A 56582-nucleotide genomic window follows, 5' to 3' on the forward strand; every position below is an offset into this window, starting at 1 on the left:
GATCCAAACCAAGGCTCTTGGGTCTCCTACACTGGTAGGCAGATTGTTTACCACTGAACCACCTGGGAAGTCCACATAATTTATATACTGTAAATATAAGCATAGTCAGTGATGCCAAAGCCTTTGACTGTGTGGATCACAATAAACTGTGGAACATTCTGAAAGAGATGGGAATACCAGACCACCTGACCTGCCTCTTGAGAAACCTGTATGCACGTCAGGAAGCAACAGTCAGAACTGTACATAGAACAACAGACTGGTTCCAAATAGGAAAGGGAGTGCGTCAAGGCTGTATATTGTCACCTTGCTTATTTAACTTATATGCAGAGTACATCATGAGGAAGGCTGGGCTGGAAGAAGCACAAGCTGGAATCAAGATTTCTGGGAGAAATATCAATAATCTCAGATATGCAGATGACACCACCCTTATGGCAGAAAGTGAAGAGGAACTCAAAAGCCTCTTGATGAAAGTGAAAGAGGAGAGTGAAAAGGTTGGCTTGAAGCTCAACATTCAGAAAACAAAGATCATGGCATCTGGTCCCATCACTTCATGGGAAATAGATGGGGAAACAGTGGAAACAGTGTCAGACTTTATTTTTTTGGGCTCCAGAATCACTGCAGATGCTGATTGCAGCCAGGAAATTAAAAGACGCTTACTCCTTGGAAGGAAAGTTATGACCTACCTAGATAGCATATTAAAAAGCAGAGACATTACTTTGCCAACAAAGGTCCGTCTAGTCAAGGCTATGGTTTTTCCCGTGGTCATGTATGGATGTGAGAGTTGGACTGTGAAGAAAGCTGATCGCCGAGGAATTGATGCTTTTGAACTGTGGTGCTGGAGAAGCCTCTTGAGAGTCCCTTGTACCGCGAGGAGATCCAACCAGTCAATTCTAAGGGAGATCAATCCTGGGTGTTCATTGGAAGGACTGATGCTAAAGCTGAAACTGCAATACTTTGGCTACCTCATGCGACGAGTTGACTCACTGGAAAAGACTCTGATGCTGGGAAGGGTTGGGGGCGGGAGGAGAAGGGGACGACGGAGAATGAGATGGCTGGATGGCATCACCGACTCTGTGGACATGAGTTTGAGTGAACTCCAGGAGTTGGTGATGGACAGGGAGGCCTGGCGTGCTGTGATTCATGGGGTCGCGGAGAGACACGACTGAGCGACTGAACTGAACTGAACCGAAATATAAGCATAGGTTAAAGAATTGGTATATAATAGTAACATTATATCTATATATATAATAAATATATGCAAAAATAAAAGCGAATATGTTAACATTGAATCTCTCTTGGTAGTAGATTAGAATTTCAAAGGGATTTCCTCTACCCTCTTCTTCCCCTCCCCCCGCCCCCGCACTTCAGTTCTTTGAAAGTATCTTTTTTTTAAGTTACAAATGTACTACATCTTGGCTTTTAAGTGATTATTAAATAAGTGTAGTGTATCAGTTCAGTTCAGGAGAAGGAAATGGCAACCCACTCCGGTGTTCTTACCTGGAGAATCCCAGGGACAGGGGAGCCTGGTGGGCTTCCGTCTATGGGGTCACACAGAGTTAGACACGACTGAAGTGACTTAGCAGTAGCATCAGTTCAGTTCAGTTCAGTCGCTCAGTCGTGTCCGACTCTTTGCGACCCCATGGACTGCAGCACACCAGTCTTTCCTGTCCATCACCAACTCCCAAAGCCTACTCAAACTCGTGTCCATGGAGTCGGTGGACATCTAACCATCTCATTCTCTGTCGTCCCCTTTTCTTCCTGCCTTCAGTCTTTCCCAGCATCAGGGTCTTTTCCAGTGAGTCAGTTCCTTGCATCTGGTGGCCAAGCTATTGAAGCTTCAGCTCCAGCTTCAGTCTTTCCAATGAATATTCGGGACTAATTTCCTTTAGGATTGACTGGTTTGATCTCCTTGCAGTCCTAGGGACTCTCAAGAGTCTTCTCCAACACCACAGTTCAGTACCATTTAAATGATAATTACTGTTTATTGAGCACTTAATCTGCCTCAAGCCTGGCTGAGAGATCAGATGCATTAACTCTCATCCACACAATAACCCCTGAAGGTAAACGTTATATCCCCATTTTATAAAACAGGAAACAAGTTCAGAGAGGTGAAGTGACTTGCCCATGTTCCCACAGCTCTAAAGTGTTGAAACTAGACCCTTCAATTCTGACACCCTGCTTCCAAGTACAACTGGGGGCGGGGAGGGGTGGATAACGAAAGGCTTCTGAGGGTAGGAAGAGGTGGAAAGGGATGGTGGCAAGGCTCTGGGGGCACTGCTCCAGTGATAGGCCTCAGGGTGATTGTCTGAGAATGGACTATATGCAGCCTCGGGGCCTGGAGGACAGGGGGAGAGAGGGTGAGCAAAACTCCAGTGCAGACACTTCTCTCTGGAAACGGGATGCTCTTGGGGCAGTCTGCAGGTGGCTCTAGATTGGTGGCCTGGATCCCAAGGTTCTAAATTCTGCTCTCTGACCAGCTTCTTGGGAGACCTTTGGCAAAGGCCTTCTCTCTGGACTTCAGGATTCCTGCCTATAAGGTGAGAGAGTAAGTCAAGATAACATGAAGTGCATTTGGGCAAGGGGCAGAGGAAAGCGGGGTGGTCTCCGGGAAGTATGGTTCCTGCTGGCAGCAAGGAAATCCGTATAGTCTTAGCTGTTGCCTGGCCTCTTTTCAGGATCTGACAATTCTGGGAACTCAAAAACCTTTTTCCCCAGCCAGTTATGAGCTATAACAGAGTCCTGCCTGCAGGGTGCGCTGAGGGCTCACAGCCTACTGAACCAAACTGGAGCTCAGGTTTTGTGTTTTATTTTTTAAGAGGGGTGAATTTTGTTTTTAATTTATTGGGGCTTTTTGGCCGCATCTCTCTGAACTTCCCCTACCAAAGATCATGATCATCTTGCACCCCCTCCAGTGGAAACGGCAGAGTGTTAACCACTGGACTGCCAGGGAAATCCAAGAGGGGTGAACTTTTTGAAATCTCAAGATTTCTGTACTCAGGATACAATCAATGTACCTGAATTATATGTAATGCCCAACACCAGTTCTTCTCACACTGTCCCTGGAGAGTTAGAGCTATTTTCAATTCCTTTGTTTTCCAGACGAAGAAACAGATCCTAAGAGATTGAGAAAAAAAAAATCACTTTGGATCACATAGCTAAAAACTAGCTAAAACTAGCTAAAAACTAGCACCGTAGTTGCCTGATTCCTGGGCAGGGCTCATCAGAGAGGGTTGGTTCTGCTTTCAAGAGTTAGTAGCTATTCTGCGCCCTAATGCACAATTCCTGGGGACAATGTCAATTTTGGTTGTATAGCTTGACAGCTCAGGACCTGTCAGCCAGAAGGCCCTCCCTCAGCACCTAGCAGAATGCCTGCTGAGATTGAGTCTGCTTTGGTTTTATCAAATAAGTCACCTGGAGTTGGATTTCTTTCCTGAAATTCCCTCAAGGCAGATATGATATTCTAAAATGGAAGGGGAGGGTGTGGCAAACAATAAGAGCTCAGAAAGTTACATCTGAGTTGATAAATCATAGCCCCTGATCTGGTCAGGGTATAAAAATATTCTATCATATTGCATTTGGGATTAGAAAATTAATTTATGAAGAATGAATTCAGAACAGATGAGAATTCCATTAGGGTTAAAATCTGTGAGAGGGTCTGAAGCCAAAGGAGCCCCAGAAACATTTCAAATAGCATCTAGATGTACCTTCAGGACTGGAACGTGACTGAGGAATAAAAGAAAGCTTTGACCAATCAGTGGCCTCAACAGAGCTGATGCAAGAGTGGAGAGAAGGGCAGCAGGAGGTGGGTCTTTCCTGAACCAAAAATACGAGGCAAGGGGGAGGGGAGGAACAAACTTGGCAGTGTCACCTGGGCTGGAAGCTTCAGTGCTGGATTTCCAGAGTCCGGCACAGCGCCTGGTACACACTAGATGGTCAATAAATGTTTAGTGAATGAAAGAGTGAGGGAAGACGCCTGGGCCCCAACCCGCACATTCGCTGTGGAGGTGGTTTAGTGATTCATCTTTTCACTGGCTCCTTTTGCTCAGATTCCAACTACCCTAACTACTTTCTGATGATAATTTGGCTTTTCATGGTATAAAGAGGTTCTGGCCAGTCAATTATGGGCCACTTAACAATTATGTTTCTCACTCCCAATTAATATATTGGAATTCTGCTTTCCACATCAGTTCCTTGTGCCAGCCTGCTTCTTACATATTCAGGTCTTTCATCAGTGATGCAGTGGAGTTTCTGCTTTGGAGTCATTCCTGTCTAGATTTGAATTCTTACTCAATATATGACTAAGCTTTCTGACTTTTGCCAACACACCTCTCCAGCCTCAGTATCTTCATCTGTCAGATGGGGGCATAATGCCTACTTCATGATACTGTGGTGAGAATTATGTGAGATAACAGATGAATCCTGGAGCTCAGTAAGTGGTAGTATTTGTGTCCCTTCCAAGCTTTCCTTCAAAGGAGATTGGGTCACAAAATCTCATTCAGTTGAGAATATCAGTATCTCTTGCTTTTCACAAATTTACTGACTGTAAGTGAAGCCTTGGGAATGATTTAGTCGCTTCCTTGAAGGTTATGAAGAATCATTCTACAGAGGAGGGCAACTCATATTCATTAATATAAGTAGTTCCCAAGGACTCACTGATGCTGCAGCTCCAATATGCTGGCCACCAGATGCGAAGAATTGACTCATGAGAAAAGACCCTGATGCTGGGAAAGATTGAAGGCAGGAGGAGAAGGGGACAACTGAGGACAAGATAGTTGGATGGCATCACCTACTCAATGGACATGAGTTTGAGCAGGCTCTGGGAGTTGGTGATGGACAGGGAAGCCTGGCATGCCGCAGTCCATGGGGTTGCAAAGAGTCAGACATGACTGAGCAACTGAACTAAACTTAGGACTCAGTACATGCTAGTGGGAGACAGAGAGACAATAAGACACAGTTCCTGCCTTCAGGGAGTTCTGACACAGTCTGGTGCAGTCAAAAGAAGACATTATATGACCCTGACACAAAGTTTTACTTTTCTGAGTTTGGGTTTCCTCATTTTGCAAACGTGGTCAATAACATTCTATTGTTAGTTGGAGAGAAGGGGTAAGACATGCAAATATGATAACAAGACTGCATCAAATTTGAAGACCAATGGTACAAAAATGTAGAAACAATGTGTTGAGGAGTTAAACAGTGGTAGAGCTTATTTACAGCTCAGTTGAAAAAAGCAATACTTTCTATAGGAAGTGGCATTTTTAAGCTTTCATTCAGACCACAGTTACTAATAAAGGCATTAATTGCTGGGCTAGAGTTCAGTGGCCAGAGATTTGCAGAGAGAAAGGCTTGAAGATCAAACAAGGAACATGAAGGTGGCCGGTGATTAGGCTAGAAAAGATATATTGAGGCAGATCTTGGCAGATATTGAATGCCAGTATAGGGATTTGACCTCCATTCTATGACTGATGAAATACCAGTAAAGTTGATCTAAACATTTGACATTACAGAGTATATTTTAAAAGTAAAAGCTGAACCTGACATATTTGAGGAGGGTGACTTAGAAGGGAATTCAATAAGGAAGATTTAGTCAACAAGGGCATGTTATTGGAAGAATATTTTGTTAGGTGGCACAGGGCAGAAGACAAAGATGTCAAGATGTGGACCCTGTCCTCAAGGAGCTTATAATCAAAACTCGTGTCCACAGAAAAGTACAACACAAGGTAGACTGTAATAAGCGTTATAACAGCCCCAGCCTAAGGGTCTGAGCTTAGCTGAGAATGAGGTTAATTTACCTCTCCCAAGAGTCTGGAGACCAAGTCAGACTTGGGAAGCCTCAGAGGGGCCTTGGAGGTCATCCAGTCCACTTGAGCTCCTGCTGGGATTCTCTATCCCCAGTAAACATTAACTTTGAAACAAAAAGTGGAGATCTGAAGAAAAACTGTCAAGAGGCTGTGGGAAGGAAACAGAAGAAGATGAAGTCAGCTTTGAGGTGCTGGTGGAAGCGACTTCTCCCAAATGGAGAGAGTTGAAGGCCAGGAAATGGATGAGATGGGGAGGGAGAGTGTGCCTTGGGGGAGGAAAGATGAAAACAGAAACTAGGGGAACACCCACGTTCCAGGAGGTGGGAGGAGAAAGAAGAGTCAGAGAAGGAGTGGCCAGAGACAGAAGGGAGGGAAAAAAAAAACAGTAGAATACCTTGTCACAAAGTTTTTAGAAGAGGAGGGATAGAAGGCAAGGTGGGAGGCCCCAAGGGAGCAGAAGAGGGGAAACTGCAGTAACAGGATTTGAGGTTAGACATGAAGTTGCCAAGGAGATTCCAATGAATGAAGGCTTTTCTAGAGACTCCACAAATAAGCTGGATTCCCTGTGTCTTGTACATTCTAAGGTGGAGCCTTCCCGGAGGCCAGAAGAACAGGGCTGTATGCTCCGATCTCCAACGATCGGGCGGTCAACTCTGTAATTAGCACTGCCTCTCCTAACCCGAACCAGTCCCTCCAGGAACCGAAAAGCTGAAGAACATACTTGGGAGGGATTTCACACCCATGTATCTCTGGCCCAGCCCGGTGAAGTCCCGTTTCATCATGCAGCTTTAGTGACTCTGCGGGGCTGTCACTCTCATCTGGTATTGCCAACATTCTGACTAAACCCTCTTGCAAAAGTTTGCAGCATTCGCCGGAGGCTGACTACAGCTCCCAGAATTCCTCGGGCGCTTCCCGGTGCAGATTGGCTGAGCCCTAGGCTCCTGAGGGCGGTATTCCCCCGCCTCCCCGGGAAACAGGCATCCGATTGGCTGCGGCGCGGGGGCTTTTGTGTCCCCGCCCTTCCCCAGGGACCGCAGCGGGCAGAGCGGTTCTGCTGGTGTCAGAGCCCGGCAAGCGCTGGCAGTTCCAAGGCGGAGATGCTGAGGAGCGCTGGGTTTGCTAGCAGCGCTGGCCACTGCGGACTCCCGAGGAGCTCCAGACCGTGAAAATCCCTGCGCCGCGGCCAATCCCGAGGCCATTCACCCCTCCAGAAGCCAGACAAGCTGAGAGTCCGGCGCAGCGGCGGCCGATCCCGGATCCTGGGCTTTCGGAGCGTTCTGGAACCCCGAGAGACACCCCTGGGGGCTCTAGAAGCTCCCCAAGCGGCCCCCAGTCCCGGCTTCCTGCGCGCGTCTGTCTGAAAGCCCCTCGGGTTCACCGGCGGTTGCCGAGCCGCGTCTGGGTCCTGGCGCACACCATGATCGTTGCGGACTCCGAGTGCCGCGCGGAGCTGAAGGGCTACCTGCCCGGGGCCGGAGAGGTAAGCAGCGGCCGAGCGACGCCACTCTTCCCTCGAACCCAGAGCCGCGTCCAAGCTTCGGGTTGTTGCGAGCCGACTGTGAGCCGCCCCCTCGGCTAGAGGAGGGGGAATGGAGCGCGTAACCCGGAGTGGGGTTGCATCAACCGGCAGCCTCGGCCCCCTCCGCCTCCGCCTCCTCCCCCTCCCCGGGGCGGGGGGATAGGGATTGTAGAGCCCTCCGCGGCTCCCTCAGACTCCCGGCCAAAGAGAGGGGAGCCTTCTCGAGGTTATCTTGGGTTTGGGCCCTCGTCTAGGGAGTGTTCAAGTCCAGGCAAATCCCGGCGCAGAGGCCGGACCACTCCTCCTCCCCGCCTCCTTCCGCAGATCCCTTCCTTTAGGTTGGGGCTAGAGGAACCGTTTCTAGGTAGGATGTGTACCCGGCTCCAGTGCCCCCGCTCGGTGATGGGAGTACTTGGGGCTGGCCCACGAAGGTCGACCCCGTCCCTCGCCCCCACCTACACCCCCGATTGGATTGGGGGCAAGGGAGCTCCCGGGCCTTGGCGGACTGCCGGGTATGCCGCGGTGAAAGCTCGCAGAGGGGAAAAATCCTGGCCGCGGCTCCCGAAGCCAAGCGCCGATTTGGCTGTGCCCTACTAACTGGTCTGACGTCCCAGAAGTTTGTTTTGCAGAGACTGTCTTTACAGTGAGGCTGGTAAGACGGCTGCACCCAATCTGACACCCCCCTGCCCCATTACCACCATCACGGACCGTGAACATCTTGTTTATTACGCACCTACTGGATGTCCGGCTCCGGTTCTGCCTTTTCTCTGAATCCTCAGTACTGAAACTAGCAGAATATGAGCTATACTGTTAACGCTCATTTAGGGGATGAGGAAATTGAGGCCCAGGAGGGGCTGTGGAGAGGCTTCTTTGGCTCACCCTGCAAAGCAGCTCATTCTTTGGCTGTGGTGTCTTTAGGATTTCCCATTGTGGTTGGCTCAGCAGGGAGTTTTGCTTGTTTCTTTGGTTTCCAGGCCTGGAGCCTGGTGCAAGTGTCTTACTGGGGTTGGGAGTCAGACCTGTGCTAGTCCTGAACTGTGATCCTGGGAGTAAATGGCTGCACTTTTCTGAGCAGCTTGGTTTCTGGGGTCCTCGGTTTCCTGTTAGCTTGTCACCCTCCCCTGTCATGGTTTAGGAGCCCAAGTGGAGGAAGGAAAATTGCTCCTGCCTCTTCTCAACTGTGTGACTTTGACCAAGTCATCTTACTCTCTGAGTCAGTTTCCTTCTTTGTGAAAAAAAAGGAAATAATTTTCTTTCTTGAGAGCACCAGGGCACTAGAGCAGGCGCGCTCCGGTTCGTGTCCCCCAGCTCTCCTACTTTCTTGCTCTATGACCTTGGCCAAGGGATCCCTTCTCTGATCAGCAACTTCCTTCCGTCGGGGTTTGGCCCTGTTTCCAAGGGATTGTTGGGAGAGTTAACTGAGAAGACGTGCAAAGGCCAGTGCACAGTGCCTGGAGCATAGCAACTAAGTCCTGTGTCAAACACGCTAGGTATTGTTAGAATGTGGCCACTGCGTGTATTTCCCCTTCCCCAGAGTGTCTCTTGCACGGGGGTGTCCGAGCCCGCCCCTCCTGCCTGAGGCGAATGTTGGCTCATCTCTCTTTGGGACAGCGTCTGGGAAGTGATATGGGGAGAAAAGCGAGCTCCAGGTGGACTGGGCAGACTCTGAGGGCGGGGCCTTTAGATGGAAGCTTGCTAGCTGTCAACAGCAGAAGGGGTTGGGGCAATTGGTAATGTCAGACCCCTTTCTACATATTCTTCTCTCTCAGGAAAAGAGGACCTTGGGAAGATGTCTGTTTTAAGCAGAATCTTTTAGAAGACAGCAGGGTGCTGAACTTACAGAGCCCTGTGCCCAAGCCCTAAGGGAAGCTGGACAAGTACATACAAGTACATACAAGGAATGCACAGTCCCCTCAACTCTCATACTGTGACACACACCCTTTCACCAAGTCAAGGCCTTCAGACACTTCACTCTAGTACTGGTAGTGTGTTCTCAGAGCCCTCCTGAGCTCTTGAAACATCACTGCTTCAAGGAAAGTCTTTCCTTCCCCGCCTCTGCATACCTGCTTCCTGTCCCCCTTCTCCATTGCAAGAGCTGTTATCCCAGTTAGAGTGTAGCACTTGTGTAATCAGGCATTTCTTGTCTGTGTACCTTGCTAGACTGGAAACACTGTAGGCCCCATCACCAGCACTGTTCTTAGCACCTAGTAAGAGCTCGTAGCTATTTGCCTTGTTGGCTTAGCTGACCCTTGTGAACTGTGCACAGGCTTTGAAGTCAGATCTGAGCTTGCCTGTCTGAAACAGGTCTCCAAAAGAGCCTCAGTGAGCTGTCTCTGAAGGGATCAGTTCAGTTCAGTCGCTCAGTCATGTCTGACTCTTTGGGACCCCATGGACTGCAGCACGCCAGGCTTCCCTGTCCATTACCAACTCCCAGAGCTTGCTCAAACTCATGTCCATGGAGTCGGTGATGCCATCCAATCATCTCATCCTCTGTCATCCCCTTCTCCTTGTGCCTTCAATCTTTCCCAGCATCAGGGTCTACTCCAGTGAGTTGGCTCTTTGCATCAGGTGGCCAAAGAATTGGAGCTTCAGCTTCAGCATCAGTCCTTCCAATGAATGTTCAGAACTGATTTCCTTTAGGATTGAAGAAGGGGTAAGAAGACCTATTTCCCTCCAGGTGGTTGTGAGAAATCAGCCAGATCATGGTGGGGAGATGAGTTTATGGCACCACTCACACATGCCTCTCCCAAAGGAGGACTCTGACTCCCTCTCAGGTGTAAACCCAGGCAAGTATCTTGAATTCAGCAGCCCATGGGGAGGGGAGTCTCTACCCATGCCCAGCTGGCAGAGTAACCTCGAAGGAGTCTGTAACTGAGTCCTGGAGATGGCAGGCCTACCAGGAATAAAGGCTGAGGCTGATTGGGGTGGCAGACAGAACCCTTGCAAGCCAGAAGCTGAATTCAAATCTTGAGTTGGCCACTTGTCAGCTGTGGCTTAACCTTTGGAACCTTAATCTTTCCTTGTGTGCAGAAGAGACCCCTACTCCCACTCCCGAACTGATGAAGATGAAATGCAACCAGTGGGCTAGTATCAAAGTTAATCAGAAAGGGAACTGTGAGTAGACGTGTAAATCAGGAGCCAGGCACGGAGCGCTGCGGTGATCGATCCTCTCCTTACAACCATCCTGATGCCTTCTCAGTTGAGTGGCCACCCAGCTAACTGACCTCAGTGTTCTCGCTGCCCTGGGTGGTCCTCTCAGTTGAAACTCACTGGTTTTTCCTCTGCCCGGCCCTAGCTGTGTTGCCTTAGGTGGGTCACCTGCCCCACTCTGGTTTCCCTTTCTTCATCCGTATAGTCAGGGAAGGGATCTTGCCTTTATCGGGTCTGTGAACATGGATCCTGGGCCACATGTGGCTATTTAAATTTAGATAAATTAGATTTTATTGACTTTAAAACAGTTTTTTTAAGCTGCACTAGTCGCATTTCAAATGCTCAGCCACTGTATGTGAGAGTGTTAGTCGCTCAGTTGTGTCCGACTCTTTGCGACCCCATGGACTGTTACCCACCAGGCTCCTCTGTCCGCGGGATTATGCAGGCAAACATACTGGAGTGGGTAGTTGTTCCCTTTTCCAGGGGATTTTCCCAGCCCAGGGATTGAACTCGGGTCTCCTGCATTATAGGCAGATTCTTTACCATCTGAGCCACCATAGAAGCCACCAAGGAAGTGACTTGGGGCTACCATCTTTATTGGAAGATAAACAATATTCATCATTATAGAAAGTTCTGTTGGACTTGCTGTGCTAAGTACTGGGGTCACAACAGGGAACTTGATCCAGGGTGTGCTCTCAAGGTATGAAACAACTCAGGATAACTAGGGCTGTTATTGGGGCAGTGGATCCCCTGGAAATGTGGACAGGAAGAAGGAGCATCTCACTCCTGGTGAACCCCAGAGGCAAAGCCTTGGGACCACTGAAACCTTGAGAAGTTTACAGAATGGGAATTGTTTCTGCAGTTGAGGAAATATGATTTGTATCCTAACCCTGCTACCTCTTTCCTGGCTGAGTGACCTGACCTCTCTGGACCTTGGTCCCCATCTGTAAAATGGAAACTCCTCAAGAGCACATGAAATAAAGGCTTAGCGCACGGCAATCAGTGTTGCTACCTACCATTATTATTGGCTCCCTACCCCAGGAAATAGGGGAAGGCTGGTTTGGCGGTGTCATTTCTTGGCGGTGGGCCTCTGCTCTGTCCACTTCCTCTCAGCTTTTGGGTGTCTGGGTTGGGGAAGCATGCAGGGTATTGGAACTCTGGATTAGAATCTACTCAGTCTTGCCTTCAGGGCTTTGAACTTTCCGCTACCTTTGCCTGGAATGCTGGTTCCCTAGATCTCTATAGGCCCTTTACAGGCCCATCAACTCATTTACATATTTGATATTTAGATACCAATTTACAGGTTGTCTCCTCAGTGGCTTCTCCTGTCTAGGGCTGGAATACTGCACATACTTCTCCACCCCATTATACACTCTCTTACTGCTCTTTTATTCTATAGAATCTGATTTAAAATCCTGTTCATCATTTGTTTAATTGTGTTTCTCCGTTGTAAATTCTAGGAAGACTAAGATTTTGTCTTTTCACTCCAGTAGTCTTGCTGCCTACAGTGTAATCATCAAAAATATTTGTCAAGGGACTTCCCTGGTGGTCCAGTGGCTAAGACTCCATGCTCCTGATGCAGGGGGCCCTGGTTTGATCCCCTGGTTAGGGAACTAGATCCCACATGCCACAACTAAAGATTCCTCATGCTGCAGCTAAGTAAGACCCAGTGCACACAAATAAATAAATATTTTAAAAATTTTCTTTCGAATGAACAGATTAATTCTGATTCTATCTGGAAAGCACTTAGCACAGCACCTTATACTTGAGAAAGCAATCAATGAATGGAGTGAAACAATGGCCCTCCCTGGCAAATTATGCCAGGCCCCACCCAATTAAATTAGAATTGCTGGGCCTTGGCATTAATATTTTTTAAAAAGCTTCTCAAAGGGATTCTACCTGTACAGCTTGGGTTGAGAAGCTCTTGTTTGAAATAGCAATGAGGTTAATGATCGCTGACTTGCTAAGTGCTTGCTGTGATAGAGGTACTGAGGTAAGGCCTCTACAGGCATTAACCTCATTAAATCCTCACGACTACCCAGTGAAAGTAGGTACTATTATTACCGCATAATTCGGAGAGGAAACTGAGGCTCACATTGCTAGCAGATAATAGGGGGTGGAGTTGTCTTTTGAGCCCAGGCAGTTTATGTCAAGAGCCCCTATCTTTTAAGTGTACTCTGCTTTATTGTCCAAATCATTATCATCATCTTCTCTGAGGCCGATAACATTGGTAGATCCGGATCTTTCAGGTAAAGACCCTCAGGCCTCAGTTTCTTCCTTTGAGAGCTGCTGGGGCAGACTTTAGAGAGGGAGGGGATTCCCAAAACCGTTCCCTGTCCCTCCCTACCTAGTACCCTGGTGGGCCCTCCCTGTCCCCCCTACCGACCCCCCCAGTTCCTTCCTGCCCTTCCCCACCACACCTGGCTGTGGTTTTCTGTCTGTCCTTAGGTCGCCTGAGGGGGAGGCCCAGTTTGTGGAGTCAGCAATCCTTATCTCCCAGACAGAGCTATTAGGCTTTTTCTCTTTGGTGAGGGAGGAGGAAAGCTGAAACAGGAGTGCTTGGGGATTGTGCTGGTTTCTAAGCTAGACTTGGACCAGCCTGGTCTGGTAGATCCCAGAAGTATGGGCTGCAAAGGACCTGAGCAGTCAGCCCAACTGCCTTCTTTGTCCAAGATTAAAGCCCAGAGAGTCTAAGTGACTTTCTCAGAGTCACACAGCAAGTTAATGGCAACAGAATTGGTACTCATACTGGGGACTTTTGTACCCTTGTTCTTTCCTTTGTGGTCTTTCAGAGCCCTAGAGCTCTGCCTCCCTCAGGGGGCTTTTCAGTTCAGTCTGTCAGTCCTCTCCAACTCTTTGCAACCCCATGCACTGAAGCATACCAGGCTCCCTTGTCCATCACCAACTCCCGGAGCCTGCTCAAACTCATGTCCATTGAGTCGGTGATACCATCCAACCATCTTGTCCTCTATCGTCCCCATCTCCTCTCACCTTCAATCTTTCCCAGCATCAGGGTCTTTTCTAGTGAGTCAGTTCTTCACATCAGGTGGCCAAAGTATTAGAGCTTTGGCTTCAGCTTCAGTCCTTCCAATGTGTGTGTGAGGGGGTGGCTTTTAGCTATGTGAAAAAGAAGGTTCACTTATAATCCTTAGTCTCTGGACACCTGGGGATTAACACTAACTCTAGATTTATATGAGGAGGGGTGAGTTAGGGGGACATCATCTCTGTTCAGTGAGGATATGACTCTGGCTTGGATAAATTGTTTCTAAAGCCAGTGCTGAGACAACCCCCGCCCCCAACCCCTGCCACCTAGGTATCAAAACAAATGAGTAAATAAAATTGGTGGTTTCCATAGAGGCTCCTACACCCACATCAAGATACAGCTGCTGCCATCAGCGTTGCCCTCCATGTAGCTCTGTTTTCTTCATTCACAGACTAGTGTGAATTACCTGGCCCTGCTCTTCACAAAATGTAATCTGGAAATATGGAGACCTAAATCAGACAATTAGAAGGCGATGCTTTCAGAAGCAAAAACACTGGGAATTGTGGGGTCACAGATGAGGGTCAGAAGAAGGTGCTCAGACCCTGGAAAACGGAGTTAATTCTACAAAAGCTGTGACCATTGAGAGGGATCTGAGCCACTATCTGGAAGGCAATAGGGGGTGGAGGCAGGATTTTAAGCCAGTTGATGAGATTTGCACTTGAGAAAGTTTACTCTGGCTATTGAAAGTTTGCCCTCCTTAGTAACCACCAGGGTCATGACAAACAAAACTCCTAGATCTGCTCCTGGTCCCCGAGGTGGGGTTGGGAGTGGATGCTTTATTTATTCATTCATTCTGTTATCTTGGGAGAGGATGGAGAAGAGGCCAGGGCTGTGGAGGCAGGTAGACCATTGGTGAGGCAGTGGGTGCTGGTCCACACAGGGGACAATGGTGTCTGCTAGGTGGTGATGGATAAAGAAATGACAATGAAGCTACATCATAGGACTCTAGGAGGCTTGGTAACCTGGTTTCAGGATATAAACAAGGGAGGTTCTCATACAAGTTCTACAGGGGTAGCAAAAGGTGGCCTCCTGGGAAAGTGCAACACCATGCCTGTATAATTTCCTTTGTCCCAGCCCCTGCAACCCAGCAGGGGGCTCCTGGGTCCCTTCCCAGTTCCTGAAGAACTCAGCCTGTGGGGTGAGCTCTCTTGCTTGTTTACCCTTTCTCTACCAACCAAGCTGGTCTATATTTCCACCTGACTCCTGGTGCACCAGAAAGGTGATTCTAAAACTCACTGTGGGGATTTCCTTGGTGGTCCAGTGGCTAAGACTCCACACTCCCAATGTAGGGGGCCCAGGTTCAATCCCTGGTCAGGGAACTGATCCCACATGCCACAACAAAAATCAAAAATCTCATGTGCCTCAACTGAGACCCAGTACAACCAAATAAATAAATATTTTAAAATAAAATTAAAGCTCAGTGTGGCCTCTCCGGTAAGGAGAGAGAACTATCTTCTTAGTCCTCCCTTTTACCTCTGACTGACCATGATGTGTTTCCTTCAAGGAGCAGAGGGACAGCCGGGTCCGACGAGGCCCCCGAGGGCCCAGCGCCTTCATTCCAGTAGAGGAGGTAAGCTTGGAAGGGGTTAGGATTGTTGTTGGTCCCTGGGAGGAAAGGACACGGGGCACTGAGTGGGTGGGTGGGGTTTTCTAGTCTCTTGAAATTGCAGCTTTGAAACTACCCCTTCAGGTTGCTGACTCATTTAATCCACAAAACAGTTCTGCTCCAAGCAGGCATCTCAGCCCCATTTTACTGGGAAGAAACAAGCTCCAAGAGATAAAATGCTAATAACGCAGCTAGGTAATGAACAAACTTGTGGTTCCCAGAACAAGACTTGTTTTTCCTTAAGAGGGCAGAACTATCTGTTGTTATCTTCTCACCCTTAAATGTACATGTATTAAAGTGGTTTTTTTCCAACTTCAAGTGTAATGGATGTTCATTATTTTAAAATTTCCAGTGTTTCAGAAAACTTCAGTCTCTTGTAATCCCAACCCCACTGAGATAATCACTGTTAACCATTTGCCACTGTTTTCCAGACTTCTTTTCATTTGGAGCCAAGGTCATAGTCTGTAACATGATTTTGTTAGTGTTGTTCATTTGGGGAGTTTTCTTTTTTTTTCATTTGGTTGTTATGTTTTGTTAGTTCACATAATACATCAGAAACATCTTTCATCTACTGAGTCAGATCATGCATTCATTTATTTAACAGGTGTCTGTTAAATGATTAATCTGTCAGGCACTGTTCTAGGTGCTGGGGATACAGACGAGAAGAAGACAAACAAAACTCCTTGCCATCACAAAACTGCCATTCCAGTGGGGGGCGTTTTTGGTGGGGAGAACTTCAAAACACACACAGACAAATTAAAAAATAATCATTTCCTTCTTTTCCTTTGGCTTTCATTGAACAAAGACAAACATTTCCTTGTCCTCCTTGCCTTCCTAAATGTGTAGGCCAAATAGTTAATGAACTGTGAACAAATGTCTAAACTCTCCAGTTCCTTTCACCCTTTGTAAATGGATGAAAGCACACAGCCACCTGCTGTAACCCAGAATGTCAAACTCAAATATTCTTATCTTTTTTTTCTCATTGATAAATAACTACTCTTCCTCTGTAACAGAGGAAATAAATAGTCTTTGAACTTAATTGGGAATTGAATCCTGGTCTTCATTTTTCAGATCTGTAACCTTGAGCCAAGAATGAAACCTTTCTGGCATGTGTCAGTGAGGGAACATAATGCTATTCACCTCACAGGAAATTGGGAAGAACTGATGAGATGATATCAGTTGATATCATCAATGTCTATCAGATGATAGACAGGGAAAGCTCCAAACTCAAACCCTGCGTGGAGAAAGCACTCAAGAAATGTGAATTGTTTTGCATCTGCTTCCAATGACTGCACAGCTTTGTACCATTACTACCAAGGGCCCAGGTTCAATCCCTGGTTGGGGAACTAAGATCCCACAAGCCGTGTGGCATGGCCAAAAAAAAATAGAAGCTCTATGAAAGTAGGAGAAGCTGTATTCTAATCTCCGTGCCTGAGTCTTTCTATCTAAACTTGGAGAAAATAAGTCTCTAATTTCATAGTTAGGAGGATTAAATGAATCAATATATATAGTGTGTTTGAACAGTACTTGGCACATAGCAAGCATTGTATAAGCATCGACTACTATTGCGTAAAGTGTCCAATAAGTATTTGGTTAATCACTTAATGAAATATCTTTTCTTCCCCTGATTTCCTTTTTGTTGGACATGGTGGTTGTCTTCAGTTTCTTGCTATTAAAATCACGATGAATGCGATGAATATGTTGGTTTCTCTGGTGGGGAGGGCATGAGGGAGTCACCCTTTCCTCGCCTTTGCTTGGCAGGTCCTGCAGGAGGGAGCCGAGAGCCTCGAGCAGCACCTGGGGCTGGAGGCGCTAATGTCCTCGGGGCGAGCGGACAACCTGGCTGTGGTGATGGGCCTGCACCCTGACTACTTCACCAGCTTCTGGCGCCTGCACTGTCTGCTGCTGCACACAGACGGGCCCCTGGCCACTTCCTGGCGCCACTACATCGCCATCATGGTGAGCTGGTCTGAGCCTGACCTTTCTAGGGGTGGGTTCATTGTGGGGTTCAGCCCTCAGATCTCTGCTGGGGGCTTGAGTCCACAAACAGGAAAAGAGGAGGCTTAGAGCAGAGCCCTAGTTTTATCTGACCCTCCATCAAATTTTAGATTTTTTTAAGTAGGAAATTTAATTTTTATTAAATTTAATTTTTATTTTATGTCAGGATCATTGCTTTACGATGTTGTTTTAGTTTCAAGTGTACAGCAAAGTGATTTAGATTACATTTATCCATTCAAAAAGACACTGTCTCACTCAGGACCACCCAACCGGTGGCAAAGCTGGGGTTAGAACCTAAGTTTCCTGCCTCTCAGGCAACAGTGAGGCTTATGATGTTTCCCTCCATGGGGTACCCACCCCAAGCAGGGCACAGGAAGAATAGGGTGACCTGGGCTCTGTCCATCACCTCCAGGCTGCTGCCCGCCACCAGTGTTCCTACCTGGTGGGCTCCCACATGGCCGAGTTCCTGCAGACTGGCGGTGACCCTGAGTGGCTGCTTGGCCTCCACCGCGCCCCTGAGAAACTGCGCAAGCTCAGCGAGGTCAACAAGCTGCTGGCCCATCGGCCATGGCTCATCACCAAGGAGCATATCCAGGTGCAGTGGGCAGGGAGGCGGGTCCACGGTGGAGTGTGGGGCTGGGATGGGGCTTGGCAGGGAGCCCGGGGCAAAGCAACTGAGCAAATCTGGCCTTGCCTTTTCTCTCCAGGCCTTGCTGAAGACGGGCGAGCACAGCTGGTCCCTGGCTGAGCTCATCCAGGCCCTGGTCCTGCTCACACACTGCCACTCACTGGCCTCCTTCGTGTTTGGCTGTGGCATCCTCCCTGAGGGGGACCCTGAGGGCAGCCCCGCTCCCCAGGCCCCTTCACCCCCCAGTGAGCAGAGCACGCCCCCCAGCAGGGACTCGCTGAACCACTCCGGGGTAAGTCAGGGGCCTGAGTCTTGGTGGGAGAGGAAGCTGCAGTCCCCTGGTCCTTGGGTAGAAGATGGTGCCTCCCTGTCTGCAGCTGCTTCCTTATCCCACCCTGGGAGACCTTAGAAAAATCTTTTTTCTTTTTAATGTGTATTCATTTATTTTTGGCTGCACTGGGTCTTCCTTGCTGTACCTGGGCTTTCTTCAGTTGCAGCCAGCGGGGGCTACTCTTGTCACGGTTCGCAGGCACTAGAGTGCTGGCTCAGTAGTTACAGTGCCCAGGCTTAGTTGCCCTGCAGCATGTAGAATCTTCCCAGATCAGGGGTCAAACCCGTGCGCCCTGCATTGGCAGGCAGATCCTTAACCACTGGACCACCTGGGAAGCCCCAAGTCATTTGGTTCTGAAGCTCAGTTTCCTCATGTGGAAGATGAGGATAAAGACTCCTTCTTCATAAAGGGTTGTGAGCCTGAGATGAAATAACCATGTGACTGGCCTCAGCATGGAACCCATGCTGGGCTCAAAGTAGCTGACTTTTAACACTGTAACAATACAAAGGTTGCCTCTTATTCTGTAAAGTGGCCTTGTTTGTGTGTATTTTAAAAATACTGATACTTTAAAAAGCCCTTTCCTGTGAGGGGAGCTGACCCTCAGAGAAGACCTGTCTGTTCTATAGCTGCTTAAACATTACTTCCGGAAGCACAGGCCACGTGAACTGTCCAGCACAGAGGAGGCACTGGGCCTTCATGATTGCTCAGAAAGGCCCTGCATGCGAGAAAGACGTGTGGGGTTTCTAGGGTCAAGGGAGAAGGGGCGGATGGTCACCGCCAGGTCATTCCTACAGGGCTTTGAGGCTGCCCGCGACGTGGAAGCTCTGATGGAACGCATGAGGCAGCTGCAGGAGAGCCTGCTGCGGGATGAGGGCGCCTCACAGGAGGAGATGGAGAACCGCTTCGAGCTGGAGAAGTCGGAGAGCCTGCTGGTGACCCCCTCAGGTACAGGGTCGCAAGCGTCCAAGTTCAGGGGCCGCCCCTCCTTGTACCCTCTCTGCGGGGAAACTGGCACCTTCATGTTACTGCACCTCGGTAGCCACATCCCAGCCATCACTTCCAAGAAGTTCTGAACATGGGCTCTGGGATCAAGCCTGGGTTTGAATCCTGGCCTGCTAGCCTTTCTTCTTTCTTTTTGGCCAGGCCATGCAGTATGTAGGATCTTAGGGATCTTAGTTCCCTGACCAGGCATGGAACCCATGCTCCCTGCAACAAAAGGCAGATTCTCAACCTCTGGGCTGCCAGGGAAGTCCCCTGCTTCTCTGGCAGGGTGACCACTTGCTGTCTCAGGTCCCAGTCTCCTCCTCCGTGAGGGATTCGTGTGTAAGGGAAATGAGACAACAGAAGCGAAGTGCTGAGCACAGAGCCTGGCCCAGGGTAAGTGGCTCCATAAGTAGCCACTGTTGTTAGGATTGCTGTTATTATTACTGGGGCCTTAGCCCCTGGACCACAAGCCTGATTTACCACCTCCCCCGGGCCTGGCTCCTGCCAAAGTCCTGGTTCCACTCACTGTGGCGAGGGGCGTTCTTGGGCCCCCTATTCCACGTTCCCCAGCACCCCATCCCCATTGATGATTAATGGGGGGTGGTGGCCTCTGTGCTCCATGTCTTGGCCTCACTGTGACCTCTTTCTGACATCCTCAGTGGACATCCTGGAACCCTCTGCAAACCCAGATATGTTGTGCTTCGTGGAAGACCCCAGTTTTGGATATGAGGACTTTACCCGGCGGGGGACTCAGGCACCCCCTACCTTCCGTGCCCAGGTAGGTTCTCCCTACTGGTTTTAGCATTGCTTTTAAAAATTAATTAGTTTTTTTTTTTTGACTGCTCTGGGGCTTCACTGCTGTGAACATGCTTTCTTTAGTTGTGATGAGCAGGGGCTACTCTGTTGCGGTGTGAGGCTTCTCATTGCCAAGCACAGGCTCAGTAATTGTGGTTCAGGGGCTTGGTTGACCCACAGCATGTGGGATCTTCCCAGACCAGGGATCGAACCCATGTCCCCTGCTTTGGAAGGTGGATTCTAAGCCACTGAAACTCCAGAGAAGTCCCAGCATTGCTTTACAAAGAAGCAGGAGTGGGTAGTTTGTGTGATCAGAGATTTGGGCACCTTCTCTCCCTCAAGATGCCATGAAAGTAGTGGGAGACCCTGAAGGTGAAAAGACCCAGCTGGGTCCTAAGCTCAGGGGATCCTGACCACAGGAAGGAAGTCATCACCAAGCGGCATCCTCCTCAGCTTCTCAGGTCCAGACCAAGCAGTGGGTTAGATTTGTGGGGGTGGAGAGAGGCATTATGGAGATCCCAGCAGTGCTGCAGAAGGTGGCGTCTCTCTGGCCAGCCTCGGGCCCCAAGGAGTCTACTCACTGACCGACCCGTTTCCATGCTTCTCAGGATTATACCTGGGAAGACCATGGCTATTCACTGATCCAGCGGCTCTACCCTGAGGGTGGACAGCTGCTGGATGAGAAGTTCCAGGCAGCCTATAGCCTCACCTATAACACCATCGCCATGCACAGTGGAGTAGATACCTCCGTGCTCCGCAGGGCCATCTGGAATTACATCCACTGCGTCTTTGGCATCAGGTGAGTGAAAGTCCCCTCATCCAGGCATGGTGTACCACAAGCCCTCCATCTGAGCTCACAATTGTTTCCTTTTTCTCTTTGTCTTTCTTTCCCTTTCTTCCTGCCTATACTGTTCTTCAAATCAAATGTATTCCTTGGCTGATTATAAAAGATAATAGCCGTCCTCAGTTTGTGAAAGCCTTTAATTCCACCCCCAGAAATAACTAGGGAGATTACACACACACATAAACACACACACACATATACTTACATACATACACACATATATACATACAAAGAGAGCTGTGTTTGTATTTCCATTCCACATAGCAGTTCTTCTCTCATCATAAAGAAAAACAACAGAAATGCCCAGTGGTGAAATTCGATTTTTAGTAAATTTAGAAAAAAAGAGATAACAAAAAGAAGAAAATAAAAATCATTCATGATCCCACCTGCTCTTACTGTTGTCAGGTATTGGCTTGGTCAAAGAGTTCATTTGGGTTTTTCCATTAACAACTTATGGAAAAACCTGAATGCATTTTTTTGCTAACCCAATATTTCACTGCATGGGTTGAGCTGTGCTTTATTGGCCAGTCTCCCACCGGCCAACCTCATTGACAAGTTTCCAATCCAGGAGAAGCCAAGGATGGGGGGCATCCCAATCCAGGCGAAGCCAAGGATGGGGGACATCCCAATCCAGGAGAAGCCAAGGATGGGGGGCATCCTAGAGTGTATATGTGGCACACTGTGACCTCCCTTGCTGCCCAGCTTCCAGGTCCAGGCTATTCCACTCTGCAACATGGCCTTCGCTCCTAAACCTTTGTTACCAAATCTGCACTCTAGTCTAAAACTGGTCTTCCTCATCCACACTGATCTGTGGTGACTCACTGGTAGACTGGGGAGGGACAGAATAGCTTCTAGACTTGTCACCAACTTGCTCTTTGACTTTGAACAAGCTGATTGCCTTCCGTAGGCCTCAGTTTGCCCATCAGTAAAATGACTACCAACTCCTTTTTCCCTTTCCTTCTTCCTTCTCCAGGGTAAATATTCACACTGATCTCCTGCCCCATCTTCCATGTATGGCCTTAGCTGTAAAGTGGTGACTGTGAGCGTGGAGGCAGGCAGAGCTGGGTTTGAATTCCATTCCCAGCTGTGTGACCTGGGACTTCACCTCTCTGAACCTCCATTTCATCTGTAAAATGAGACTGATGAATACAGTACATTGTATACAATGGTTTTGTATCCAGTTCCTGTACTGAAGTTTTGAGGATGCTGTGAATATATGTTCACATGGTCGGTGCAGCGTGCTCAGCCTCTGTGCATTCCCTTGCAAGTCCAGTGGCCTGTGATATATGACATCAGCTGCTTTTCTAAGAGGAACCAAGCTTCTGGCTGCTTCCTACCTTCTGCCTTTTCTTGCCGCTCTCTGTTCCCCCTTCTGCAGGGTGGGGCTGGGGGAGAGGAGCTCTGTGGGAGCAGAGGTGTGAGTGATTCTTTCCGGTCTTTCCATCCAGATACGATGACTATGACTACGGGGAGGTGAACCAGCTCCTGGAACGGAACCTCAAGGTCTATATCAAGACAGTGGCCTGCTATCCGGAGAAGACCACCCGAAGAATGTACAACCACTTCTGGAGGCACTTCCGCCACTCAGAGAAGGTGCGGCTCATGGGGGAGGAATAGGATGGAAGCCTGTGGAGGAGGCGAGGGCTCGGGACCCAGTGAGATCCTGACCCAGGGATCCAGCCTGCGTCTCTTCTTGTCTTGTGCATCGGCAAGCAGGTTCTTTACCATGAGCGCCCCCTGGGAAGCCCATTTACTCACCTGTAAAATGGGTGTCCTCAGTGGCAGCCGGACGGACCTGGGTTCAAACCATAACACTGTCACTTGGGAGCTATGTGACTTTGGGCGGGTCATTTTGCCTCTCTGAGCTTGTTATCTCAACAATAAAAATAAAAAACTGCCTGCATTTCAAGGTCATTGGGAGGATGAAGTGAGAAAATGAAGGTAAACCTCTGATCCCAAATAAATGCTCAGAGGTAGCTGTTGTTTTTAGCTTTGGAGGATAAAGAGATTAGTCATGATCGGGATAAATGTGCTTGAAATTCTCCCACAGTCCTTGCACCAAGTTACTCAGAGCCTTAGGAAAGGGAAGGATGAAATGGGTGGTCAGGGATGATGGCACTCTGGGAGAGAAGGGGATGATGAGGAGTGACATCAGTTGCCAACAAGCCCTTGTCTGTGCCCCCAGGTCCACGTGAACTTGCTGCTGCTGGAGGCCCGCATGCAAGCCGCCCTGCTCTATGCCCTTCGCGCCATCACCCGTTACATGACCTGACTCACGTGCAAGGCCTGCGCCTGGAACAACTGACCGTGGGGGGCTTCCTTCGCAAGGACTTCTCTGTTTGGAGATAGACCCTAATCTCTTCCTGTCCCATACCCACCTACCCGACTCTGGGGGTGGGCCTGGGGTGTGACGTGCAGCCCCCCAGCCACACCCTCCTGCTCACTGGAATGGACAGGACCATCGCACTGACTCTGGTGTCTCAGCTCTGCTTCTGGGGCGTGGGGAGCTGGAAGAGGGCCAGCGGATTCCCAGGCGCCAGCCCCTTCCAACTGCCCTTACCCTCAGAGGCCAAGCGCACAGGAAGGAAAATGGACTGAGTGTGGACTTGTGTGCCAGCAGGCGGGGGCCCAGGCAGCACGAGTACTTTGGCCTTCCTGGCCTGGGAAGTCCCTGGCTGGCCCTCAGGGAGACGGGCCAACACCTCCAGGGACTGACACTCCAAGCAGCTTCACCTCTCCTCCAGCTTCCTCCTCCACAAGATTTCATTACCTCCCACCTGCCATTCACCCATCAATGTGAAAGTCAGGGTCACAGCCGGTCTGTGCATCCGGCTCCCCAGAAGTCTATTCTTTCCAGCAGCCTACAGGCCCCTTGCTCCCTGGTCACGCCAGTCCTAGTTCAATTCCCTTGACCCCCTTTGCCCTCTTACCCTTTTCTCCACCACCTGGTGGAGTGGGGCCCCAGGAGAGAGACCAAGCACGTCAAACAAGTAGATTATCTCTAGAGGTCGAAGTCTCTGTTGGTCACTTTGCCTTCAAATAAGGAGGGAGTATTATACGATAAATTCTCTGTGTTTTGGTTTTTCATGGGTGGGGTTCTTCACTGCCCACCCCCCAGAGCCTCAGGCAGTGTCTGAGAGGAGAGCAGGAGTGTCTCCCCAGGGCTGACCTACCCGGCGGAGGCTGGCACCCATGCTGCCTCATCTCCCCTGGCTCTGCCACAGTCATTTGCCAAAAAAGTGAGCCTTTCCAGGTGGTTTCAGTGGCTCAGGGAGACAGGCAGGAGACCCCAAGTTTCTTGTGTAGGTCCTGTCATGGCCAGATGAGCCCCATTTCCACACTTACAGAATGAGGGGTGGGACTACATTTTGTGATATCTGGGCCTTCACTCAGATTCTGAGGCCAGCCTGCCAGCAGCCAGCTGCACGCATTGCAGGATCCCGAGGGCCTCTGGGGATGTTATACGCACACACATACACACACACACCCTGCCTGCAGTCAGTCTCTCCGGGCTACCTGCCAAGGACATTCCCACCCCCATACCAGTTTCTGTCCCTTCTCGGTTGGTTTTACGTGGATCCCTTGGAGGCAGAAGCAGCCAAGGACTGATCCCAGGCACTTTCTGTCGCAAACAAACTGTGAATTCTGACTTCCGTTGCCCTTCTTCCGGCCATAGGTGCCTCCCCTCTGATCGGCTGGGAGGGGACTGAAGAAAGGCAAGGGCCGAGATGCTGCTGCTTCTGACCCTCCTCTCTGGGGCAGGGCAGGAGAGGAGCCTGGTTCATTGTGCCACATTTCATACCCGTGCAGGCATGGGTGAGCGACTGGCACCCCTTTCCAGTCTCAAAGCCCTCCCTACAGTGAAGCTGGGCAGAAGGGAAGAGGACCCAGCATTGGGGTTTGGATTCTAGAGGGGACGTGATGACCATCAGTGTCCCCAGGTGGCTGGGGAGGGGTATCCAGTGTTAAAGTGGAGAAATCTTTGCCTTTGCTACCAGTTCTGTATGATGAGAAATAAAAGTTCACCAAGGTTTTGTTTTGTACTTCTTGTTAATGGGCTGTTTTTCCATTTCCTGGGGGTCATGGTTCACCTCTTAGCATAAGCAGGGAGCTGCGATTGCATCAGGGACCTGACCTAGCAGCCCTTACCCTGCTGAGCACTTGTGCCCAGTGACCGCAGGGTTGGGAATGGTTGGCACTCAAAGTCTACTTTTGTCCCTTGGGTGTCCAGCCCTGCCACCGGTCTGTGGCTGGCCTGGTCCTGTGAAATAATAATGGCTGTGCTATTTTTCTCACTCAGCCTGGCCCTGGGCTGGGTACTTGGAGGTCATTTCTCTGAATCTGTAGCAAAATCTTGCAAGAGAATTGAGACCCAGGGGTCAAGTGGCATTACTGAGGCCATGTCAGGTCAGTGATAGAGCCAGGATTCCAACTGGGATCAACTTGATCGTGAGGCCATGGCATTTTACCTTGCTGTTTTCTCACTACCGAGTTCTTCCTGAGGCGGAAGGAGAATATGTGAGAATTTCTTGGGGGACCCTCTGTTTCTCCTGCCCTGTCACTTCATTCTTTCTGGCTTCTCACCCTTCCCTCTCTCCCTCCCCAGAACCAAGGAGACAGGCATGAGGAGTTAATGTGACTCCAATTTGTGCCAGTGCCATTTAGTAGTAGCTGTGTGACCTTGGTCGATCGTCTTAGCTTCTCTGGGCATCAGGAACTCCAGCAAACATCAGGAAAACCACAGTATGACTAAGAGTTAAGACCGCTCCTGCTGGTTTCCCACTTCCTCTTAATGCTGCCGTCACAAAATGAAAACCAGGTCTCCTCCAGGAAGCCTCCCCTGATTGACTTCCCTGTAACCCTTTCCTCCCTTCATTTTTAAAAAATTCGTGTATTTTTAAAAATATTCATTTGGCTGTGCCAAGTCTTGTTTGCAGCATGCAGGATCTTTAGTTGTGGCATGAAAACTCTCAGCTGTGGCATGTGGGATCTAGTTCCCTGACCAAGGACTGAACCCCTGTCGCCTGCATTAGGAGCACAGAGTCTTAGCCACTGGACCACCAAGGAGGTCCCCTTTAAATTTGTTTTTAATTGAGGGATAATTACCTTATAATGTTGTGTTGGTTTCTGCTGTACAACAACGTGAATCAGCTATATGTATACATGTAGCCCCTCCTTCTTGGGTCTCCCTTCCATCCCACCCCTGTAGGTCATCACAGCACCAAGCTGAGCTCCCTGTGCTATACAGCAGCTTCCCTCTATCTATTTTACGTGTGGTAGTATATATCTCTGCTTCATTTTTGCAATGTTCCTATACACTTTTTCTTCCTTCTACAGTCATTTGAGAGGGTGGGAGAGAAAATAAGTCAGACTTGGAGTACAGAACTTAGATTCTGGTCCTGACCTAGTCATTTATCATCCCTGGGAGGAGGAGAGTTGATTAGTTTCACAGTGTCTCAAAAAACCAGGGCAAAACATTTTCTTTTCCAGGTAGCATTATTGAGTGACTGTTGCCTAATGTAATCGCTCCATCTTCACAGCAACCCTTTGAGAAAGGAGCGGTGGCCCCATTTTACAGATGTGGAGAAGGAACCTCAAGTCACAGTCTAAGAACATGACAGACAGAACCAGTTTCAAATTCCAACCCTGACACTTAATGTTTGACCGTAAGCAAGTTACTTCAATTCTCTCTCCTCAAGTTCCTTATCTATGCAACAGAAGTAATATCTAGGGTCACAGGAGGGTTGTGTGGATTAAATAATGCATGGAAAGCACCTAGCACAGTTCAGGTACCTCGAACTAAGTCATTCCGTATTCAGATACATGCTCAGCACCGCAGAACAAAGACAGAATTTGAACCCTTGTCAGTCTGACTCCAGGGCATTACTTTAGTCCCCAAACCCCCTGTGGCCTCAGTCTGCATCTCTAAAAATCATGTTCAAGTTGATTTGCCTGTAGAATTGAAAACTCTTGGCTCCAGATTGGATCAAATGAATCTGTTTTAGACTTCTGCAACCTGCAGTCCAGGACCGGGGCATGTTTACCCAGGTTGGAGATCGTGGGAACTTTCCAGTAGCTTGATCTTTGGTTGGTCTGGCTTTTGAAGACTACTAAGATGTTTTGAACTGTGGTGCTGGAGAAGACTCTTGAGAGTCCCTTGGACTGCAAGGAGATCCAACCAGTCCATTCTAAAGGAGATCAGTCCTGGGTGTTTATTGGAAGGACTGATGCTAAAGCTGAAACTCCCAATACTTTGGCCACCTCATGCAATGAGTTGACTCACTGGAAAAGACTCTGATGCTGGGAAGGATTGGGGGTGGGAACAGAAGGGGACGACAGAGAATGAGATGACTGGATGGCATCACCAACTCTGTGGACATGAGTTTGAGTGAGCTCTGGGAGTTGGTGATGGACAGGGAGGCCTGGCGTGCTGTGATTCATGGGGTTGCGGAGAGTCGGACACGACTGAGCGACTGAACTGAACTGAACTGAATATGTAAATGCCCTGGACATAGAGTAGTAGAAAAGACAGGCATGGCTCCTGCCTTCTTGCAATTTGTTATCTAGCAGAGGAGACAGATATTAGATCATTGCACAACTAATCATTTTGATTATAATTGCGATCAGCACCTCAAAAGGAGAGATTCAAGGTGCTGTCAGAGTATTTTCAACCTAGCATCAGAAGCTTTTCTTCCAAGGAAGTATGTTGGATTTCTGCAGAAACGAACACACATCCAAGAGGAGCGATTTCCCACCCACTGAAGCACCTTCTTGGAACCCAAAGTCTCCATGGAACAGTTAGAAAACTGCTAACCTACATTCATCTCTAAGGGATGCTGTCGTGTGCAACACAGACTGTGGCAGGCATTCCTTCCTACACCCCACACTCTGTTGGGAGAGTGGATTGCTGAGGGCCTTTCTGGGAACTGCACTGAGTTGAAGGGAGCAACCAAGTTCATGGTTATGTTGCACCAGGCTGTCTAGTCTGCCTCCAAGGCCTGGTGGATGGGAGAGGAGTATACAAAGGTCTGACCTTTTTGCCTCTATTTGAAACAACTCAAGGATTGCCCCAGCTCTACTGCTCCCTTCGTGATCAGCTGATCCATGTTGCTGCTGCGTTTGCAGTCCAAATTCTGTCTGATTCTGATCCCCAATAAACCTGTGCAAATTTCCATTTCAGAGTCTGCTCACCAAGGTACTTAGCCTAAGACACGCTTATTGCAGATGGTGAAAGTAAAGACCAGAGAGGAGAAATTTCTTGCTTGCGGTCTCACAAGCCTAAACTTTTAGATCCTCTTCACAGAGTTTGTCACCGCCGTATGTCAGAGTCCTACAACTTCTGTCTCAACTTTCTTTTCCCAAGGCTGGAGGCGACAGCTGTGATGCTGAAAGGGCCACAGTAGATCCTCTCTCCCATCCCCACTGCCAAGGCTGGAGACCTTGGACCAGTTACTTGCCATCTCTGGGGGAATGTTAAGTACACTCACTGCCTGAGTGTCCTACCTTCTCTTAAGCCACCCCATGTCATGGCCCTGGTTCTGAGAAAAACCATGTCTCAGCTGGAAGAGCTTCTTTCCTCTTCTCTCTGAATCACCTCTAACTTCAATGTTGCTTCCCATTCAGGGAAGCCTTGAGCTTCTGTCCCAATTCCAAGTTTCTAAACTCACCTCCCAAGGAGGAGCCCCCTTTCTAAGTTCATGCCCACATCATCAGGTGCTTACATTGTTGCAGACACCGCTGGATGGTGGCGGTACAGCAGTGCATGAGACAATCCTGGCCCTTAAGGACCTTAAAACCCAGCGTTAAAGATGAACATTCCTGCAAGTACTTTGATGAGTCCTGGGTGGGGGAAAAAAAATGCACAGGGAGCCATGAGAACATGCAGCAGGGGAATGTCCACACACAGGATGGGGAGTTCCCAGAGAAATACCTTGGACATGAAGGACGAGAAAGGACCAGTCAAGAACGAGAGGAGAGAAAGGGGGTGGAGCAATAAATGATTTCTGGGTGGGACTTCCCTGCTGGTCCAGTGGCTAAGACTCTGCATTCCCAAGGCAGAGAGAGGGCCGGGGTTCAATCCCTGGTTGGGGGACTAGGTTCCACAAGTCACAGCAAAAGATCCCACATGACTCAACGAAGAAGATTCCACACACCACAACTAAGAGCTGTCACAGCCAAATAAATGAATAAGTATTCTTTTATTAAAAAAAAAAAAAGGTTTCTGGCAGAGGAAATGTCATGAGAGAAGATTTAAAACAGGAAGGCAGCCTGGCAGGGGCAGAGAGAGAGAGAATATGAAGAAGGGGAAGGTAAGGAGAAAGCCCAGGGCAGGCCAGGCATATTAAGAATTTTGAACTTTATCCTATTGGCAAGGGGAAGTCTTCAGAGGAGATCTTGCTATTTATGACAAAATAGACGCTGTGGACTGAATATTCATGTCCCTCTCGAATTCATATGTTGAAACTCTAAATCCCAATGTGATATTATTAGAAGACAGGGCCTTTGGGAGGTAATTAGGTCATGACTGTGGACCCCTCCTGACGGGATTACTGCCCTTATGAGAAGAGACAGGAGGGAGCTTGCTTTCTCTCTCTCTGCACTATGTGAAGACATAGCAAGGACAACGGTTCTTGTCAACAACTGGTCTGGCTGGTACCTTGACCTTGAACTTCCTAGCCTCTCAGTTCAGTTCAGTTCAGTCACTCAGTCGTGTCCGACTCTGTGCAACCCCATGGATGGCAGCACGTCCTCCCAGCCTCTAGAACTGTGAAAAATAAGTGTCTGTGGTTTATGTCACTCAGTCTAAGATATTCTTGTGATAGCAGCCTGAATTAAAACAATAAAGTGAAGTCGCTCAGTCATGTCCGACTCTTTGCGACCCCGTGGACTGTACTCCGTCCATGGGATTCTCCAGGCAAGAATACTGGAGTGGGTTGTCATTTCCTTCTCCAGCATTAAAACAATAGATAGCCTTCTCTACTCCTAATAAAGGCTACCTAGGAATTAAAACAATAGATAGCCTTTATTAGGAGTAGAGAAGGTCATAAGACTTAGGACTGCCTACATGCCGGGTCCTCCATAAGTGATTCACAAACATGACCTCATTTCATTCTCCCCACAGCCCTGTAGAGTAGAGCCTGGTATTGTCTCCCTTTTACAGATGGATATAATGGAAATGAGGGCTTCCCAGGTGGCACTAGTGATAAAGAATGCGCCTGCCCATGCAGGAGATTTAAGAGACTCAGGTTTGATCCCTATGTCGGGAAGATCATCTGGAGGAGGGCATGGTAACCCACTCCAGTGTTCTTGCCTAGAGAATCCCGTGGACAGAGGAACGTCGCGGGCTATGGTCCATAGGATCACAAAGAGGTGGACATGACTGATGCAACCTAGCACATCATACTTGATGGAAATGAGACTCAAAAGTCCCCTGAGTCAAAAAAAGCTTTTATGGTTCCCCATCTCCACCCTCAGTATACATCTTCCTCCTTTGGCCTAAACTTAGCAAGTACTTCTGTTTTTTGAAGGCCTTTTTTTCCTAATATTGTAACCATTACATGGCTCACTAATCTCCCCACTTGACTGCAAGCCCTGTGAAGGCAGAGGATATTTGTCTAGCATGTTCCCTGCTTGATCTCCAGGGCCTAGAGTAGGACCTGGCATGTGGTCAGGACTGAATAAATAAAATAGGTGTGGAATATATGTTTGTATCCAGCAGGATGGGCTCAACCGGTAAAGAATCCACCTGCAATGTGGAGACCTAGGTTCAATCCCTGGGTTGGGAAGATCCCCTGAAAAAGGGAATGGCTGCCCGTTCCAGTAGTCTTGCCTGGAGAATCCCATGGACAGAGGAGCCTGGAGGGCTATAGTCCACGGGGTTGCAAAGAGTCGGAAACAACTGAGCAACTGAGCACAGCACATCCTGGTCTAATATGCCTGGTCTGCTGCTGGATCTGGGCAGCAGCATTCCAGAAATAACAACTTCCCCGTATTTTGAACTTGGCCTTGGCTCTGGGTGCTTGTGTGTTACGTCTCCAGCTCTCAGACTCTTAGCGTCAGTCTGGTGTCAGGGAAAGAGCTTGGACTTTGGAACCCTGCAGACAAGGCTGAAATCCAAGTGCAACTCCATCTGGAATGAGGCAGAAGATAAGTAAATAGAACCACTTACCTATATGGCCTTTGATAACTTTCTTTAATTTTATCATCTATAAAATGAGAATCTTACCATCAAAAATTATTAGGGTCAGGATCAAATGAGAAAATGTTCACAGAGTGCTTGTTTAGTTCATTTAGTTCCTCCCTTCCATGGAAGACAGGGATTAGATCAACGTCATTCTCTGAGATGAATTGCCTCTATTTCCTCATCTGTGAAATGGAAGTTGTGAAATGAAAGATGATATGGAATTACCATGACCTAGAATGCTTCCCTCCCAGAACTGTGTGGGGCTAACTTTTTCTAAACCTTCAGTCCTCACCTTTAATATCATCTCATCAAGAGGTCTGACCTGATCCCTGTTTCTCAACCCAACTCCACCCCTTTTCTCTTCAGCATCTTTCATAATCTTTTTTGTTTCTTGCCTGTCTCCTTGCTTGCTGTTGTATCTCCACTGTCTGCTTCAGAAAGTTTTAGCATAAATGCTCAATAAATATATGCTGATTGCATTAAAAACCTATTGATTACTTATTCACCAACCAGGAACTGTTCTCAGCAATCCTAAGCACAGCCCTGAGACATAGGCAGGGCAGGGATTTCACTCATTTTACAGCTGTGGAAGCTGAGGTCTAGCAATATATATATCCCTGGTGATCCAATGGCTAACACTCCACGTTCCCAATGCAGGGGGCCTAGGTTTGATCCCTATTCAGGAAACTAGATCTCACATGCTCTAACTAAAGATCCTGCATGCCACAACCAAGACCCACCACAGCCAAATAAATTTTTTTTAATATATTGCCCAGGAATTTCTCAAGCATATTACCAGAAGTTCTAACTCTTTGACCTGTGCTGTCTCCTCCCACCCTTCCAATGAAGAAGGAGAATTGGAAGCCCAAGAATTGGAGGCTGTAAGATTTAGGTTAAGATTCCCTTCCTGAGGCTCAGTTTTCCCAACTCCACAATGAGTAGAAGGTAGAAGAAGCCTTGCCCTAACTAGGGGTTAACGTGAAAGTCAGATGAGATAGTGAGCTGAAAGCATGTAATAAACTGAAGCACTATACTTGTCCATGGAGTACTTTTTATATTAATATGCAGAATCAATGTTGACTTCAAAAATGAATCATTGTAGGCTCGAAAGACCAGGGAACTTTCCTGGAAGTGGTGACATTTCAGATAGGCCTTAAAGATAGGTAAGATTTTGGGGGGAAAAAAGCTCAGAGTTGAAGTCACAGACCAACCAAAGCAAGGCTTGCCAGGTTCTCGAAGTTTTACTTTTTCCCCTTTGAGGTTGGTGTTCTTCTCGAAAATTTTTCCTTTCAAATAAAACTCATTGAAGTGTAATTTTCATGCAATAGCATGCATATGTTCTAAATGCACAGTTCCATGAGTTTTGACACCTATGTAACTAATCAAATGCTACATAACTAACCCAAATAGGAAAAGGAGTACATCAAGGCTTTATATTGTCACCCTGCTTATTTAACTTATATGCAGAGTACATCAAGAGAAACACTGGAAGAAGCTGGAAGAAGCACAAGCTGGAATCAAGATTGCAGGGAGAAATATCAATAACCACAGATATGCAGATGACACCTCCCTTATAACAGAAAGTGAAGAGGAACTAAAGAACCTCTTGATGAAAGTGAAAGAGGAGAGTGAAAAAGTTGGCTTAAAGCTCAACATTCAGAAAACTAAGGTCATGGCATTTGGTCCCATCACTTCATGGGAAATAAATGGGGAAACAGTGGAAACAGTGGCTGACTTTATTTTTCTGGGCTCCAAAATCACTGCAGATGGCGATTGCAGCCATGAAATTAAAACACGCTTACTCCTTGGAAGGAAAGTTATGACCAACCTAGACAGCATATTAAAAAGCAGAGACATTACTTTGCCAACCACGGTCCGTCTAGTCAAGGCTATGGTTTTTCCTGTGGTCATGTATGGATGTGAGAGTTGGACTGTGAAGAAAGCTGATCGCCGAAGAATCGATGCTTTTGAACTGTGGTGCTGGAGAAGACTCTTGAGAGTCCCTTGGACTGCAAGGAGATCCAACCAGTCCATTCTAAGGAGATCAATCCTGGGTGTTCATTGGAAGGACTGATGCTAAAGCTGAAACTGCAATACTTTGGCCACCTCATGCGACGAGTTGACTCACTGGAAAAGAGTCTGATGCTAGGAGGGATTGGGGGTGGGACGAGACGAGGATGTCAAAGAATGAGATGGCTGGATGGCATCACCGACTTGATGGATATGAGTTTGAGTGAACTCCGGGAGTTGGTGATGGACAGGGAGGCCTGGCGTGCTGTGATTCATGGGGTCGCAAAGAGTCAGACACGACCGAGCGACTGAATTGAACTGAATTGAACCCAAATCAAATTCCCTTGTCTCCCTGTGCAGTGAGTCCCCCAGTCCCCTTTCTCCTGTCCCCAGATACTACTCTCTGCTTTCTGTCACTACAGATTAGTTTGTTGTTGTTGTTCTTTTTTTCTTAACACTCTTTCCCCCTACCAACATTTTAAGGCAAATTTTGCAACATTTAGAAAGTCTGAAAGAATTTACAGTGAAACTGTATACCCACCACCTAGATTCTACAATGAACATTTTGCTGTAGTTGTTTAATCACATATACTCTAGCCATCCCGATATTGATTCATCTTATCTTTGATAAATTTAAAAATAAGTTACAAATATTGATACATTGCACCCCAATCACTTCAGCATGCAAAACTTTTGTTGACCTGAAACACAGGTCAGTTCAGTTCAGTTCAGTCGCTCAGTCGTGTCCGACTCTCTGTGACCCCATGAATCACGGCACGCCAGGCCTCCCTGTCCATCACCAACTCCCGGAGTTCACCCAAACTCATGTCCACAGAGTCGGTGATGCCATCCAGCCATCTCATTCTCTGGCGTCCCCTTCTCCTCCCGCCCACAACCTTTCCCAGCATCAGAGTCTTTTCCAGTGAGTCAACTCGTCGCATGAGGTGGCCAAAGTATTGCAGTTTCAGCTTTAGCATCAGTCAGGTCAGTTCAATTCAGTTCAGTTTAGTCGCTCAGTTGTGTCTGACTCTTTGGGACCCCGTGAACCACAGCACGCCAGGCCTCCCTGTCCATCACCAACTCCTGGAGTTTACCCAAACCCATGTCCATTGAGTCGGTGATGCCATCCAACCATCTCATCCTCTGTTGTCCCCTTCTCCTCCTGCTGTCAATCTTTCCCAGCATCAGGGTCTTTTCCAGTGAGTCAGTTCTTCACATCAGGTGGCCAAAGTATTGGAGTTTCAGCTTCAACATCAGTCCTTCCAATGAATATTCAAGACTGATCCCCTTTCGGATGGACTGGTTGGATCTCCTTGCAGTCCAAGGCACTCTTAAGAGTCTTCTCCAACACCACAGTTCAAAAGCATCAATTCTTTGGCACTCAGCTTTCTCTGTACTCCAACTCTCATATCCATACAGACTACTGGAAAATCATAGCCTTGACTAGACGGACCTTGGTTGGCCAGGTCAACAGTTATTTTTACCAGCAAAACAGGTTTATTTGGGAGCAGTAAAGAACTGCAACTCAGGACACGCAACTGTGGTGAACCACTTGCCCATCTATGTTGTTAATCACTCACTTTTTTGTTAGTAAATCTCAAAGTTTTGTATTAAACAATTAGAAGAAAATAGAAAATGCAACAAAAAGTATTACTTCACTAGGCTTAGGACAATATTTTCATTGTAGACATTTGCTAATGAACATAGTAGTCATTAGATCATCGGTTTCCCTGGTGGCTCAGACGGTAAAGAATCTGCCTGCAATGCAGGAGACCCAGATTCAACTCTTGAGTCAGAAAGATCCCCTGGAGAAGGGAATGGCAACCCACTTCAGTATTCTTGCCTGGAGAATTCCATGGACAGAGGAACCTGGTGGGCTACAGTGCATGGGGTCGCAAAGAGTTCGACATGACTGTATGGCTAGCACTTTCAATGGTGGAAAAGAATTAGTAATAATCATAATTTGTCCATTTACTGAAGACAAGTTGAGCACTGATTTAAAACTATATCTACAAATTTACAAGAGGTACAGATATGCTTACTTACATGTAAGGCAATATTTTAAATTTAATTTAAATATTTTTTAAAGTCATTTTTAAAAAGAAGAATTAGGGAGCAATAGTCATTATCCAATTTTTCTGATCTCTTCTTTAATTTCACGATACACAAATTAAAGGTGAGTCCGGGACTTCCCTAGTGTTTCAGTGGTTAAGATTCCACGCTTCCACTGCAGGGAGTGTGGGTTCCATCCTTGGTTGGGGAAGTTCCACATGCCTCATGGTGCGGCCAGAAAAAAAAAAAGAAAAAGAATGACTCTGAAATTTGAAAGAGATGTCAACTTAATGAAGAAATGGGGAGAAAGGATAAAAGTTTTGTTTCAAGGTCTCATTGAATAAGAAGACAGTTCTTATATCAAACAAAGAAAAAGTAAATCATCAGGAGAAGTGTTTACTTTAAATTTAGATAGTGATAAACCTTAATACCTGGCCCATGTTATTGGGCTAAACTATAGTAACTTGCTTTTAATGAGATTTAATATAGGGAATTAGACATATAATTATAGTTTAAAAGAGAATAAAGCTGAAAAAAGATGTTGAGATAACCCAGAGACTAAAAACTGTAGAAAGAAGTTACAACCTCTCAGGAGAACAAAAGCCAAAGGTGGGGTGTTACTAGAACATTGGTGCTCGGAGGAGAGGTGACCACACAGCTGACAGCAACTCTTTCTTAAAAACATTTTTCAGTTCAGTTCAGTTCAGTCGCTCAGTCGTGTCTGACTCTTTGCGACCCCATGAATCACAGCACACCAGGCCTCTCTGTCCATCACCAACTCCCAGAGTCCACTCAAACTCATGTCCACAGAGTTGGTGATGCTATCCAGCCATCTCATTCTCAGTCGTCCCCTTCTCCTCCCGCCCCCAACCTTTCCTAGCATCAGAGTCTTTTCCAGTGAGTCAACTCGTCGCATGAGGTGGCCAAAGTATTGCAGTTTCAGCTTTAGCATCAGTCCTTCCAATGAACACCCAGGATTGATCTCCTTAGAATGGACTGGTTGGATCTCCTTGCAGTCCAAGGGACTCTCAAGAGTCTTCTCCAGCACCACAGTTCAAAAGCATCAATTCTTCGGCAATCTGCTTTCTTCACAGTCCAACTCTCACATCCATACATGACCACAGGAAAAACCATAGCCTTGACTAGACGGACCGTGGTTGGCAAAGTAATGTCTCTGCTTTTTAATATACTATCAAGGTTGGTCATAACTTTCCTTCCAAGGAGTAAGCGTCTTTTAATTTCATGGCTGCAATCAGCATCTGCAGTGATTTTGGAGCCCAGAAAAATAAAGTCTGACACTGTTTCCACTGTTTTTCCATTTCCCGTGAAGTGATAGGACCAGATGCCATGATCTTTGTTTTCTGAATGTTGAGCTTCAAGCCAACCTTTTCACTCTCCTCTTTCACTTTCATCAAGAGGCTTTTTAGTTCCTCTTCACTTTCTGCCATAAGGGCAGTGTCATCTGCATATCTGAGGTTATTGATATTCCTCCCAGCAATCTTGATTCCAGCTTGTGCTTCTTCCAGCCCAGCATTCCTCATGATGTACTCTTCATATAAGTTAAATAAGCAAGGTGACAATATACAGCCTTGACGTACTCCTTTTCCTATTTGGAACCAGTCTGTTGTTCCATGTACAGTTCTGACTATTGCTTTCTGACCTGCATACAGGTTTCTTTTAAAGAATATTTATTCAATTATTTGGTTGCTTCAGGTCTTATTTGCTGCACATGGGATCTTCGTTGCAATTTGAGGTCTTCTCTCTAGTTATGGCACAGGCTCAGTTGCCCCACAAAATCTGAGAATCTCAGCTCCCCCACCAGACCCGCATCCCCTGCATTGCAAGGCAGATTATTAACCATTAGACCATCAGGTTAGTCCCTATTTTTTATTTTTTTTAATTTATTTTATTGAAGTATAGCTGATTTACAATATTCTGTTAATTTCTGCTGTAAGCAAAGTGATTCAGTTACACATACATTTATACATGTTTATCATATTCTTTTCCGTGTGGTTTATCACAGGATTTTGACTATAGCTCCCTGTGATGCACAGGAGGACCTTGTTGTTTATACATTTTAGTTTGCCTCTGCTGATCCCAAACTCCCAATTCAGCCCTCCTGCACTCCCCTCCCCCTTGGCAACCACAAGTCTGTTTTCTATGTATGTGAGTCTGTTTCTGTTTTGTAGAAGTTCATCTGTGTCATATTCTAGATTCCACTGTGACTCAGACAGTAAAGAATCTGCCTGCAATGTGGGAGACCTAGGTTTGATCCCCGAGTTGGGAAGATCCCCTGGAGAAGGGAAAGGCCACCCATTCCAATATTCTGGCCTGGAGAATTCCATGGACTGTATAGCCCATGTGGTCACAAAGAGTCAGACACAACTGAGAGACTTTCACACACACACTGGATTCCACATATAAATGATATCTTATGGAATTTGTCTTTCTCTTTCTGACTGTCTTCATTTAGTGTGATAATCTTTAGGTCCATCCATGTCGCTGGAAATGACATTATTTCATTATTTTTTATGGCTGAGCAGTACAGCAACTCTTTAAAAAAAAACGCTATTTAAAGTGTGAAGAATGAGCAAAGTATATAAGAAAGGAAATGAGATTATCTTCTCACTGTTCTAATCACATCAAACAGGTGTGAAGTCATCTCAAATATAGCCTTGTATATGTAATTCCCCTACTTGATTTTCCTTGAGGAATCTATTTTGCCATTCCTTTTTAAAAAAATTTTGCATTCAAGTTCCGATTAATTTTACCTGTTCTAGAAATTCATATAAGTGGAATTAAACAGAATATGTTTTCTGTGTATACTTTCTTTTGCTCAGCCTAATGTTTATAAAGTTTATTCATGGGTTTTTTTATTTTGGTAAGTCATTCCTTTTTATAACTGAGTGCTATTTCATTGTATGAAAATGCCCCAGGGCATTCCTCTCTCAGTTGAACATTAGGCTTATTTTCACTTACATTAATATGCTATGAATATTCAGTTTTAAGTCCTTTTGTGGACATATAGTTGCATTCCTCTTGGGTAAATACCTAGAACTGGAATTGCTGAATTATATGACAAATATGTGTTTAACTTCACAAAAAACTGCCCACCTGTTTTCTAAAGAGTTTGTAGTTTTATACGTCACTAACAATGTTCAAGAGCAAATGAGTTGCTCTGCATATTCTTTATGCTTGGTATAATTGGTCTTTTTCATTTTAGTCATTCTAATACATCTGTCATGGCATCAAAACTTTTAAAGTGAGTCATAATTAAGGTAGAATTTGTATACAGTAAAATTTTCCCATTTTAAATGCATAGCTTGCTGAGTTTTAAAAATGTTTGATTTATTTATTTGGCTGCATTGGGTGTTAGTTGCGGCATGCAGGCTTCTCTAATTCCATGCAGTGTGGGGACCTCTCTCTAATTGTGGTGCTCAGTGCCTGGGTGAGAAAGTGCCCAGTACTTGCTGCACACGGGCTTAGTTGCCCTGCAGCACATGGGGTCTTCGTTCCTCCATCAGGGATCAAACCCCATTCCCCCACATTGCAAGGCGGATCCTCAACCACTGGACCACCAGGGAAGTCCCCAGCTTACTGACCAAGTTATACAGTCACCACCATCTTGATATGGAAATTTTTAATCCCCCTCAAAATTTCCTTGAGTTCCTCGTCATCAGTCCCTTCCTCCAATCCTGTCCCCTAAGAACCACTGGTTAGCTTTGTCACTATAATTTTGATTTTTCTGGAATTTCATATAAATGGAGTAAGTATTCACGGTGTAATCTTCTGGAGCTGACTTCTTTCAGTCAGCATAATGCTTTAGAGACTCATCATGTCGTTGAGTGTATCAGTAGTTCATTCTTTTTTAACGCCAAGCAGAATATTATTGTATGGATATATAGAAATTTGTCTACCCACTCGTCAGTTAATGGATATTTGAGTTGTTTGTAATGTTGGCTCTTATGAATAAAGCTGCTATTTGTGGGGGCATAGGTTTTTTATTTCTCTTAGGTAAAAACATAGGAGTGAAATTTTGTGGACATATAGTAAAAGTATATTAGTTTTATAAGAAATTTCCAAATCATTTTCCAAAGGGGCTGTGAAAGTCGCTCAGTCATGTCCAATTCTTTGGGATCCCGTAGACTGTAGCCTGCCAGGCTCCTCTGTCCATGGAATTCTCCATGCCAGGTTACTGGAGAGGAGAGCAGTTCCCTTCTCCAGGGGATCTTCCCAACACAGGAACTGAACCCAGGTCTCCTGCATTGCAGGCAGATTCTTTACTGTCTGAGTCACCAGGGAAGCCCAAGAATACTGGAGTGTGTAGCCTATCTCTTCTCCAGCTGATCTTCCCAACCCAGGAATCAAACTGGGATCTCCTGCATTGCAGGCAGATTCTTTACTAGTTGAGCTAATTCCATCAACAACATAGAAGAATTCTCATTGCTCTGCATCCTTGTCAACACTTGGTATTGTCAACCTTTTTAACTTTAGTCATTCTCCTAGGTGTGTATTGGTATCTCAAGAGTTTTTAATTTGTATTTCTATGATGACTAAGGATGTTGAGCATCTTTGATGTACTTACTGGCCTTTTGTATATCTTGTGTATCTGTTGCAGTGTCTTTTTAAATCTTTTGGTGATATTCTTTATTGTGTTGTTTTCTTATTATTATTTGTATATTCTAGATATTCTAGATTTATCCTTTCTCAGATATATAAATTGCACATATTTTCTTTCAGATCATGGCTTGCCTTTTCATTCCCTATAAAAGTGGAAGACTTTAATTTTGATGGAATTCAATATATCAATTTTTTATTATTTTGTGCTTTTTTAAATTTTTTTTAATTTATTTTTTTTATTTTACAATATTATATTGGTTGGTTTTGCCATACATTGACATGAATTTGCCCCAGGTGTACATGAGTTCCCCCTCCTGAACCCGCCTCTCACCTCCCTCCTCCCTTTATCCTCCCTCTGGGTCATCCCCGCACACCAGCCCCGAGTATCCTGTAACATGCATTGACCCTGAACTGCTGATTCATTTCAATATGACAACATACATGTTTCAATGTCATTCTCTCAAATCATCCCACCCTCACCCTCTCCCACAAAGTCCCAAAGACTGTTCGATACAACTGTGTCTCTTTTGCTGTCTCGTATACAGGGTTATATTTCCATCTTTCTAAATTCCATATATATGTGTTAGTATACTGTATTGGTGCGTTTCTTTCTGGCTTACTTCACTCTGTATAATAGGCTCCAGTTTCATCCACCTCATTAGAACTGATTCAAATGCATTCTTTTTAATGGCTGAGTAATACTCCATTGTGTATATGTACCAAAGCTTTCTTATCCATTCATCTGCAGATGGACATCTAGGTTGCTTCTATGTCCTGGCTATTATAAACAGTGCTGCGATGAACACTGGAGTACATGTGTCTCTTTCAATTCTGGTTTCCTCGGTGTGTATGCCCAGAAGTGCGATTGCTGGATCATATGGCAGTTCTATTTCCAGTTTTTTGAGGAATCTCCACACTGTTCTCCATAGTGGCTGTACTAGTTTGCATTCCCACCAACAGTGTAAGAGGGTTCCCTTCTCTCCACACCCTCTCCAGCATTTATTGCATGTAGACTTTTGTATAGCGGCCATTCTGACTGGTGTGAAATGGTATCTCATTGTGGTTTTGATTTGCATCTCTCTGATTATGAGGGATGTTGAGCATTTTTTCATGTGTTTGTTAGCCATCTTTATGTCTTCTTTGGAGAAATGTCTGTTTAGTTCTTTGGCCCATTTTTTGATTGGGTCATTTATTTTTCTGGAATTGAGCTGCAGGAGCTGCTTATATATTTTGGAGATTAATCCTTTATCAGTTGCTTCATTTGCTATTATTTTCTCCCATTCTGAAGGCTGTCTTTTCACCTTACTTATAGTTTCCTTTGCTGTGCAGAAGCTTTTGATTTTAATTAGGTCCCATTCGTTTATTTTTGCTTTTATTTCCAATATTCTGGGAGGTGGGTCTTGGAGGATCCTGCTGTGATTTATGTCGGAGAGTGTTTTGCCTACGTTCTCCTCTAGGAGTTTTATAGTTTCTGGTCTTACATTTAGCTCTCTAATCCATTTTGAGTTTATTTTGGTGTATGGTATTAGGAAGTGTTCTAGTTTCATTCTTTTACAAGTGGCTGACCAGTTTTCCCAGCACCACTTGTTAAAGAGACTGTCTTTTCTCCATTGTACATTCTTGCCTCCTTTGTAAAAGATAAGGTGTCCATAGGTACATGGGTTTATCTCTGGGCTTTCTATTTTGTTCCATTGATCTATATTTCTGTCTTTATGCCAGTACCATACTGTCTTGATGACTGTGGCTTTGTAGTAGAGCCTGAAGTCTGGCAGGTTAATTCCCCCAGTTCCATTCTTCTTCCTCAAGATTGCTTTGGCTATTCGAGGTTTTTGTATTTCCATACAAATTGTGAGATTATTTGTTCTAGTTCTGTGAAAAATATTGTTGGTAGCTTGATAGGGATTGCATTGAATGTATAAATTACTTTGGGTAGTATACTCATTTTTACAATATTTATTCTTCCAATCTACGAACACGGTATATTTCTCCATCTATTAGTGTCCTCTTTGATTACTTTCACTAGTGTTTTATAGTTTTCTATGTACAAGTCTTTTGTTTCCTTAGGTAGATATATTCCTAAGTATTTAATTCTTTTCGTTGCAACAGTGAATGGAATAGTTTCCTTAATTTCTCTATTTTCTCATTATTAGTGTATAGGAATGCAAGGGATTTCTGTGTGTTGATTTTATATCCTACAACTTTACTGTAATCATTGATTAGCTCTAGTAGTTTTCTGGTAGAGTCTTTAGGGTTTTCTGTGTAGAGGATCATGTCATCAGTGAACAGTGAAAGCTTTACTTCTTCTTTTCCAGTTTGTATTCCTTTTATGTCTTTTTCTTCTCTGATTGCTGTAGACAAAACTTCCAGAACTATATTGAAGAGTAGTGGTGAGAGTGGGCACCCTTGTCTTGTTCCTGACTTTAGAGGAAATGTTTTTTTTATTATTTTGTGCTTTTTGTATTTTCTGTAAAGAATCTTTGCCTAACCCAACATCACAGATGTGTTTTCCTGTGTTTATTCCTCCAAGTGTTATTCTTAGCATTTATTATTCATTTCATGTTAGTTTTTGAGTACAGTGTGAGGTAGTAGTAGAGGTTCATTTTTTTCCCTTCAAATATCCAATTGTTTCAGCACCATTTGTTGAAAAGACTATCCTTTCTTCATTTAAGTATCTTGTTACTTTTGATGAAAATCTATTGATTAAACATAATATATTGTTCACTATTTGATAATATGTATTTCCTATAAGTAAACTCCCTTCCTTCATTAAGTTAGACAGGAAAAAGACACAGAAATGTTTTCTGATCATTTTAGAAAAATAAGAAAATACAGATAAACAGATATAAGAAAATAAAAGTTGCTAATAATCCACCCCTAGAGAGTACTACCAGACTTCTCTCGTGGCTCAAACAGTAAAGAATCTACCTGCAATGCAGAAGACCCAGGTTCAATCCCTGAGTCAGGAAGATCCCCTGGAGAAGGAAATGGCAACCCATTCCAGTATTCTTGCCTGGAGAATTCCATGGACAGAGGAGCCTGGTGGGCTACGGTCTATGGGATCACAGAGTCGGATATGACTGAGTGACTAACTTTCACTGTTTTTCAGAGAGTACTATGTTTTGGGCTTTTTTATTTTTTTTAGATTTATTTAAATCTTTTAGATTTATCCTGATGTTTTTGAACTGTGGTGTTGGAGAAGACTCTTGAGAGTCCCTTGGACTGCAAGGAGATCCAACCAGTCCGTCCTAAAGGAAATCAGTCCTGAATATTCATTGGAAGGACTGTTGCTGAAGGTGAAGCTCCAATACTCTGGTCACCTGAGGCACAGAGTTCATTCACAGGAAAAGACCCTGCTGCTGGGAAAGATAGAAGACAGGAGGAGAAGGAGACGACAGAGATGGTTGGATGGCATCACCGACTCAATGGACATGAGTTTGAGCCAGCTCCAGGAGATGGTAAAGGACAGCCTGGTGTGCTGCAGTCCATGGGGTCGCAAAGAGTTGGACACAACTGAGCAACTGAACAGCAACAACAATCTTCTAGATCATCCTTCTATGTTTAAATATGCTAACAAAATGGCAACATATTAAACAGTCTGTTTTTTTAAAAAACAAACAGTCTGTTTTACAATCTGTTTTCCCCGTTCCTCAGTATTTCATGAAGTCTATTCAAACAAATCATTCTCATCCTGGAATGATTTTGCTCCCGGGACGTTTGGCAAACTCTGGAGACATGTTTAAGTTGTGACAAGTGGGCAGGTGTTACTAGCATCTTTTAGACAGAAGACAGGCATGCTGCCCTAGAAGGCACAGGACCGTCCTTCACAACACATCCAGTCCAAAAAAATCTGCAGTCTCAAGACGGAGAGATTCTGAATGAAATAATGTACATAACACGTGCAATGCAACACTTGGCATATATCAACTGCTCAATAAATGAAAAACAAATAACTTTAGGGAAAAAAAAATTCCAGGAACAGGAATATGAATTTGGTAGATCCAAATTGCCCATGGTCCCTTTCCCAAATATCTAGCCACAAGGTTGTTAGGAAGTGAGGAGGCTCACAATGGAGAAGTGGTTTTATCTCCACAAATTCCTTTGAAACCAAAAAAGTAAGGAATATGTGCAAGATAGAAGACCCGAGGCCTTGGACTTTGGACTCCTCTATTGGGGAGGAGGAGGAGATGGTGCCCACATTTCCCCTCCCCTGCCAGGCAGTGTCTTCCTTGGCTGGTATTCCAGTTGTTTTCTGGGTTGGTGCAAAGACCTTTGGGCTGTTCCAGATGCAGGATTTACAGTCCATGAGCTCCTCCCAGTTTACAGGAGTGCTGGGAAGACATATTCCAGGTCCCATGGTCTGACAACACAAACCACAGTCCAGGGGAAAGTGCAGCCAAACCAGAATGTGAGTCAATTCAACAGAGCCAAGCATTTAGCAACATTCATTGCACTCCTACTGTGTTCCAGGAACTGTTTATCTCCAATGCAGAAGGCTGTTTGGAGTAGTGGTTAAGAGCATAGCCTATTTAGAAAAGCACTTTTGAGTCCCAGGTCTGCCAGCACTAGGTATTTGACTCCGGGAGTTGGTGATGGACAGGGAGGCCTGGCGTGCTGTGATTCATGGGGTCGCAAAGAGTCGGACACGACTGAACGACTGAACTGAACTGAACTCAAGGCATATTATGATACGCATGGTATATCTGTTCAATAAATTATGTATGAGTGTTTCAGGTATCACAAAAAGCTGGGAAGTAAGGCCCACCATCTTCCCTATTTTACAAAAGAATAAGTCAAAGCTCAAAGAGAGGAAGGGCTTTGTCTGATATCACAGGACAAATTAAGTGGCAGAGGACTGCTGTGACAGATTTTTAGGAAATAGAAATGTAAGGGAAACCACTGACTGAAACCACCCACCCTGGCCAGGTCCCACAGTAACCATTTGCATGAGTTATTTTATGACAGGAGATCCTGGTAAGGAACACAGAACTAACTAGCCACCACCAATGGGAAGAATTCAAGAAAGGTCAAAAGGACACAGAAAGACACAAGTCCGTGTGTCCTCCCAGAATCCTTCTTGCTGGAACCCATCTTGGCTGGTGGCTTTGGCACCACCAGGAAGACCCTGAATGAGAATGACTGGCCAGAGACAACCCAGAAACCAATCCCATCACCAGAAAACCGGAGACTGCGAGCCACACGGCAGAGCAGTTCTTCCGGGTTCCTTCACCCTGCGGCTTTTCATGGAACATCCCTTCCCAATAAAGCCTCTGGCTTTGATAATATGTATCTCCTCGGACAATTTATTTCCAAGTGTTAGACAAGAGCCCACTCTCAGGCCCTGAAAGGGTCCCCCTTTCTGGCAACAGAAAGATGAATAAGATGTAGTCATTTTCTTCAAGAAACTTAGAGTCTCATAAGGGAGGTAAAGATGGGTAAAAGTCTAATTCCAAGCAAAGAGACATCGAGAGAGGTGTTGAAATGAAAGTTGCTCAGTTGTGTCCGACTCTTTGCGACCCCATGGACTATAATACAGTCCATGGAATTCTCCATTCTAGAATACTGAAGTGAGTAGCCTATCCCTTCTCCAGGGGATCTTCCTGACCCAGGAATTGAATTGAATTGAGGTATCCTGCATGGCAGGTGGATTCTTTATCAGCTGAGCTACCAGGGAAGCCCCCGAGAGAGGCGGTAATAAGGAGCATTCAGTTGGGGTAGGGCAGAGTGGAGGTCAGTTACAGGTGGGGGCAATCAGGAATGCTTCATGGAGGAAATGGTAGTCGAGCTGCTGGTCTTTGAAGACGAGCAGGCTTCAAAGCAGACACCAAGAATCTTCCTTCAGAGTGCGGTCCTGAGAAGTATGGTTGGGCCATAGGATGTGTGCCGATGGGGCAGAAACAGATGGCCTGGCTGAGAACATTAATAAATTGGGGTAAGGCTGTTTGATGGAAATGGGCAGAGGTGATGTTCAAAAAAGTTAAAAACTGGAAGGGCATAGGCATCAGCTGATCAGAAGGGATAGTGAGTTATAAACAACCCCCACGGCCACACTGTTGGGGACAAAAGGAGTATCATGCTGAATATCCTGGAAAGGATGTCGGCATTTACCCACCCAGCCTCCTTTACACCTTTTGGAAACTGCATGCTCCTGCTGTACTTTAGAGAGTCACTTATCCTACTCTCATTCTGTAAAGCTCTGGTGGGTCCATCTCCACCTTTATTTCTCTAGATGAGAGCACACAATGAAGTCGGGTCTCTCTAACCAATTAAAGCGCAACAGTGACTGGTACAAAGATGGACATATAACCCAAGCTGGGCCAATGAGAATGCTCTCCAGCACATCTGTTGGAACTCTGGGGGGAAAGGAGCTGTGTCTCCCCAGGGAACCCAGGAGAAAGGAAATCAGGTTTAGAGACTGAAGAGACAGACAGACACAGAGCTAGAGTCACACAGAGAGAGGGAAGCAGAGAGAGAAATTCTCCTTTTTTAAAGATTTTTTTTGGTGGGCCATTTCTAAATTCTTTATTGAATTTGTTACACTATTGTTTCTGCTTTATATTTTGTTTTTTTGGCGAGTCATGTGGGATCTTAGCTCCCCAACCAGGGATCGAACCCACACCCCTTGCATTGGAAGGCAAAATCTTAACCACTGGACCACCAGGGAAGTCCTAAGATACTCTTTAGGTTTGTTTTTGAGTCTCTAGATGCAGAGAAGTCTGATGTCTTCACCTGTCCTCTTCAGTTACTGGGGGGTGGTTTTTTGGTCCCTTGCAGCTAGAAGAATTCTAACTGATACAATTATAAGAAGTCTCAAATATTCTAAGGAATTCTACATAGACCCGAGAGAGTTATGGAAGGGAGGAGGAAGCAACCAGCAAGACAGTTGCTGAAGGGAGCTCCCAAGGGGTGAAGAGCCTCAAAGTGCAGGGAAAGGGAAGGGGGGACCTACCAGACCCCTCTTCTCACTGAAAGAGGACATCTGAGTTCTTGCCTTGAGTGAAGGAGACAGAGAAGCCAAGAAACTAGTCTGCCATCATCCATTGCTTTCTCTCTGAGTCGGCACTTATGTCCTTCTGTGAATCTGATTTTAAGCATGCCAAAACAAACTAGAAAGGCTTCAATAGGTTGCAGAACTTAAAATGTCATTCAGCCATTAAAATCACATTACGGGTTTACCTAGTGATTAAGGCGGAGAAGGCAATGGCACCCCACTCCAGTACCCTTGCCTGGAAAATCCCATGGATGGAGGAGCCTAGTGGGCTACAGTCTATGGGGTCGCTAACAGTTGGACAAGACTGAGCAACTTCACTTTCACTTTTCACTTTCATGCATTGGAGAAGGACATGGCAAAACCCACTCCAGTGTTCTTGCCTGGAGAATCCCAGAGACGGGGGAGCCTTGTGGGCTGCCGTCTATGGGGTCGCACAGAGTCGGACACGACTGAAGCGACTTAGCAGCAGCAGCAGCAGCAGTGATTAAGGGGTTAAGAATCTGCCTGGCAGTGCAAAGGATGCTGGTTAGATCCCTGGGTCCGGGAAGATCCCACATGCTATGGAGCAACTAAGCCCAGGCACCACAACTATCAAGCCCTTGTGCTGCAAGCACTGAAGCCCCTGCTCATGGAGCCTATGCTCCGCAACAAGAGAAGCCCTCCCAATGAGAAACCCATGCAGTACAACTGAGGAGCCCACCTGCTACAGCTAGAGAAAGCCCGTGAAAAGCAACGAAGACACAGTGCAACCAATAATAATAAGAAACAAATAGAAAATTATAAAATAAACTGTGTAGTATAACATAGACCACATATTAAAAGCAGAGACTTTACTTTGCCGACAAAGGTCCATATAGGCAAAGCTATGGTTTTTCCACTAGTCACGTATGGATGTGAGAGTTGGACCATAAAAAGGCTGAATGCAGAAGAACTGATGCTTTTGAACTGTGGTTAGAGAAGACTCTTGAGAGTCCCTTGGACTATAAGGAGATCAAACCAGTCAGTCCTAAAGAAAATCAACCCTGAATATTCATTGGAAGGACTGTTGCTAAACCTGAAGCTCCAATACTTTGGCCACCTCATTCGAAGAGCTGACTCATTAGAAAAGACCCTGATGCTGGGAAAGATAGAAGGCAGGAGGAGGAGGGGACGACAGAGGATGAGATGGTTGGATGGCATCACTGACTCAATGGACATGAATCTGAGCAAGCTCCAGGAGATGGCAAAGGACAGGGAAACCTGGAGTGCTGCCCTCCATGGGGTCACAAGGAGTCGGACACGACTGAGCGACTGTACAACAACAATTGTGTCTCGATACAGTGCCTGGAACTGTGGCAACCATATTTCAACCATGAAAGAGAAAATGCCAGCCGCCTACGAGTGGAAACACTGAGAGCTGGAAAGAACTTGGGTCTGTGATGAAATCTTTGAACCACTGAAATAAATAATTCTAGAGCTTCTCTACCTCAGGACTTCATAATACGGGACAGAAATTTTTCTTAAACCGTCCCATGAATTTTTTAAGATAATTTTTGAGATAAAATTCACATAACACACAATTAACTACTTGAATTCAGTCACATTACATGCTATAGTTTGGTGGTATTTAGTACATTCACAATGTTACACAACCACCACCTTCGATGTCAAAATAGACTCATCACTGCAGAGTGAAACGCCTTACACACTATAAACACTTTCACCCGCCCTCCCTCCTTCCCTCAGCCCCTGGGAAGCACCAATCTGTCTCTGTCTCAGTGGTTCCTATGAATGGAATCATACAATATATTATTTGGGGTCTGGTCAATATATGACCGTCTGTCATGTAGCATAATGCTTTTTGAGATTCATTCATGTTGTAGCATGTATTGCTACTTCATCCCTTTTTACAGCTGGATAACATTTTATTGCACATGTGTGTGATAATCTGTTTATACAGTTACTCACTGAAGAATATTTGGGCTGTTTCCACTTTTGTCTATCGTGAATGTTGCTATGAACATATGTCTACACGTACTTGTTCGAATGTCTGTTTTCAATTATTTGGGGTCTATATCTAAGAGTGGAAATTCAGGGTCATGTGGTAATTCTGTTTCACTTTTTGAGGAACTGTCAGGTTATTTCTCACAGAGGCTGAACCATATTGCAGTCCCACCGGCAATGTGTGAGGGTTTCCAATTTCTCCACATTCTCACCAGTACTTGTTATTTCTCCCCCTTTTTGTTTTTGCTTTCGTTTATTTATTTGATTACAGCCATTCTGGTGTATTTGAAATGATACTCCTTTGATGTTGCTAAAAACAGAAATTCACTTGCACCTAAAAACAGAAATTGAGCCAAACGTTGAGAGTAGTGGAATTATTTAAGCTCTTATAGTGTACCAGATACTGTATTTAACATTTTACATGCACAATATCATTTGTTTCTCAAAAAAAAATCTATAAAATGAGTAAATACTGAGGTGGGAAAGGAAGAGTAACGTACTCTAAGACAGAGATGATAAAGGGTGGAGACATGATTTTTTTAATTAAAACTTTTCTTAAAAAAAAGACGAAACAAAACAGGGACTTCCCTGGTAGTCTATTGGCTAAGACTCTACTCTCCCCATGCAGGGTGCCCTGGTCAGAGAACTAGATCCCATATGCCACAATTAAGCCAAATAAATAAATAAAAATATTTTTTAAAAGCCAGATCAAATTGAACTTTTAATTTTCAGACAATTATAGACATGCAGTTTTAAGCTATGCAAAGAGATTCTATGTACCCTTTACCCCATTTCTCACATTAGTAACATCTTGCAAAACTATAGCACACTATCACTACGCTGATACAGTCAAGACACAGAATATTCCATCACCACAAGCATTCCTCACATTGCCCTTTTATAGCCACATCCAGTTCCCTCCTGCCTCCATCCCCTCCTTAACCCCTGGCATGAATAACCTGATCTTAATTTCTATACTTTTTTTTTGGCCACCCACGCAGGATCATAGTTCCCCAACCAGAGACTGAAACCATGCCCTCATTGGGAGCTTGGAGTCTCAAACATGAACCACCATGAAGTCTGTCCATTTCTATAATTTTGTCATTTCAAGAATGTTATACAAATGCATTGTACCAAGTGTAACCTTCTGAGATCAGTTTTTCCCTGCTTAGCATAATTCTCTGAAATTCCATCAAGGTCATTGTGTGTATCACTGTCTTCCTTTCACCACTGAGTAGTCCTCTAAGCTGAGTGGTACTCCATAGATAGAACATAGTTTAACTATTCACCTATTTAAAGATATCTGGGTTGTTTCCAGTTTTTAGCTACTACCAATAAAACTGGAGGGCTTTCCTGGTAGCTCAGCTGGTAAAGAATCCACCTGCAATGTGGGAGACCTGTGTTCAATCCTTGGGTTGGGAAGATCCCCTGGAGAAGGGAACTGCTATCCTCTCCAGTATTCTGGCCTGGCAAATTCCATGGACTGTATAGCAGAGTCAGACACGACAGTAACTTTCAGTCACTTAATAAAGCTGCTCCAAAGTGTGGAGAAGGCAATGGCAAGCCACTCCAGTACTCTTGCCTAGAAAATCCCATGGGTGGAGGAGCCTGGTAGGCTGCAGTCCGTGGGGTCGCTAAGGGTCGGACACGACTGAGCGAGTTCACTTTCACTTTTCACTTTCACACATTGGAGAAGGAAATGGCAACCCACTCCAGTGTTCTTGCCTGGAGAATCCCAGGGACGGGGGAGCCTGGTGGGCTTCCGTCTCTGGGGTCACACAGAGTCGGACACGACTGAAGTGACTTAGCAGCAGCAAACATTCATGTACAGGGCTTTGTCTTAACACAGGTCTTTGTTTTTCTGGGATAAAAACAGAAGTTTTTAATTACTGGGTTGTATGATAGTTATGTGCTTAGTTTTTAAGAAACTGGCAAACTCTTTTCCAGAGTTCAGAGGCCAGGATTTTAATATAATACTTATTCTATTGCCTGTAAATGAATTTTAGTAATATACTAAATTAAATACACTATTTAAAAAAACACAGTATAAGTTATTTTTAATTAAAAACAATATTCACAGGACCTTTACACACTGAAACACATAACTACGGAGCTGCTGGTCTGGGAGGGGCTGAAGAACTTAGTCTTCTCCAGCATGTGGTCTCTGGGGGCCTCCAGGTGCCAGGGTCTGTAGAACATGCTCTGGGCTCCCAAGTTCACAAGAAGCTCCTGCTCTGCCCTGGTGTGGATGGAATTTGCCATTTTCTGAATCAGGGTCCTTTCAAGTATAAGTAACAGAAATCTGCTAAGTTTTCAACTAAAACGGGGACTCAGTTATGAAGATACAGGAAGTGTATCTGATCAGTGCAAAGGACTAGTGCTAGGAAATGGAAAGTTCCTTAGATCCAATCAACCAGTCTAGGGACCAGTCCCCTGGTGCAAGCACGACTGCAGGCAAACAAAATCTTTAAGATCTCTGGCTCGGGAGTCTGTGACTTGGGATGAAATCCTGGTTCTACCACTTACAAGCTGTTTGACCTTGGGCAAATTACTCAACCTCTCCGTACCTCAATCTTCTTATCTCAGAATGGGGTAATCTACCTTATTGGGTTGATACGAGGTTTGAAGGAATTTATCTCTGTAAAATGCTTTAAAAATAGTGCCTGGCATGTAGCCAGTGCTAAGGTTATTTACTATATTATTACTATTCCAGTATTAAGTGAGAATGTTCTTCAACTATAGCACAGTGTCTGGCAAGAGTTCGGTGTTAGCTCTTGGCACTTTTCTTTTTAGTTTTGGCTGCGCTGGATCTTTGTTGTGGCACTTGGGCTCTCCCACCATGGCATGTGGGATCTTAGTTCTCCAACCAGGGCTCAAATCCACATTCCCTGCATTGGAAGGCCAATTCTCAATGACTGACCACCAGGGAAGTCCCCTCTTAGTATTATTTTGAACAACTTTATTGAGATATGATTCACATACCCTATAAGTGTACAATTCAAAAGTTCGTAGCATGTTCACAGTTGTACAATCATCATCACAATAAATTTTAGAACATTTTCATTCCCCCCCCAAAAAAAAATCACCGCATCATCTCTTAGCCATCACCCCTCAACCTTCATATCCTGCCAGTCCTGGGCAACCACTGGACAATACTTTTTGTCCTTCTAGATGTGTCTATTTTGTTTATTTCATATAAATGGGACCATACAATATATAGTCCGTTTGTGATCACCTTTCTTCACTCAGCATGTTTTCAAGGTTGATTCACATTGTAGCATGTGACAATATTTTATTCCTTTCTATTCTTTTTAAAAATTTTTATTTTTAATAAAAATTTACTTATTTTAATATATTTATACATTTTATTTTATTTATTTATATAATTATAAAATGTTATTTTATTTATTTTTTGGATCTTTGTTGCTGCATGGGCTTTACTCTAGTAGCTGTGCTCTGGCATCTCATTGTGGTGGCTTCTCTTGGTGCAGAGCATGGGTTCTAGGGCACAAGAGCTTCTGTAGTTGCATTCCCAGGCTCTAGAGCACAGCCTCAGTAGTTGCGGAGCATGGACTTAGATCCCAGAGACATGTGGGATCTTCCCGGATCAGGAATCAAACCTGTGTCTCCTGCACTGGCAGGCAGATTCAAGTGTCACAAGTATTGATTTTTATAATTAGTAAGACAGTCACAGCTTTGGATCACTTTTCTATTTCTTTTGTAACAAATGATCTGAAACTTAGTACCTTAAAAAAGCAGAAATATGCTCTTATAGTTCCAGGGGCCAGAAGGCAGAAATGATGAATCTTATGGGGCTAAATGGATGGAGGAGCCTGGTAGGCTACAGTCCATGGGGTCGCTAAGAGTTCGACACGACTGAGTGACTTCACTTTCACTTTTTTTCACTTTCATGCTTTGGAGAAGGAAATGGCAACCCACTCCAGTATTCTTGCCTGGAGAATCCCAGGGACAGAGGAGCCTGGTGGGCTGCCGTCTATGGGGTCACACAGAGTCAGACACGACTGACGCGACTTAGCAGCAGCAGCAGCATGGGGCTAAAGGGGCCTTCCAGGTGGCGGTAGTGGTAAACAACACGCCTGCCAATGCAGGGGACCCAGAGATGCATGTTTGATCCCTGGGTCAGGAAAATCGCCTGGAGGAGGGCATGGCAACCCACTCCAGTATTCTTGCCTGGAGAACCCCGTGGACAGAGGAGCCTGGTGGGCTATAGTCGATGGGTCGCAAAGAATCAGACACGACTGAATCAACTGAGCACACATGCATGCTTGGGGTAAAAACCAAGGTTTGGCAGAGCTGATTTCTCCTGGAGGCTACAGGGAAGAATTCATTCCTTGCCCTTTCCAGCTTCTGGTGGCAGCTTGCATTCTTTGACTTGCTATCACATTACTCCTATCTGCTTTTGTCATCACATTGCCTACTCCTCTTCTGCAGTCAAATATTCCTCTGTCTCCCTCTTCCAAGGATACCTGTGATTACATTTGAGGCATACCTGGGTAATCTCTCCATCTCAATATCCTTAACTTAATTACATCTACAAAGTCTCTTTGGCCATATGAGGTAACATTCACAGGTTCCGGAGATCAGGATCTGGATGGTTTGGGGGACAGTTTTCAGCCCACCACGTCCCTTGGTTAAAAATGTCTCTTTCTCTTCTAATATTAGGAAATAAATCCAGTAATCAATTGTTGTTCAGTTGCTAAGTCATATCTGACTCTTTGCTACTCAATGAACTTCAGCACACCAGGCTTCCCTATCCTTCACTATCTCCTGGAATTTGCTCACACTCGTGTCCATTGAGTTAGTAATGCCATCCAACCATCTCATCCTCTGTCACCCTCTTCTCCTCCTGCCCCCAATCTTCCCCAGCATCAGGGTCTTTTCCAATGAGTTGGCTCTTCGCATCAGGTGGCCAAAGTATTGGAGCTTCAGCTTCAGCATCAGTCCTTCCAATGAATATTCAGGGTTGATTTTCTTTAGGATTGACTATTTTGATCTCCTTGCTGTCCAAGGGACTCTCAAGAGTCTTCTCCAGCACCACAGTTCAAAGGCATCAGTTCTTCAGTGCTCAGCCCTCTTTATGGTTGAACTCTCACACATGTACCTGATTACTGGAAAAACCGTAGCTTTGACTAGACGGACCTTTGTCAGCAAAGTGATGTCTTGGCTTTTCAATATGCTGTTGAGGTTTGTCACAGTTTTTCTTCCAAGGAGCAAGCGTCTTGTAATTTCGGGTAATTAATCAATGCAGAGGTAATGGTACAACTGCCCTTGGGCATGTATCTGTGACAGTGACACCGATTACTTTCTCACCACTCCTGACTGAGTGGGAAATGGCCCCCATAATGGGATGGGAGGCAGTTCCAGTCCAGAGTGGAGAAAGAGGCAGATTTGGGTACAGGATTCTAATAGCAATGTATAGAAAGTTTTCTATGCTTCAGGAAACTTACATCTTTTATCTTGAAAAGACAATTTTGCAAGATGAGCTTTATACAGAATATGGACTTTGAAACCTAGCATGGGTAAGCCACCTGCCCAAGGTCACGAGGACAATAGCAAACAGGATCAGAATCTGAACTCAGTTCTGTATAATGTGGACACCAAAAGCTCAGACCCTAGCCACTACATCAAGCTGCCTCTTGAGAAATGGAGGCTCCCCAGCTTCTAACATGTTCCCCTCTTCATGACATTGGCGCTGGGTGGTTGTTAGACCAGAATAACAACCCAGAGATGTTGTCTTCATCTTAAGAAGCCCAGTTCAGTCCTCTGTGATGCCCCAGGGACCAGAGTTCACAGTCTGTGCTTGGCACTCCCATCAAGGCTTTGACAAGCAACATGTTTGTCAGACACGATGTCCTTTCAGAGCTCAACCAAACAGCCCAACCTGCCTGCACTGACCAGCAGAACAGGCCCCCAGGCTGAGTCACCACCCAGGTTGTTTCACAACCTGTTTGTGCACAGAGGCCACAGAGGCAGGGAAGGTCACTGTGGATGGCTAGCATCTTCTTGAGTTCCTGGGCAGAAAGGTGTTTCCCACTGACAGGGCCAAGAGAGCGTGTCTTACCCCGTGCCCATCCAGTCCTCATCCAGAAATTTCTTCAATGTCTTCTAGGCTCACTCTTTGACCGTGGGTACAATCCTGAGCCAAGGGAAGTTTCAACAAGCCTCGTTTCCTCCTCTGTAAAATGGGAAATGTACACATGTTTAAATTGTTGCACACTCCACATGCACCATATAATTTAATATTCATAGTAAACCAGTGAGATGTTTAATTTTACCAGTGTAGACACTAAGCATCAGAGATGTTACATCCCATAGGTAATTTACGCAGGGTCAAGAATCGACCCCAAGTCTGTATGACTAGAGAACTTGGGTTCAGAAGGAAGGAGCAAGAGTAAAGTCTGGCCATGGTTCAGGGCTTGCCATTCTATGCTGAGTCATTTAGGCAAGTCCCTTCTGTTTGCTGGGCCTTGGGTTCCCTATCTATTCTGTGGGGTGGGGGAGAGGGCGTTGATCACGTATACTGGGTGGCTTGCAGGAAGGACCATAGTTCCCCAACCAGGGATTGAACCTGGGATCTGGCAGTGAAAGCATCGCATCCTAACCACTGGGCAGCCAGGGAATTCCCAGAGTTGATCATCTTTAAGTCTATGATCCTGTGCTTTCATGTCAACAGGTCTTTCCCTAAGTCACCCCTTGGGCATGGTCTCTATTTCCTAAACAGCCCACTCTAGGGGAAGAGCAGGCAACAGTAGTGAATGATTCTTCCAACCTGGAGATTTCTCAGAAAGTCTCAGCTCTTTCTTACGTTTTGTTTTTCTTATGACTTCCACTGAGCCATGTCCATATCCATAAAATTGGGATGACCGCAGTACCAGCAACCCAGTTACTGGGTTACATACCACTGTGCTAGGTGTGTCAGATACATGGCCTTTCATCTTCACAATGGCCATAGGAGAGGATGTCACCACCTGAGATCATCCGGCTTATAGGAGGTGGAGTTGGCATCTCAGCATGGGTGAGGTGTGTCTGTCTCTTTATCCTTTGTCGCATCTCCTCCTCTGGACTGAAACGAATAAACAGCACTTGGTGAACTTCACGTTAGGTGTCATTTACTAGTAATCTTATTCCCACTGTGGTGGGAGTGGGGGCCTGAGTCTTGCACCATTTTGCATCCCCAAATAATGCCACGGTGGGACTTTCTATGGGTTCTTGGTGTGTAATTGTTGGCTGATACCATTCTATTCATAAAGGACAATCAATCAATCAACAATACTGGCCAGGCACAGGAAGGACTATGATGTCGGGAATGAGCTCCCTGGTTGACTTGGTCATTACTGAGAACCCTGTACCAACTTCCTCCTTCATTTATTTTCAGCTTTTCTCTGCCATCGTGATTTTTGTCATTGCCACAGTCTTACTCCTTCCCCCAAAGGAATGGGAAGCCAGAACCCTAAGAGCAGGTAGAAACGCCAGTGAAATACAATTCCTTATCAGTTCACCTCTTCTGCTCTCCAGTCTCACTTCCTTCCCACCTGTGGGGATCTCATAAAGGTCACACCTGTCCTGCCATCTCTGAGGGCCTTATCCTTCACAGGGCTTCTCCTGGATTTCTGTAGTTTTTACTGGGGGTAACATTCTATTCACTCTTCTAGCTTCCTCATGGCATTAATCCTCTCTTTACTGTTTTTTTTTTTATCAGTATTTATTGTGTACCAAACCCTGTGCTTAGATTTTCAGTGACTTTCCAATTTCTCAAGATGGAGAATGTAAACTTTGCCTAAATATTTGAACTTTTTCTAACATATTAGAATTTCTGGGACTTTTCTGGTGGTCTAGAGATTAAGACTTCACCTTCCAATGGAGGAGGTGCAAGTTTGATCCCTGGTTGGGGAGCTAAGATCACACCTGTCTCATAGCCAAAAAATCAAAACAGAGGCAAGACTGTAACAAATTCAACAAAGGTTTTAAAAAAAATCATGAAATGACCAGTGCAAGTTCCATGCACAAAGCAAGACACTCAAAGCTGGTG

The 56582-nt window shown here is 45.7% G+C and overlaps 1 protein-coding gene and 1 long non-coding RNA gene across 2 annotated transcripts; one reads left to right on the top strand and one right to left on the bottom strand.

Moving 5' to 3' along the window:
• Positions 1-2221: 2221 nt before the first annotated feature.
• On the bottom strand, positions 2222-6861 carry LOC148778482 (uncharacterized). Its single transcript, XR_016039187.1, has 3 exons — positions 6520-6861; positions 3015-3114; positions 2222-2530 (listed from the first exon to the last, which is right to left on the bottom strand). It is a non-coding gene; the product is annotated as an uncharacterized LOC148778482 (long non-coding RNA).
• On the top strand, positions 6862-24739 carry SESN2 (sestrin 2). The gene is made up of 10 exons (XM_055398104.2): positions 6862-7278; positions 15015-15080; positions 16878-17075; positions 17527-17709; positions 17822-18034; positions 18868-19018; positions 19717-19835; positions 20461-20651; positions 22145-22289; positions 22882-24739. The coding sequence occupies exons 1-10, from the start codon at positions 7216-7218 to the stop codon at positions 22966-22968; spliced, it is 1416 nt and encodes a 471-aa protein (XP_055254079.2). The 5' UTR covers positions 6862-7215; the 3' UTR covers positions 22969-24739.
• The last annotated feature ends 31843 nt before the right edge of the window (positions 24740-56582 follow it).

Source organism: Moschus berezovskii, chromosome 2, assembly GCF_049115385.1.
Source record: "Moschus berezovskii isolate FMDL1 chromosome 2, NW_MosBer_1.0, whole genome shotgun sequence".
Classification (NCBI taxonomy): Eukaryota; Metazoa; Chordata; class Mammalia; order Artiodactyla; family Moschidae; genus Moschus; species Moschus berezovskii.

Excerpts from the sequence above, each read along its gene's own strand:
- SESN2 (XM_055398104.2), top strand. The coding sequence starts at position 7,216 with ATGATCGTTGCGGACTCCGAGTGCCGCGCGGAGCTGAAGGGCTACCTG. Across the intron at positions 20,652-22,144 it reads CACTGCGTCTTTGGCATCAG|ATACGATGACTATGACTACG; the intron begins GTGAGTGAAAGT and ends CTTTCCATCCAG. Across the intron at positions 22,290-22,881 it reads ACTTCCGCCACTCAGAGAAG|GTCCACGTGAACTTGCTGCT; the intron begins GTGCGGCTCATG and ends CTGTGCCCCCAG.